This window comes from Rousettus aegyptiacus, unplaced genomic scaffold (assembly GCF_014176215.1).
Source record: "Rousettus aegyptiacus isolate mRouAeg1 unplaced genomic scaffold, mRouAeg1.p scaffold_m13_p_2, whole genome shotgun sequence".
In the NCBI taxonomy this organism is placed as follows: domain Eukaryota; kingdom Metazoa; phylum Chordata; class Mammalia; order Chiroptera; family Pteropodidae; genus Rousettus; species Rousettus aegyptiacus.
This window is the reverse complement of record NW_023416295.1, coordinates 176,901,103-176,964,046: the sequence shown is the minus strand read 5'-3', so window position 1 is coordinate 176,964,046 and position 62,944 is coordinate 176,901,103. Positions and strand designations below refer to the sequence as shown.

Sequence of the window (62,944 nt, the reverse complement as noted above, 5' to 3'; positions counted from 1 at the left end):
TTATACCTAGACATTTTTGGAAGCCGTTATAAACAGTAACATTCTTAAATTTTCGTTTTCCGATTATCGATAGCTGGTATTGGGAATACAATTGATTTTTGAGTTGATCTTGAATCCTAAAACGCTGCTAAACTCACTCGCTGGTTCTAGGAGCTCGGTTCTTCTTAAACACAGATTCCTTCGGATGTTGTACAGAAATAACCATGGTGTCTGTCGGTAAGGTCAGTTTCATTCTTCCTCCCCAGCAGGTGCGCCTCGTGCTTCCTTCTCCTGCCCTATTGCACTGGCGGGAACTCCAAGCACTGTGTTGAACAGGAGTGGGGAGAGCGAGCGTCCCTGGCCCGGTTCCAACCCTAGGGGACAGCTTTAAGTCGGTCACATTAAGTATGTCGGCTGCGGGGAAGTCATCGATGCCCATTATTAGGTTGAGGACATTTGCTGGATATAAAAATCTGAATTAACAGTTCTTTTCTTTCAATCCCTGAACAATGTCGGAGTACTTCCTCCTGGGCTCTATGATTTCCGACGAAAACTCTAAGACGCTCAAATCATTGTTGTTCTGTAGGCAATAGGTTATTTTTCTCTTGGTTCTTTTAAGATTTCCCCCCGCCTTGTTTTCAGCATTTTGATTATGAAGCATCTAGGTGTGGATATCTTTCAGTGAATCCTGGATGGGATTTGCTGTGCTTCCCGAATTGTAAATTTATGTCCTTTACTAAACTTGGGAAGTTTTCAGCTGCTATTTCCTAAGATAGTTTTTCTTCCCCGAGCTCTTTCTCTTCTCCTTCTGGGACTCTGATGACTCAAATATTAGCCTTTTTATTGTTGTCCCACAGGTCCCCGAGACTGTTCATTTTTTACAAAGTCCTTTTTCTTTTTATTGAACAGATTAACCTCTATTGATACATCTTCGAATTTATTGATCCCCCCCCCATCATCTTCATTCTGCCATTGAATCCATACGCTTAGGTTTTATTTTACCTTATTTTTTAGTGATTTTATTTTTCAGTCCCCCAATCTCCATCTGGTTCTTCTCGATAGCTTTCTATGTCTTTGCTGAGTCACTTTATTGTAATATTTTTGTCAGTGTTAAGAACGTCTGTATTTTCTGGTTCGAGCATTGTTCCAGCAGGTGCCACCAAGTCCCCCCCAGGCCCCTGTGTCCTCGCCGCAGGGGCAGCTACGCTGTTTTCCCACATCAGGAGAGATTTTTGCGTTCTTCAGATGCCAACTGATTTCAGCTTCTGTCCTGGACATTTTCAGTGTTCTGTTGTGAGACTCTGGGTCTTCCCACTGCCCTCATGGAGGCTGTTGATATTCTCGATTTAGTCTCCAGTGGGTTATGGTCGCAACGTCCATTCGACATTCAATGTCTTTGCTGTTCTAATCAGGTCCAGCTTGCATGAGCACCACCTAGTGGTCACTCCCATGCCGGTGGCCGTGCACCTGTTGGATCCGTTTTCCAAATCTTCGATATGCTAATTAGAATTGGATCCAGGCACATCCTGGGGAGCCCAGGAGTCCAAAAGTTTAAACCTTCTGGGATCATGCTCTGAGCATCTTCCTCCCTAATATTCCTGGTTTTCCGGTTATCTGAGGTTCCCTTTTTCATACACCAGAAACTGTCTGCTTCCACGCGTGTGATGCGTTTGGGGCCAAATGGCGGGAGGACATGGGGGGAAACAGGCTGCCAATAAGCCAGGGCACCAAGGTCCCAGGATGCAAGATTCAATGCACAGAAATCGACTGGATTTCTACAAGTTCACAGCGAACAACCCAAGCATGGCACTGAGAAAACCACTCTGCTCAGGGCATCAGAGAATAAAATGCCCCGGAATGAGCTCAGCCGAAAGGTCGGGGCCGGCACACGTAAAGCACCTGCGTTTCTGAAAGGCTCACAGGTGGTTTGAATCAGGGGAGACACAGTCGGAGTCCACAGTTTGGAGGGCCCAGTGCTGTTGGGGTGCCGGTGCTCGCTGACTCAGCAGACTGGACGCGGTCCCTACCGAAACGCCGGCCGCTTGCAGGCAGCAGACATCAGCAGTCTGTTCGTAATGCTTGTGTAAGAAGCAAAGGACACAGAATAGCCAAGATAATTTTGAAAAAGAACAAAATGGGAGAATTTAGTCTCCAACATAAAAACTTACGTTGAAGCTACAGGAATGAAGACGGCACGTACTGACATAAGGATTGACATATAGATGAGTCCAGAATAAATCTGTAGATTTATGGTCAATCGGTTTTTGACAAAGCGCCAAGGCTTTCGATGGGGAAAGGACACACTTTTCAGCCATTAGCGTCATGACTGTTGGAATGCGGACCCCACCCCACACCACACGCAAGATGAATTCAAAATAAACCGTAAACCTGCATGTGTGAGGGCTAAAGCTACGAAACTTTTAAAAGGACACATAATAGAACATCTCTGTGACCCTGAATCGGGCAAAATGTCCCAAGGTGAAATGCCGAAAGCAGGGCCCATGAAAGAAAATGTAAATTGGACGATCAAAAATAAAAGTTTTGTGCTTCAAAGTACAACAGTTAGAAAATGAAAATTGTGATGTTTGCAAATCACACACGTAATAAAAGGACTTGCATTTAGAATATATAAATAACATTTGCAACTGAAAAATAAGAAAAACAGACACTTAAAATTGTTACGTATGTAGCACAGTTACAAATAAATGTGAACTTATTTTTAATTTGCTTTCGGTTGTAAATTTAATTGTACCTTGGTTGATTTATTCTTTTGAAAAGTGCAGACTAACCAATGCAACGCTTTGTACTGTTTACGTATAAGCCGCACCAAAACCCAAGGACAAAGGAAACGTGTGTTTCTCTTATTAGTATGAAAGTCGCAGCTTGAAAATAAGCGTCGTATGTATCCGACCTTTCCAGCTCTCTAAAAAAATGTAAAAATAAATATGAATTAAAAAAAACACACACACAATAATAAGGCAAACAAAACTAGACATTTAACCAAAGAAGAAGCGAGGAAGCTGGGTATCTTCTTCGTGGAAACGTCTGAGCAAATTGGAAAGACGCTCGGCATCAATAGATATTAGGAAAATTCGAATTGAAAACAACGCAGCAGCGCCTCACACCCGGCGGGACAGCTGTCATCAGAAAGAAAGGCGACAACCCGACCCGCGTGGGAAGGACCTGCAGACGGGGGGCCTCGCACAGCGCCGGCGGGAGCGCAGAACAGACCCAGCGCTCCAGAAGCTCAGGACAAACCTACCCTACGGCCCAGCCTTCCGTTCCCAGAGAAATGACGGCCTGGGCACACGGAATCAGAACAGGCACGCGACTGTCCACAGGAGCCTCGTCCGAAACGGCCGAACTGCGGAACGACCCGCACACCCACGGGCGAGCGGAGGGTCAAAACGCGGGCCACCGCGCAGTGCAGCGTCACGGGCTCTGACTGCCCACACGCGGCCACACGGACAAACCCCAGAACGGACACCCAGGGAGGGCGGCCAGACGCCCGACACTGTGTGATTCCAGTTATGTAAAATGTCCAAAAATGAGGCAACTCCGTGAGGACAGAAAGCGGGCGGGTGCCGCCTGGGCCGGGGGCGAGGGGGTGAGCGCTAAGGGGCACGCGAGGCCTTCGAGGCCCCGGGACGTCCCAAAACTGGCCTGCGATGGTGGTCGCACAACTCGGAAAATTTCCTAAAATCGTTGACTCCTAGGTGGTTCACTAAAATTGTTGAAAGTGGATGGTTTATGGGATGTAAATCACACCTCAATTAAGCTGTTTTAAAAATACTTCTCACGAATTTTATTAAATTTCCATTTAACTCTCTGAGAAATGTTTAAAGTGACTCAGAGTATGAGTTTAAGGGGAATTTTGTTTTTTATTAAAAATTTAGCTGGCCGAAAGAGCCGGACCCGGGGCTGCCCCTGGGGCTGAACCCCATCACCGCCACCCTCTCCACGCACTGGTCTGGAGCCAACGCAGCAGCCCTCAGGAGTGGGGGTGCTGAGAGGCACCCCAAGGCCAGAGGGCCAGAGGGAGGCGGGGGGCTCCCGGGTGCTGCTTGGCCCGGGCGGGAGGGGAGGCGGAGGAGTCTCACCGTCCCTGGCGGCTACGCCAGGCCCTGTGAGCACACACCTGACGGGCGCACCTGGATGGCAGGTGTGTGGGGTGCAGGAGCAAGCAGGGCCCGGGGTGTGGCATCCATGAGGGTGGCCGCGGGGGGGCCCTCCGTGTGACCCTTGCCCTCTGCTCAGGCGAGGCCAGGGGGCACGTGGCACCCACCTGGTGGTGTGCACCTGCCAAGTGCCAGGCCCCGGGGACACCCATCTTCAGCTCCATTTTGCCCAGGAGGGAGTCAGATGAGGGAGCTGCACCTGGACCCCATGGCCGGGGCCTGGGGGGCTGCAGGGCCGGTGGGCCCTGCCGCTGCCCCGGAGCAGCCCACGCAGGCCCGGGCCCTCCCTGCACCACGGGGCGGGAGCTGGGACCTGCGGCCCTGGCCTGCCCCAGGGCTGGGGCTGGGCCCACCGCGAACCTGGCCATTAGGGCGCAGTGGCTGCGGCAGTGGCCCAGCGCAGGAGTCAGGTGCTGGGCAGACAGAGGGGCGGGGCCCTGGCGACCGTGTGGGGCAGCATCGTAAGGGCGGGGCCTCCCCGCCCCCTGCCCACGGCTGGAGTGGCCAGTGGGTCACCAGCTCAGGGCAGCACCCCGGGGCGGAGCGACAGCCCTCCCTGTGGGTGGGCGGGGCCAGCGCCTTTGGGGTCCCCTGCCCACCGAGGGCCTGAGCTTCCAGTCAGGGCGGGGAGCCTCCCAGCTGGAGGGCCTGGAGCCTGCGCAGAGCCAGCTTACCCTCAGACCCACCTTGGGAAGATGAGTCCCACTCAGGGCACCTGTCTTCTCCTCGTAGGGTGGGCCTCTGATGCCACCCACGAGGTAAAGGTGCCCTGCCCTTACTCCAGGAGCAGACCCTGCCCCGCCCCAGCCTGCGGCCTCGAGGGCAGGCCCCTTGGGAAGGGCTTTCCTGCAGTGACCCGCGCTGGAGGGCCAGGCCCTGCCCCCACCCTGTCCACCCAGGCCTGACTGCCGGGAAGCCGGGGGGCAGGGGGGGCAGTTGTGTAACCCAAGCTCGGGGCTTTGCCAAGGCTGCCTGGAAGTCACGTGCCAGAGGCCCAGATGCCCCATCGGAGGCCCCCGTGGAGAGGGGAGGGGCCCACTGAGAACCCCCGACCTGCATTTGGGCTTGAGCCAAACCCCCCATCCCCCCACTCCCCGCCCCCTTGCACACATCCCGGCCACGGCCAGGACCGGGGATGGGCAGTGGGCAGGCGAGGCCCCTCGGGCCTGCTGTCCGGGTGTGCGCTGCCCGCTCAGGAGCTGCCCAGCTGGCCCCCGGCGCGTTTCCGCTTCACGCTGCTTTCGCTAGTCCAGGGCTCCCTGCCCGCTGGGGCCTGGATGTCTGGAGGGGCAGGTGGGCCGCCTGGGGTGCCTCCAGGGGTCGCTTCCCTTTTCTGAGAAGCTCTGGCACCAGAAGCACTCTAAGCTTTCGTTTTGTGGGCTGCATCGGCCGCACTGGAGAAAAGAAAGTTAGCCGGTCTCAGACGGCTGCAGACGGTCCTGGGTGAGGAGCCTCGGCCACGGGGTGAGGAGGCCAGGAGAGGCGGCCGCCTCGCGGCCACCGCCAGCAGCAGAGCCCCTCAGGGGGCCTGGCTGTGAGCATGCCAGTCAAAGCACAGACCAGACCACAGCCGGGGTGACACAAGGCTCTGGCAGGGGAGCCCGGCCGGCAGGGTGGGAGGGGCGGGCGAGGCAGGGGGGGACACAGGAGCAGGGCCTGCAGGCCGCCTAGGGCCACGGCGTGCTCAGGATTCCGGTTCTTTCCACAATAATTTCTGGGTTCTGTGCAACCCCAAGGAAAACCCCCACAGACGAACGCTATTCAGAACTTCAGAGGCAGCTCTATGGGAGCCCCAATATTAAACTGGCCTAAATACGAAAAGATCAGCGGAGACGGGGTCCTCGCCCCGCAGGGACGGTGGGGCCCAGTGGGCCAGGCAGAGCTGGGCCTGGGCAGCCTCCTGGGTGGGGGCGGGGGGGGGGGGCGCCAGGCAGCCCAGGTGCTGGCGGCCTGGAGCGGGGGCAGGGCAGACTTTCAGGGTGTCCCCTCTGCTCCAGCCCCAAGCTGTCCGCACGGCCAACGGTGCGGCCTTGGACAGCTGAGGATCCTGCCTGGGAAAATGGCCCCACCGTGGCCCCAAGGGGTCTTGGGAAGAAGGGCCCTCTCTTGCAGCGCCCCCTCTTGCAGCCCCCCGCCAAGGCTGTGCAGACAGGGCTGGTTCTGATGAAAGCCGATCCTATGCCAGGGGGACCCTGCAGACACCGGGCACCCCAAGGCTCAGCACAGCTGGCACCACCCTGGGTGCCGCCGCGGCGCAGGGGCAGGGGGCGCACGGCCCCCCAGCCCCTCACCCTCTGCCGTCTCTGGGCCCCGAGGGGAATGGCAGGAAATCAGAGGCTGGTCCACCCAGGCCCCACAGGCGTGCACGTGTGTGGGCGTGCGCACACACACGCATGTACACCCCTGCAAACACACATGTACACACATGCGCGCACACGCTCACCTGTGCACACGCGCATGCACACCTGTGCGCACATGCACACATACATGCACATGCACACACACATGCACAAGCGCCTGCGGAGACGGCCTGTGGTCCTGGAGGGGCCCAGTCTCGGGGTAGGGGTCTGAGCACCCGGGAGAGGTCCCTGTGTGGACTGGGGCCTGAAGGAGCTGGCCTCGGACAGCCATCCTCCCTAGGGACAGGCCAGAAAGGCGGGCTCCACCCCTCGGATCCCGACAGAGTGCCAGTGTGTGTCTGAAGGCAGGGGTGGGGGCATCCAGACAGAAGAGGGGCCCTCCCTCTCCGTCCCCACCAGCACCCTGAGCCGAGCAGCGGGCAGACCCAGAACGGGCCACGGGACGGCTGCGTGCCAGCTCCCAGGGGGTGGGCTCCTCAGCGGAGCTCCGGCCATCCCTCCGGCCGCCCCTCCAGCTGTCCCCGTCTCTGGGACCCCGGACGGTGCCCACGGCAGACACCCCAGGGACCAGGAGGGCACCCCCTCCGCAGCGTGCATTGTCCTCAGCCTGTCCTGTGGGTCCTGAGTGCGGCCTGGACTCACCCCACCCCGTGGGCCTTGGCCACCGGGAGTCTCCAGCCTGGCCCTCCGGCTTCCTGACGTGGGTCATGGTCTGGCATCTGCACAAGTCCCTGCTGGGGGAGCTGGTCAGGGGTGCGCACAGCACCCAGTGCAGAACAGACAGCAGGGCCCAGAGGCCCCGCGTGGGGCAGGGGTGCTCGTGGGGCACCCGGGCTTGTGTGCTTACAGTGGAGATGGGGCGCAGGGCCTGGCTGAGAGTGTGGGGGTGGCCTCCGCTCCCACCTCGTCCCTCCGGCCTGCAGGGCGGGCTCTGTGCAGGGGGCTCGCCCTCCCCCTGGACCTCCCGGTGCCCAGCGCAGTCCCATACCGGCGGCAGGTCCTGGCCCCGCTGAGCCCCCGCCGGGCCTCGGGCCTCCCGTGGGCCTCGGCCCGTGTCCAGCCCCCACCGGCCCTGGGGCACACAGGCCTGGGCTTCGCCACCCACAGCAGTGCCCTCTCCCTGCTCACCTGTCACCCGTCAGAGCCGAGGCCTCCCAACCCCAGGCAGGAGAGGTGTCCTGTGGCCTCGGCTTCTGCACTCCTCAAACCCATCAGGGGTTACCCCTCCACCCTGTCCATCCAGGGCCAGAGTGGCCGGTGCCTGCTCCTCCTCCACAGGCATCAGTGGACCAGGAGCCTCTGACCTGCCTGGTGGCCTCTCTGGGGGGGGGGGGCAGCATTTCCCAAGCCCCCAGGGGGTGGAGCCCTCTGCTCCAGAGCAGACTTGGGGAAATACTGGCCTCCACGGCCGTCTGCAGCCTCCGGGCTGGGTGGCTGCCAGCCTCCCGGTGCCCTCCCCACCCGCAGAGAGCTGGCCACAGAGGACGTCCACAGGGCTTCAAGCTGCTCGGGCTGGGCCCGCTTTGCTCACCTTCCGGCAGGACGTAGGCCCTGCGCCCCGTGCCCTGGGCTGGGACACGCGTTCCTCGGAGCACCCCCACCCTGCCCGCCAGGCTCCAGCACTTCGTGACTAACCGTGAGCATCTCAGCACTCCCCGGAGCTGACTTGGGCCCCGGCACAAGGACGAGCTCAGTGAGTGCTTCCTGGACGGTCCAGGGCGTAGACGGACGGATGGACAGATGGACAGATGGACTGACAAGAGGACTGGTAGGTGGGCGAACGGCAGGTGCCTTAGACCGATCCTGGGCTCACAAGTGAGGAAGCCAGGATCATGGTGACATGCAGGGACTGTCGCTGGGGTGGGGCCCAGGGGCCTCGCTCGTGCTCGGCCTTCCCAAGGCACTCCCCCGTCACCGGGCTCGGACCCCGTCCCAGGAAGGGGCAGGGCAAGCACGAGGGGCAGGTCCCCCGCAGCAGTGGGCTAGCTGTGGGCCCAGGCGGATGGCCTCCCCACAGCCCCTCGGCGCTCGTCCACAGCATGTCATCACCGAGGGGGTGGCCTGGGATTCCTGGCCCTCGGCGGTCATCAGGAGGGGTGCGCCAGGCGCCCCCGGCCGGCCTGAACACCGACGCCCTCCAGAGCCGGGAGCCCGCCCCCCGGCCCTCTGCCTGCCCACTTCACTGCCGCCGGCTCCGTCCTCTGCCACTTCCTGCCCGGTCTCTCGCCTGTGGCCTCAGGATGCGCCGCTGCCCAATTCTTCATTCCCAGGGGCCCTGTGGCAGGTACATGAGGCAGGAAGGGCCTGCCTGCTCTGCAGAGGGACCATGTGGCTGGGCACCTGGGCCACAGGACGCAGGGAGAAGGCCTCTGGGGGCTCTGGGCCACGTGCCTGGGTCCTGCTGGACCCAGATGGCTTCCTCGCAGGCCCAGCACAGGGACTCCCTGCGGGGGAAGGACATGCCCAGACTGTCCCCAGCTGGCCTGTCCTGCTGCCACCTGGCCCCAGCCTCCACACCTGACCCTGGACCTGCCGAGCCCGGGCCCACCTGCGCCTACCCGTCCTCTGCACCCGGAATGGCCTTTCGCACCTCCACCTGGCAAGCTTCTCCTCACCCTCGAGGGCCTCGCCCAGCGGTGAGCAGCACAGGACTCCCCCGTGCACCCCCGCTCTGCGGAGCAAGGCCCTTCCTCTTCCTGCCCGGACTGGGCCCTTGGGAGCCACCAGACATGGCCTCCAGCCCAGTGGTGACAGCGACGCTCCCCAGGACCTGGCTCCCCACCTCGCCCAGAGGCCCCGAGGCACAGCCTGCCTACTCCCTCAGCTGTGAAAGGGTCAAGAAGGCAGTGGCAAGGACACCAAAAGCCGAAGCTGGCCTTTCCGGCCTGGGGGGAGGGGAGGCGCCCCGCCACGCTGCCAGCACCTCGCAGGAATGGGGAGGTCCTCACCCACAGACCGCGGGCCCCTCATCCCGTAACTTTCCCACACCCCAGAGCCCCGAGCCCAATAAACACAGGTTATCTATTATATACAAAACAATTTAATTGAAATACCTGTATAAAAAAATATGATCTCAGACATCTCGCTCCTGAACTGAGAAGCCCCGCCCCCTACGCCCGCGCACCGGGGCCACAGACACGCGGCCCCTGGAATAAATTAAAGGCTCGAGACTTCGCCCCACCCCCCAGAGCCAACAAGCAGACTGTACAAGATCAATAATTTAAAACCCAGCCCCCGGGGCGCAGACCCCCAAAGTGGCCGTCACCCACTCCCCTTAAGTTAGCCCCTGTACAAGTCCATCCTCCACAGACACAGACGGGGCGGGGCCGGGGTCCACACACAGCCTCCCGCTCCCCACACCCGGGGGGCCTGGGGGAGGCAGGGCTGCCGGGAAGGACCTCAACAAATAAATTAAACAATAAATAGCCCTCCGCGGGGGTCACACCATAAATAGACGGCGCGCGCGCACGCAGGCGCAGCGAGCGTGGGCGGCAGAGGCCTGGACGTTGCATTGCTTGTGCACAGACATGCCCGACGAACACCGAGGGACGAGGGTGGGGCGGGGGGTGGGCACGAGAGCCCTGTGCCCTGGTGAGTGGAGGCCACAGGACACGGAAGTGCTCCTGGTCCCACCGGGTCAGATGGGGAGGCGCTGGGGGCCGGCAGGGCCACCTCCCGGAAGCACAGGACAAGGACAGTCTCAGGGTCAAGCACCCGCCCAGGCCAGACGAGACCTTGCTTGGACCAGAGGTCTTTGGACAGACAGAGCTTGAGAAAACCAAGTCCCGTGAGAGCAGCGTTCGAAAAGGCACTCAAAGCAAAGGAAACTGGCCCGGTGGCAAAGGTCACCAGGGATAAGAGGTCACTGCTCTCTCAAGGAGCAGACGCCCCGGCAAGATGGCCCTGCAAAGGGCTAGGCTGGGGCAGGTGGTCCCTCTGGCTCCCAGAAGCCAGGTGCAGGTCCCTCCTCACAAGCTTTCGCTGCTGGAGGTGGTGCTGGCCCCATCATCCGTGTCCAGGGTGCACAGCCGTAGGTCACAGCTCTGTGGGGTGACCCCATCTGCCCCCAGCATCCAGGGATGAGTGGAGATCTGGTCCAGAGAGGGCCGCTCTGACGGCCGCAGAGAGAGACACCACTGAATGAGCTGCTGGCACTCTGCAGGGGAGGACGAGGCGTCAGGAGCGGGCGGCCCTTGGACCCCGTCACCCTGCACAGGCCCCGCCCAGGTCCCCCACACACCTGGGGAAACCCTCCTCCGGAAGAAAAGGCAGCCGCGTAGAATCTCCTCGTCCTGCTCAAAGGGGATGTCCCCGCACACCATGTCATAGAGCAGCACGCCCAGAGACCACACGGTGGCCGACCGCCCGTGGTAGCGGTGACAGCGGATCCACTCCGGCGGGCTATACACCCGGGTGCCTGGGGAACACCGGGGCGTTAGGAGGCACACCCCAGGCGCCAGCACCACAGGGCGCTGGCACCAAACACAAACACAAACAAGACCCTGAGCTCGCAGCTAACCGACTCCAGGGCCTGCGCCAGGAGGAGGAGCCAGCCTTGAAATCCGCTCGTCATTACCCTGGAAAAACCCCAAGGGCGTGGCCTCCCCAGGGCTGGCGCGGCTGGGGGCGGAGCCAGTCACATGGGCGCCGGCTCGGGTTTCACAACAAACAGATGTGAGATGAGGATTCGAGCGGGGCGGGGGGGGAGCGGGGGGAGAGGAGCGGAGCGGCGGGCGGGCGGGCTTCCCCACGCTCCGCAATGCGGGGATTTCTGCCTGCGCCCGCTCCCACGCAGGGGGAGGCCCGATCAGCACCCGCTGGGACGACACCGGGGTCCCGGCACTCCGCGAGCAGACCCCGCGAAGCCCCCGCCCTCGGGCGCACCCCAACACAGCCAGAGGGGGCGGTCTCGAGCCCACCCCTCGCCCCCACCCACCACGAACCCGCTCGGGATCCTCTGCCCGGTGCCCACTCGAGCGTGCCCGAGGCAGCGCGCGGCCTCAACAGTCACCAGCCGCCCCTCCCCACCCTGCGGGCGTTACCGGCCACGAACACGCCCGCCCGCCCGCCCGCGCTCACCGTCGAAGTCCGTGTACACCGTGTCCTTGAGCAGCGCGCCCGAGCCGAAGTCGATGAGCTTGAGCTCGCCCGAGCGCAGGTCCACCAGCAGGTTCTCGTCCTTGATGTCGCGGTGTACCACCCCGCAGGCGTGGCAGTGGCGCACGGCGGCCAGCACCTGCGCGAAGAAGCGGCGCGCCAGGGGCTCGTCGAGCGCGCCGCGCTCCGTGATGAAGTCGAAGAGGTCCTGGGCCGGCTCCGGCCGCTCGAGCACCAGCAGGAAGCCGTCGGGCCGCTCGAACCAGTCCAGCAGGCGGATGACGCCGCGCGCGCCGCCCGCCGCGCCCACCTTGCGCAGCAGCACCACCTCGAGGGGCACGGCCGCGCCGCCCTGCGGGACACGGGGGTCAGCGCCCACAGTCGCGGCCCGCGCTCCGCCGACGCCCGCCCGCCCGCCCGGCCCCGCACTTACGATGCTGCCCCACTCGGTGACCCGCTCCTTCACCACGTGTTTCACGGCCACCTGGGGGGTACACAGGGGTCAGACCCGGTCAGCTGCGACCTCGCGCGCGCTGGGGGAGAAGCCCGCGTCCGTCCGCCGGCCTGACTCACCGGGAGCCCGTCAGCGATGCGGCTGCCCGCGTAGACCGTGCCGAAGCCGCCGCTGCCCAAAACAGCGCCCACTTGATACACCTTCTCGAAGCTCTCCCTGTCCGCCTTGGCTGTGGAGACCGCGCGGGCGAGGTTAGCGCGGCCCCGTGCGCCCCAGCCCCCGGCGTCCCCGGTCCCGCAGACCACCGACCCCGCGCGTACCCGGCTGCAGGATCTTCACCGGGACGTGATCCACGGTGCCCGGCCCGCAGAGGTGCGCCAGAGAGCTGAACTTGGAAAGCAGCATCGCGGGCGGCGGCGGGACGCGGGCCCGAGGCCTCCGGGCTCTGCGCCGCCTCTCGCCGGGTTCGGCTCCCCGCGCGGCCGCGGTCGCGGGAGGGTGGCCTCCTCGGGCCGCGCGGAGCCCCGAGTCCTGGTCGGCGGGAGGGCGCGGGTGGGCGGGCGCTGCGGGAGCACCGGCCCTCACAGTACCGAGACACGCGCGGACGAGGCCGTCGCGCGTCGCACCAGCCCCGGCCGAGCCCGCGTGGACGCCGTGGACGCACAGCAGGCCGAACGGCTCACACGCCCGGGCCGCCTCGCCCCGGGGTTTTGGGCCGCAGACGCCCGTATCCATCCGCGGGGGCGGGGCGACAGAGACCCCGCCCCCTTCCGCCGGCGGCCGCCCGTCGGGGTCGCGCGCGAGAATCCGCGAAGCAGCCGAGGGACGGCGGGGCGAGACGGGGCGCCGCCTCCCGGGCTCGGCCGGGGCCGGCAGCCGGAAGGCTGCGGCGAGCCGCCGGGGACTAGCTCGCCGTAGTCGGCCGCGGAGGTGCACGGCGTGGCGCGTCCCTGGCTCCGCACTCGCACACGGACCGCGCACGCGCAGCTCCGCCGCGGCTGGCGGCCGAGGCGCGTGGGGAGGGGCCGCGGGAGCCAATGGCGGCCGGGATTTTCAAAGGGCACCGGAGCCCCAGCCAATGGCGGCGTGTGGGCGGAACGAGGATTCCTCGCCCCGCCCCGGTCGCGTTGGGAAGGTCAACGGCGACACGCGCGTCTCGCTGCGCCCGGCCGCGAGCTGGCGACTGGAACTCGCAGTCCGCGAGCGCGGGGTCCTGAGGAGAGGCGGGGTCCGGGTGGCGCCCCCGTCGCCGTGCGTGTGCATGTGCGTCTTGGCAGTCCGTACACCCCCGCCCGCAGCTTGCCCCGCGCGCGGAGTCAGCGCAGCGCCCTCCGGGTGCTGCTCAGCGGCAGCGCCCCAGGCCTGCCTGGGACGCGGTTCTGATTCGGGCTTGAGGTCAAGCCGCATTCCGAGGCCCATCTTGACCACGCTTCTCGCTCCGGAAACCTTTGCCTGTTGTCCCCGTGCCTGGAGCGCCCTCCCCTGCTCTCACCCGCCCGCTGCCCTCCAAGCCCAGCTGCTGACCACCTCTGTCAAGGAGCCCACCTTGACCAATGCAGTTGTGGCCCGAGCCAGCCAAGGTCCATACGACCCTGGTCTGGGCCTCACCCTGCCCTTCGCCTCCTGTACTGCATAGTCCTGTGTGGCATGATCTAACAGCAGGACTTACCAGCCAAGGTCACGGGCCTGAGGCACTCTGGTCTCCAGGGTGTGAAGCGTCCCCTGCCAGCCGCAGTGGCTAAACCCCGGATGTCCACTGCCTGCCATACCCGTCCCAGAGAGGGCAGAGGTTTGGGAGAGCCAAGAGGCCAAAGTACTGGTCCTTGTGGCATGGCAGGTACTCTCAGCTGCCCCTGGGCTGACCCCCAAGCAGGCCCACGCTGGCCCACCCTCCCCCAAGTCACACCACTCTCTGCCATTATCACTGTCTTAGGATAGAAAGTGGACCCACCGCTGGCATAGCCTTCCTAGGGCTGTCCGATTCCCTCCTACTGTGGGCCTGCTGAGGTGGGGTGGGGCTGGCCAGGCAACTGTGCAGGGTGCCCCAGGCCAGTGCAGGGTGCCCCACAGGATCAGATGCCAGAGCCCCCCCTCTGGCAGTCTTGTGAGGGAGGATTGTCCCACTCAGCCATGAGGGGCAAGGTCCTGGCAGCCTCCCCACTGGGCCCCCAGCCCAGCATGTGAACATCTAGGCCAGTCGTCATGGATGTCCTGGCTGGTGTGTCCATCGGGTCCCTGGTGTTGGGAGTCAGCCAGTACCTATTGCACCCCACCAGCTTGATGAGGACCTTGAGTCTGCCCAAGCACTCCTGGAGGCGGCAGTGTGTCCCACCTCTGCTGCCCCTCGGGCCCGGCCCCTGCGGAGGCCTCCGGGAGAGACTGGCCTGGTTTGGGAGTGGGGGACAGAGCGGGACACAGCCTCTCATGCGCCTAGGGGTTTTCCTAGAGCCTTCATCCCTCCCCAACACTCGCATGTGTGCGTGTTGTACACAAGCTGTTGTACAAGCCTCTGCGTGTGTGTGTGTGCGTGTGCATGTATGCATGCACCCTGCACAGACTGAGTTCAATGAGGGGTTAGAATGGACCCCCCGCCACTGGGCTGCCGTGGGGGCCTCCTTCAGGTCCTGTGTCCACCCTGGCATGAGGGGGCCCTGCTGTCCCAGATGACCCTGCCCGTGGTGATGCCCACCTCACTTACTCCTACCCTGCAGATAGGCACCACCCAGGCTCTGAGGGGTCTGCCAGCTGTGGAGCCCCTACCTCCTTGCATGGGGGGCAAGGCCACATCTGAGACCCGGGGGCCTTTCACTCGTTTGCCCGGGCATGGCCCCTGGTCAGTGACCCCAGACCGCCCCTTCCTTGCCGGTCTGAGCCCCCCACACACCCAGCCATGGCTCTGGCTGCACAGGATGCCGATCGCCTGTTTTTTCCTGGTTCCTGGAAGGCCCATCCGGTGGGCCTTAAAAATAGCCCTGGGCCTCACGGGCCGGCCCGGTCAGCGACTCTGAGGCAGCGGTGATGGGGCCACTCCTGCAGACAGCGGGGAGGGCCACAAGGAGGAGGGCCCCGCTGGGCTTGTGGTGCCAGGTCCTCACGCTGCCGCTGCAGCAGCCCGAAGAGGGCCAGGCTCTGTCCCATGTCCTCCCAGCCTCCCCCGGCCAGCGTGGGGTGGCGCCACATCAAATTCCTGCCATCTCAAGGCAGGTGTTTCCCAAGGGGGGTGAGCACGCTGGCTCCTGCCCCTCGCCCCAGAAACAGCCAGTCCCATCAGGTCACCCTGTCCTGCCGGCCAAAAGAGCCACACTGTTGCCATGGTGACGAGCTGGGTTGGCCTCCCCGGATTAAGGTGGAAGAGGAGGGTGGAACAGAAGGTGGCCTGGGCCCCTCACACTCCGAGTCCCTTAGTGACACACATGTATGAACACACTTGCACAGACACAGACTGTCACACACATATACGCACAGGTACACACACCCCACACAGACAATCACACACAAACACACCCGCTGAGTTGGGCTGGGGCCGGGGGGAGCAGTGCATGCTCAGGGGACCCTGCTCCCCATGCCTCAGGACCCTGGCTTCCTAGGGCTCTGCCCACCCCACTCCAGGCGCTTCGGGCCTGTCCTGGCCCTCATCCCCCTGTCCGCTCAGTCCCAATGCCAACGACCAAGGCTCCCGCAACCGGCCTTGCTGCCCAGCTGTCCCTGCACACCCCACAGGCTTGCTCCCCCCGCCCTTTGATTCAGGCCATGCCTGGGGACCCCCCGCCTGGCCCATCCATCGCCAAGGTTCTCTCCCACCCCCGAACCTCCCTGGCCCGCCCACCCGTCCTCCGGCACCCCTGGCTGCCCCACGGGTCCTCCCAGCTCCCAGCGACGGCACGCCACAGTCCTGCCTGCAGTCCTCCAGGGCTGCCCAGGGCCATCAGGGCCACAGCCGTCACCTCTGCCCTCCACCGCCACTGCAGGAAGCCCCAGCCCACTGGGGCCTGACCCCACCCCAGCCCACTTATCCTGGCTGGACAGCTCCCGGACAGAGCCCAGCCTTGCGAAGACCCCACACTGGGCTCTGGGAGCTCCGAGGAGGGGGGTGAAGAAGGCCCTGCCCTCTGGCCTTCGCTCGCAGCCTCTCACCCACCGGGAGGGGAGCCAGCAGGGCCAGGCCAGGTTTTGCAATGTTCCCCAGGGCCTGGGCTGGGGCGCGGGGAGCCAGTGGGCGCCAGCGGTGCCTGTGTGAACTCTGACCTGGGAGAGGGCCAGGCCGCAGGGCGGTGGGCATGCCATCTGCACCGGACCAGCTCCCGGCCACCTTTCTGGGGCTTCACGCCTCGACCGGGCCCCCTCCCTGCTTCTGCCCCCTGCAGCAACCTGTCTTGCCCTCCCTTGGGACCGACCCCTGGCTTAGCCCGAGGGGTCCGAGCCGGGCCCCCTCTGCCACCGACCCACGCCAGAAACATGGGGGCACCCTGTCCCCACCTTTCCCTGCCTGTGTCTCCCATCCAGGGGGCTCCAGTCACCTCTGTGCAGGGCCGGGAGGGGGCTGCCCCCTGAGATGTCGGAGGCGCTTCTCCCAGTACACAGCAGGAGCCTCATATGTGCAGCTACGGGGGCTCTGGCTGTTGTGGGCACAAGTCCCAGATTCCATCAATAGGGTCCAGGGGACTCCCTGGGACAGGGTGACGAAGGCGGGGCTCAGCAGCCCTCGAGGTGCAGGGGCTGGCTTGGGGGCGGCCTTCAGCCGGCACCTGCTGCACAGTGGCCCGAGCTCGGCACGTGCGGTGCCCGCCCCTCCCCTCAGTGGACACTGCTTTCGGGCCACCTCACGGGGAGGTTGGTGGCCTGCGGGGCGTCGGCCTCAGGGAAAGGACAAGCCCGTGGGCGGCAGCTGGCCCAGCCAGGCAGACAGGAGCTTGTCGCCGCCCGGGCATGGGCCCCGAGCGGGTTGGGCTAGGTGAGGAGCAGCAGGACAAACGCGGCTTCAGGTCCCGCCCTCCGGCCCCAGCAGCACCCACGCGGCTCGGAGCCCGCAAGCCCCTGCGGGTCCCCTCCCTCGACTTTTCAGAAACAGAGAGCTGGGGAGTGGCAGAGAATCCCCACTGGGCATGGGGTGGGGTGTTAGCAGTGCCAAGGAAAGTCCGATGTGACCCCAAGTTCCGCTGGTGGGGAAAGGCTGAGACCACGTCGAGGCCTGTGTGCAGGTGCGCCCCACCCCCAGAGGCACGCGCTGGGGCGTGAGCCTCCCCGGACCCTGCCAAGCTGTCTCCCTCCTCTCCACGTATGCTGGGCGTGGACCTAGGCCTGTGGGCAGGGGACAGATGCTGGCGGGCCCAGCCCGGACATGGAGCCCGGCCGCGCATGGGGCGGGTCTGAGGACAAGCCCCAGGAGGCCAAGCCCCCCTGCAGCCGCGTTGCACCCCAGACTGCTCGCCGTGGCTTCTGCCTGAAGGCCTCAGGCCTGGCTCCTGGGACTGTCCCCAGTGCCAGTCTGGACACAGGGTCTCGGGATGCAGCAGGGCGGAGCGAGGCGGGGGCCTCCAGGGACCCCGGCCCTGGGAGCAGTGTCCACAGGGGTGTCAGTATTCAGGGGCCACAGGCCAGGCCTGCAGGGAGGGAGGCGGGAGGCTGGCGGCCACATGGCGGATGGGCTCCTGCTGCTGGTGTCTGGCCCAGCCCCCCGCGTCTGGGCTCCGGCAAGGACTGGGGGAATCCAGGGGCCCACCGAAGCTCGGATTAGGGGTCCTGTCCCACCTCCGCCCGGGGTTCCCTCAGGCGGCTCGACCTCGGGGCACGAGGTGGCCTGCGCAGAGCATGGGTTCAGGAGTGGCCAGGCTAGTTTCCAACCTCAAGGCCACTTCCCTATTCCGAGGAAGTGATTGTGGGGGAGTGGGGTGCAGGGGGTGGTGGGTGGTATGGGGAACGAAGGCCCAGGCTAGCCCAGCCCAGAAACTGAGTGGGCCTCTGAGGCGGAGATGCCCCCAGCTCTTGCCCAGCTCATCCCGGAGCGCTCCATGCTCACTCTGGGCGGCCCCTCAAGCAGGGCCGTGATGCCTCCTGAAGGGCTTCCTGTAGGAGGCGGCAGCGCCGTGAGAGCCCAGGTGCCGGGAGCTGGGAGAGGCGCAGTCTGGTCTGGAGCTCCCCAGTGGCTGGTTAGCCTGGGTCAGGGCCCGGGCACGGCACACCTGTGTGCTCACCTGTGCGCAGGTGAGCACTCAGGTGTATGCACAGGCAGCCAGCTGGCCCGTGAGGACTGGGCAGGTGGTGAGCAGACATGCGCAGTGGGCACCATGGCGGGCACACTCATGTTGCCACCCCTTGCTTGGGTGCACTCCCCGGTACCTCCTCGCCTCTCCCCCTAGCCAGGCGGGGCCATAGGGAAGCCTATGGCTGAGCGCCGGGCCCCTCCTGCAGCAACCTGTACCTGGGTGTGGCCAAGGGCTGGAGACACAGGGCCTGGCCCACCTGTCCACTGTCCAGATGGGGAGCCAAGGCCCCACCCCACCCACTCCCCACATAGGGCAATTGGGGACAGGCACAAGTGCCCACACCAGGACCCGGGACCAGGTCCTCTCGGGGCAAGGAGCTGGGCAAAGAGGCCAGGCTGGGCGTGGAGGTGGGCACGGCCATCACAGGGCAAGAACCAAGGGTCAGCAACCAGGGCAGAGGACAGCAGTGGAGGGCGTGGGCCAGGCCAGGGCAGAGCCGCACCCCAGGGGGAGGAGGCTGGGGTAGATCGTGCCCAGGGCGGGTCCTTGGACCCCCCCACGTCGGCAGGCTCACAGGGTGGGTGCATTCCTGGCCTGGTGGGGCTGCGGGTAGAGCCCCCAAGTCGCCACAGGGGAATGGAAGAGGGGACAGCTCTGTCTCGTGCTCCCTAGCCAGGCTCCCGCAGGGCTAAGAGGGCCCCACCCCAGCCACCAGCCCGGCCCGTCCGGACTCCCTGCCGCTTCCCGCTGCTCTTCACCCCTCCACTCCCAACGCACTGACCTCTCGGGAGTGTTGGGGTCCCGCGGGCCCAGGCCCTGGAGCCGAACACAGGCCTCCTTCCTGCCGCCTGGGCCCTGGTTCCTGGGGGCAGTTTCCTCCAACACGGTCTCAGAGAGGGTCCCCCCGGCCTGGGTGTGGGCGCACAGTTGCTGGGCCAGCCGCCCCTCTTCTTGGGGACCGGGCGGGCTCAGGATGGAGGCCCAGGGTGAGCTGCGGTGGGATGTTGGGCTCAGACACTCTCGTCTCTACTGAGTCAACAGCTGGGACACTTGTGAGGCTGGGCCCAGGGTCTCCCGCTGGGCCTGAGTCAGCCCCCAGCATGGATGGCAGGGATCGGGGCGTGTGGTTTCTAGGGCATGCCCGCGCCAGTGTGGGTCTACCTAGCCCCGGAGTCTGCCCTGGGACCTGGGGCCGAGGCGGCCCCGTGGACGGGCAACGGGACAGCAGAGCTCTCGGGGTCCCCCACCGCCTGCGCTGACACTGGCACCCATCCTGCTCTGCCCGGTACTCCCAGCCCGCGGGCCCTGCCACTTCCAGTGCCCTGGGGGCCGTCTGCACCCCTCCCTCGTGCCGGCGGGAGCCCGTAGAGGAAAGGCGGGCAGCTGGGCCTTAGCTCTCTCAGCTGCGAAAAGGTCCTGGGGAGTTCCGCCTGCCCCCAGGACTTCAGGGGGAAGGTCTGGGCGGCACGGACCTTCCAGCACCGCAGCCCCTCTGCCCACAGCCTGCTCTCCCGGCACTGGCCCGCGCTGCTCCCTGTGCCCCTCGGGCCAGCCGGGCACTGCCTCTTCCCCTGGCGCGTGGTTCTGCGGGGCAGGGCAGGCTGGGCACACACGGGGCTGTGTGATCGAGCGCGGCAGCCTGGGGGCCGCTGCCAGACGAGGTCCGGGCTGGGGGTTGTCCTTCCAGATCCTGGGTCCCAGCCGCAGGAGGCCGTCCCGCCCACTGCCGGGCTCGCGACCTGGGGAGCAGAGGGCCAGGGGCGGACACAGCCTGCCCCCACGCCCGGGACCTGCCACCGCCCCTGTCCACGCAGGGATCTGAAGGCAGAGGTGGGCCGCGCAGGCCTGCTGTGATCCTCATGTACAAGTGGGGAAACTGAGCCTCGGGACCGCAAGGCGGCTGGCCGGGCTCCGGCTGCCAGCCTGAGTCGGGCAGTAATGTCCAGCTCACAGGCTAGAAAGCCCAGGATTGGGGCCACCAGGAAAGGGACCGGGGGAAGGAGAGAACGGGATCTCGTGTGGGTGGGCTCCGGCCGGGCCAGAGGCTGGGTGGGGGTCGGGGGGGGGGCGGTTCCTCCAGGCCAGCCCTGTGCCACGCCCTGTCTAAGGAACCACCAGGACTGAAGTCTGTGTCTTTCTTGAGGAGGGTTTAGGTCAAGGAGGGGGCGGCCCTGGGGCAGAGGGATTGCAGAGACCTGCTGGGACAGCCAGGTGGGCGGGGAGGAGCCCGTGCTGGGGGCGGGGCTCGGGCCGCAGGCGGAGGGGGGAGGGGACTCTGGGTGTTGGCACCCTCCAGGGGCCAGGCCCCAGGCCAAACCTGGCCTCCCAGTCCCCATCTCTGCATCTGTGTGACCTGTGAACAGGAATGCAGCCCGCATGTCTGCCCACCCCCACTGGGGCACCCAGCCTTCAAAGCTCCGCTGCCGCTCCTGGCTCTGCCACCCACAGCTGGGCAGGTGCCCCAGGGTGCTGTCCATGACGCAGGTTGTAACCTCTGTTGCGCCTGCCTCCTGGCCAGGTCCCAGTTCCCCCCCGCCCCCCACACACCACCTGGTCTGACCAGTTCTGCGCAGTGCTCTTGGCCTGTGTACGGATCCTCCTCCAGGGCCCAGCCTCAGTTTCCCTGCCTGAGGCCCTTTGGGCCCTGGAGGAGCCTCGCAGCTGGAGGGAGTGGGGAGCAGGAAGAGGCTGTGGGCCCCCCAGGTATAGCAGTACCTCCCCGTCCTACATGTGGGTCCCCGAAGCCGGGCAGGGTGCTCACCCCAGTGTGTCAGCCCAGGGGATGTGGAAGGGGCCCCCGCAGGCCCCGAGTCACCAGGGCCCTGTGGCCCCTGGGGCAGCCCTAGCCAGGTGCCGGCGTGGGCCAGTTCCCTAGCTACATGGTCAGCTGGTCAGATGACTCATCATCAACGACATGGCCCAGACCAACGCCTGCCCCACCCTGCTCCGTGTACCTGTCGTCATGACACCTGACCGTCCCTGGAGCCGTCGGGGTCACCCGGGTGCCTCTCTTCGCCCTTTCCGGCCCGCCGTCGGGGCGTGTCCGAGGGTCACCGTGTGAGCCTGTGTGTGCTGGGGTGCCGGCTGGCGGGGTGAGGACCTGGAAGGGCCCGTGTGGCCCCACGTGGCCCCACGTGGACCTGTGTGCCCTGACCCGTGGCCCGCGTCCTGCTTGACCTGAGAGCCAGTCTCCCCAGAGGGTGCGTGTGGCCCTGGGTGAGGACCTGGAAGGGCCCGTGTGGCCCCACGTGGCCCCACGTGGACCTGTGTGCCCTGACCCGTGGCCCGCGTCCTGCAGGCCTGAGAGCCAGTCTCCCCAGAGGGTGCGTGTGGCCCCCCCCAGGGCAGCTCTGCACTGGACACCTGGGCGGCGGTGGCCCCCGCAGCCTGCGATCGGCCTGTCCCCGGGCGGGGGGCCGGGCCACCACTACTGGGCAGCGGGGTGCTCCTCTGGGCGGAGTGCCCAGCCCTGGCCCGAAGGCCAGCGCCCAGCGTCTGCGCCTGCCCCCTGGGCCTCACAGATCTAGCCCAGCAATTCGGGGTCCCCGCCGTCACAGGAGACCCGCTCCCTGCAGCCCAGGGGCTCTGCTCCCAGACCCCTCTCAGCTGGCCTGGGGTGGCTGGCAGGGGGGGCCCAGCCCTGCAGACACCTGCTCTGGTCTGGTGCTTGGAGCATGAGAGCCCAGGCCGGCCGTCGAGGCAGGAAATCTTATCCTGGGACCCAGATGGGCAGGGGCACCAGCTGGGACAGCGGGGAGGCTGGGAGGGGTGGGCTGGGGGGACGTGGGTGGGGTGTGGTGGAGGGGCGGTGGGTGGTGCTGGCCTGGGGGGCTGGGGCGGGAGCAGGGCCGTGTGGACAGGGCCGGGGCTGCGGAGGATCCGGAGGGGGAGGGGGGTCGCTGGGCGTGGGGCGGGGCACCTAGGGACACAGTGGCCCTTGTCCGGCGGCCTGGCGCCCTGAGCGGACACACGCCCTGTGTCACTGCACGCCGTGTCCTGGGACGGGCTAGGCCGTGGCGCGGGGCCAGCAGGGAGGATGGCGGGAGGCCAGAGCAGAGCGGCCCCTGCCCGGGCTCGGGGTCCGCAGCGTGCGAGCACCGCTGGGTTCTCCTTGCCTGCTCCACCGGGCCAGGCGTCCCCGAGGCCCCTGGCCTGGCAGAGCTTCTCTCAGAGGACGGCCCTGGCCTCTGTCACTCAGCCAGTGTCCCAGGCCCGGCCATACTTGCCCCCGAGCTCGGAGACCCAGCCAGAGACCCCGCCTGGGGGCACTGGCTCTCCTGGGCACCCCGGTCTGGGCCTGGGTGGGCGGGGCTGGCGGGAAGCAGACATGCCCAGTGGGCAGACAGCCGGGCAGGCTGGCTCAAGGGCCGGTGGGCTGTGTCCTGGCCCTGTGGGGTGGGGTGGGCACAGGGCTGAGCACCTTCCTTCTTGGCTCACAGCCACGGAGGCAGCCGAGGAAGGCGGCCGGTCCCCGCCCCGCGCGGCAGTGTTCCAGGAAGCCAGGGGCACTGGGGTTTGGCTGGGAGCAGGGAATGAGAGTTAAGCTGGAGTCAAGTTCCAGGCCAAGGTCTGCAGAGGGGCCTGTGTGACCCAGCAAAGCCAGCAGGGGTCCAATCTTGGGCCCAAGTCCTGCTTTGGACAGGTGGCAGCTCTCGACCTACGACCTACCTACGCTGGAGGCTGGCAGGGCCCCAGGAGGGGTCATTTGCATGACAAATTGGTTCTTTGGAAGGAAGGCATCAGGAAGCCTGCCTCACTCATGCCTGCCGTGTGTGTGTGTGTGTGTGTGTGTGTGTTCACGCGCGCGCGCGCCCGCCTGTGGCCTCGCTGCCCACGCTCTGCAGGGCACTCCACGCCGTCCGGCTTGAGGTTCCTGGCCACGCCGAGCTCAGGGTCCTCGCCAGCACATCCCCTCACACCTGTGCTCCCCAGGCTTCTGTGCCAGCTGCATGGGGCCTGCTGCTCACAGGGGAGCCCCCTTGGAGCCACACAGCCAGGGCCCTACCCCAGCAGGGCCTCAGAGCACTTCCTTATCTGTTAGCAAGACCCTGCCCCGGCTCAGACACCTGCCCCTGCGTCCCTGGTCCCTAGTCGTGGCTCTGCAGGTCAGCAGGATCGGAAGTGTCTTCCGTCCGGGCCAGGCCTGCTCCGTGTGCCCTGCCCTCACAGGGCCACTGCCCCTCAGGAGGGCCTGCAGGGCTGTGAGGCGGGGGGCAGATTCCGAGCGGACCCCTGGAGCTTCCGTCCCAGTTCTGAGCCCCCAGCTTCTGGCCAGGTCGGGCAAGGGAAGTGGGCCAGTGGCGGAGCAAGGGGTGGCAGGACCAGAGGAGACCACGGGTGCGGGGGACGCCTACCTGGCTGGGGACCTGGCGGGCAGTGCTGAGGGGCGGCAGCAGGGAAGCCTGGACGGGCCGGTTGGGGTCGGGCTGCCCCAGCCGCCGCCGTGGAGACGGGAAGCAGGAAGGAACAGCTGTGACGGTGCCTCGCGGTGGGAAACGGGCCCCGGGGACAGTGGGCGCGTCTGACCCCACGTTAACGGCGCTTGCGAGGCGGCTCCGTCTTTTCCCCCCTGAGGCTGGAGCCTCGTGGCCCCACGTGGCAGGCAGCGGATCCCAACGGCCCGGGGCTCCCCTGTAGGGGGCGCAGCTCTGGGCCCTCGCGAGGCCCCCCAGAGACCCACTGGTCTCCCCGCAATCCGTGGGACCAGGGGCCTCAGAAGGTGGTGGGAACATATACCCAGGGAATGTCTTTTTCATAAAAACACGTATTTTAATACTCAAATCGTTCGATGCAACGCACACGCAGAAGCGAGCACCCGACACGTGGTCTCAGCAAGGACAGGGATGCGAGGGGCGCTGCCGCCCCCGGCCCCCCGCAGGGCTGGCCACGCCCCCCAGGTCCGTGGCTGCAGGGTCCGGCAGCCCCCGCTCGCCTCCCTGTCCTCAGCGCCCGTGCGTCTGGGGCGTGCCGTCGGCACCGTCCCAGGGGACCCCTTCCCAGAGCCGCTTCCTGGGGGCCCGAGGAGCACGGGGGAGCCCGAGGCCGCGTTCGCAGTGCAGGGCCCCGGCTCCGGGAGCCGGGGGACGGGAGGGGGGCTCGCGGGAGCTAAACCAGGCAGCTGTTCCGCGTTCCTGAGGTCACTTCTCCACTTGACATTTACTTGTTCCTTAACGCCATCCTGAACAAGGAAACGTGAAACCTTGAAATCGTCACCCGGACTGTCACCCGTCGTCTTGACACTGTGCAAGGCGCACTCCTGACGCACACGCGAGGGGCGGGCGGGGGGCGGGCCCTGGGACCGCGCGGGCGGCCGTGTTCCCGGCTCCCGGGCCGGGCCGTGCTGTGGCCGGAGCAAACGCCACGCGGAGCCGCCGGCCGCTCTCACTTCTCACTGTGGTGAAACGAGCGTGACGTAACCCCTGCCTTCCCACCACGTTTAAGGGCACAGCTACGTGGCGCTGGGCACATTCACGCCGTTGTGCGGCCACCACCCCCATCGTCTCCCACACCGAGACTCTGTCCCCACAGACGCGGACCCTCCCCTGCCCGGCCCGCCTCCCACTCCCTGCCTCGGTGCCTCTGACTCCCAGGTCCTCGTCTACGCGGACCCCACGGTGCGGTCCTGCTGTGACTGGCTTCTCGCCCTGGGCCTGGTGTCCCCAAGGTCCGGCACGTCGGAGCAGGTGTCAGGACGTGGTCCTTCAAGCTGCGGTGTCCCTCCGTGTGGACGGAGCCCGTTTTCTCCAGCCGCTCCCGCCTCTGTCTGCTGTGGACGGCACCGCCGTGACCCTGGCCACACAGGATCGCTCAGGTCCCCGCTGTCAGCCCTGAGGCGCAGTCCCACAAGCGGAACCTACCCAGGCCTGTGGCTCCTTCCCCAAGACCTACGTGCAGAGGCAGCCAGGTGTCAGATGGTGGGGGGCAAGGTCTCTGCCCCCCCGCAGCCATATGGCATCTGCCCACTTGCCAGCCCCAGCAGTGGCTGCTTTTTGGGGGGCTCTGCTCTGAGTGTCAGGGCGTGAGGGCAAGTACTGAGGGTGACATTTAGGGAAGAGATTGGCAGGCAGAGTGTTCAAAGCTTCTGAGGTCCTTCAAAGGGCTCCCCTCGCCCTGCATCCCTCCAGGGATGAGGGGCTGGCCTGGTGGTCCCCCAGCCTCCCTGCTTACCTCTGGGTAGGCAGCAGAAGCTTGGCCCCTGCACCCCACGCAGGGGCTGTCCCTCCCGCCTCACCTCCCGCTGCACGGGCCTGCCCGGGCCTCAGGGCGGCCACCCAGGCCTGGGGGTCTAGGGGGTGAAAACCAGCCCGCACACGGCCCGCCCCGCGGCCAGGGCAGAGGAGTCCTGGGGGCTGCTCCGCGGCCCTCGAGCCCGGGCTGGTCCGGCTGCCCGGCAGGACTTGAATCAGATGGCTGCTGCGCCAGCCACCGCGGGAACAGCTGCGGCTTTGTCCTCGGCGGGCAGGAGGCAGGCGGCCTCGCCACCCAGGCCCCCGGTCTGCCTGCTTCCGGAAGCTGCACAGCAGCCCGTGTTTGGGGACCTCTCTCCTCCCCCACGGGCCATTCATTCATTCACGCGTCCGTCCGTTCACTCATTCATTCACTCACTCGTTCACTCATTCATTCACTCACTCGTTCACTCATTCATTCACTCACTCGTTCACTCATTCATTCGGTCACTCATTCATGCGCCCATTCATTCATTCCTTGGCTCTATCGTTCATAGTTCAACAGCAGTTCTTCCTGAGGGCTCGCTCTGCGCCAGGCCCATGGTCAGGTCACGAGGGGGTGGGAGCGAGGGCAGACCGGTGGGTTTGTGCATTTATTCCCATTGAACAAACCTTTCTGGAGAGCGCGTTGGTCCGTAGCGCCCCAGGTGGCTGGCTGGCTGGACAGATGGACAGATGCACATGGAGATGCCTGGTTTGGGGCCCCAGCCGAGGCGTCCCCGAGGCGACCCCTGAAGCCGGCCCCTGGGCGCCCTGTTCTTTGTGCTGACCACACACAGCCATCCATGGGGGCCGCGGCCGTCAGCGTCCCTGTGCGCGCTGAGGCCCGGACACAGAGACCGCGATGCAAGCGCCAGACCATGCGTCCGAGACCGAGGCCCTGACCCCGGCCTCCCACCCAAACCTGGGAGCCGGCCTCCTCACACCCCACCCCACTCTCAGCAGACGCCACCTTTACGCACACCCGGGATCCGACCGCTGCGCCCCTCGTCCCAGCAGCCCGCACCCTGCACCCCTCAGAGGGAGCCCCTCTGCGCAGAGCCCCCAGGCCCCCAGCCCGCAGGCGTGAAGCCACCCCCCCCCCGACAGTCCCCATTACAATCCCACGTCCCCTCCCAACGCTCTGCTCCTGACGCCGGCCTCCAACGCGGCAGGCCGGGGCCACCACGCCCTGCAGTGGCCATGCCCCTGCCCTCACCCGGTGTCCCTCAGCCACGCGGCCCCTCCCTCCCCCCGCCAGGCCTCCCTGGCACCCAGCACTCCCCAGAGGTCGAGGTGGGCAGCAGGGGACAGGTGAAGGGCATGTCTTCTGCGACCCGGGACCATTCATGATGGTATAGGTTCAGGTGTCGGGACCATGGAAGTCACTGGTATCCAGCTGCCCGTGGGCTTGGGGGGGGGGGTCACTCTCCAGGCCTCAGTACCCCCACCCCCCGGCGTGAACGAGCCCCCCTTCTTTCTTTGAACAAAAGAAAGAACCACATAAACCTCAGAGCATCCTGGACAAGGCCCAAACACGGGCCACCACCGGCCCGAGGGGGGTGCAGAACCAGGATGAGGGGCGGGGGGCGAGGGGGCAGGGGGTGGCTGTCCAGGCCTAGACAGAGCCCAGCTGGCGGGTCACCGTGGTGCTCGCCGTGGACAGCACTCCATCTTGGCCATCCCCAGTGACCCGGCTGGCCGTGTGGACAGGGGAGGGCAGTAAGCAGAGGGGCAGTGGCTGAAGTCCACACAGGTGAAACGCACCTGCCAGGGACCAGGGTCCCAGGGCCTGCCCAGCTTCCTGTGCACCTGACTTCCTTTCTTCCTCAGTGTCCCTGGACGTCCTCCCTAAGCCATCCTGCACCCGCCCCAAGGGACCAAGGTCACAGGGGAGCCGACTCTGAGCCACAGGAGCCCAACGTGGCACCAGCAGGTGGGGGCCACTTGGAGTCAGGGGAGCCCTGGGCGGGGGGGCGCGTCACCCACCACAGTGCTGGTCCCGCACCGCCCGGCGCCTGGCACTCTGTGGCACTCCGCAGCTGCACCGGGCAGGGTGGCCACGCAGGCCAGCCAGGGCCAGCGCCCGCAGCGGGGGCGGGGCTGGGCCGAGAGAGCCTTGTCCGCCTCCCACCCCCACCCCCCACCGGCAGATGTCAGGGACGGGGGTGGGGGTGCAGCTGCGGGTGCCCGGCACGTGGGGCCCGCGTGCCCATGCTGACGGCTAGTGCCCGCATGTCCGCCTGTGGGCTGTGTGACTGCACACGTGTGTCTGCTGGTGCATGTGAGCTCCGGTGTGTGTGACCACACACGTGTGCACCTGCCCACGTGTGGAGGGTCCAGCCAGTGAGCAGTGTATGGGCCATGGGCTGGCTGCTGGCCTGGGCAGCGGGGCCGTGGTCCCTGGCCCAGGACCTCACCTGGCTCTTGGGCTGGGAGGGGACCAGCCTCATGGCCCATGCCCCCTCCCACACCTGCCGGGACTGCCCTTCCCTGCCCTCCCTCGGGGCGCCCCTGGTTGTGACCCGACGCCCCCACCCACACGTGCGCCCTCTCGGAGGCTGTCCGAGCAGGACGGTGGCTCCAGGGCGGCGGTGCCCAGAGGCCTGGCCCGGCCTGCCACGCTCCCGCCCCTGCCCGAAGCCGGCTGCCGCCAGCTGCTTCTCGGGCACCTGTGCCTGTGTGGCCGGGGCCCCGCAGGAGAGCGGACGCCAGGCGGCCCCCATCACGAGGGCCCCCACGCTGGGCCTGGGCCTCGCAGTCGGAGGGACGTCTGGACACGCGGGTGGACAGACACGCAGCTGGCGGCTGGCAGGGGCTGCCGAGAATCTGCGGAAGCCGGGGCGGGTGGCCAGCGGGTGGCCCAGCGAGTCCTGGAAATCCTCGCTTCCTGTTTTCCCAACAAAGGGCCTTCTGTCCCCCCCCCCCCCCAGCGGATGTGCCTCTTCCGTGAACAGTGCTGTTTTCTTTTCTCTCGGCACAGTGAGCGAGGCCCCCATCCCCGGGGGCCTGCAGGGGAGGCGCTCCGGGAGACGGGGCCATGCCGGGCCACCTGGGATGACAGCCCCAGAGCCAGCAGGGGACAGGAATTCGGTGGTGCCCGCTCCATGGGGGGAGGTGGGAGGCCAGAGCAGCCTTGGGGTCTGCTAGAGTCAGGGAGTTGGGGGCGGGGGGGCTGTGCTGAGTCCAGACCCTCAGGGCCTGACCCAGCAGCGCCCAGAGCAGAGCCAGGCCTCGTGTACACAGGCTGGGTCTCCCGGGAGGGGCAGCAGGGGCCAGGCCTCCCTCCAGGTGGGTCTACCTCCACGCAGGCTGGGGAAGCTGCCCCAGGGAGCTGGGTGCTCAGCCAGGTAGATGCCGTGTTGCCTGCTCCACAGATAAAAAGCTCGGGGTCAGAGAGGCTCTCCCCGAGTGGGACGCAGGGGAGCAGACCACGGGTGCCTGCTCCTCGGGGCCGGGAGACTGGGCCAGACCCAGCAGGGAAGGAAGGGCCACGTGGCTCCAGACCGCTTGGCCACGTGGCCCTGAGGAGTGACCAATAAGCGGGTGGAACAGCACCCCCTGCCAGCCCTGGCTCTGGGGGGACCCTGAGGGGTGTAGGGACGGCCTCGGCAGAGGGCAGCTGGGCGGCGTGTGCAGGCCTCGCGCCTGGCCGCGGAGTGGAGCAGGTGTGTGCGGCTCCAGTGGGGTGGTGTGCGGCCCATGTGGGCGGCCGCGGGTGTCAGGGGCCGGGGGCTATTTATAGCGGTTCCTCGCGCCAGGAGCTATTAATAGTGAGGGTGAATGGACAATACCCCCCGGGCGGGGCATTCTCTGCCGAGACACCCGTGGCTGGTACCCCAGCCCCCACCCAGGCGGCCGGACAAGGGCCACTGTCCTCAGCTTGGCGGCTGAGGCAGGCTCTGTGGTCACTTCGGGCAGCAGGCTGGGAGGGGCATCCCAGGCCAGTGTCCCCCACTCTGCTCTTGCAGCCTCTCTTCACCTTAAGGAGGGACCCGCTGATGGCCCGAGAAGGGAGGGGGCGAGGCCCGCCAGGGGGCCCGGGATGGAGGAGGGGCGCTGACGCGAGCCCCACACCCGGCTCTCAGGGCTGCACCGGAGCATGGGGGAGGGGTGGAAAAGGCTTGGGGGGTCATGAGGGACCTCCGGCAGGCTCTGGGGAGCACCCTGCTTCCAGTCTGGGACCACAAGTGGACTTGACACTGGCGTCCCAGCAGCAAAGGGTGGTGAGCTGGGCCTCGGGGCCACACCAAGGGTGGGTGTGGGGGCCGGGCCCGCCTCCCCAGGTCCTGCAGTCTGAGGTTCCTTCCCCGACTGCTTTCCAGAGTACAGCGGGGTGCCCAGCTGGTAGTGGGAGGGTCAGACCAGCTGGACCAGGGAGAGGGTGCAGTGTGAAGTGGGCGACACCCCTCCAGACCCCGCTTGGGTCCTGCTCCCTAGCCCCACTAGGAGGAGGGGCTCCCTCCTTCCCAGAGCCCAGTCAGAAGCCCCACCAAGCACCTTTGGGAGGGTGGGCTGTGACCAGGGACCCGCCTGGCAGGGCCGCTTCCCCGGGCAAGGGGAAGAAGCTGTGGGGGCTCAGGCCTGCTGGGGCCTCCCCCAGAGGCAGGGCCTGGGGGAACCGAGCCGGAAGGGGGCGGCCGGGACAGACGCTGCCCAGTCACGGGCAGACTCCCACGCAGGCACTGGACGCCCTCGCGCGGGGCCCGAGAGCACGCGGAGCTGGCCGCGTCCTCCAGGGCTAGACCCGCAGGTCCGCCAAGCCCGGGCAGCCAGTGGGGAGGGAGGGATCCCCACGGCCAGACATTCCCTGGTGCGACGCGCGCCTGCGCCCGTCGCGCGCGCACTGGAGGGGACCAGGGGCCCGGGAGGCGCCCGCCGCGCTCCCCACCGTCAGCCTCGCTTCTCATCCACGGCCTCCTTCCGCCCACCGCCTTTCCTTCGCGACCCCCCTCCGCCCCCGCAATGAGGTCACGGGGAACGTGAGCATCCCCCGCGGCCACCTGTCGCCAAGCGCTTTCCAAGAAGGTCGTGGCCGACCGCGCACGCGCCGCGCCTACGTCTGAAATCACGGGTTTTACCATCAGCGTCATCAGTCGCACGTTACTACTGCTCCCGGAATGGGGGGAGGTGGTTTCCAGGCCCCGGCCCCCCCAAACCGGACGCGACGCGCGGAACAGCAGCCCGGCCCCGCCCCCCGCGCGGCCCCTCCCGCGGGGAAAGTCCGGCCGGAGTTTCCGGGCCCGCCCCTTCCCGGCAGGGCCGCGCCCCGTTCCCGCCCGCGGGCTGAACCCCTTCTCCGCGCGCCGCCGCAGCCTGAGGAGGGGTTGGGGAGAGGTGTTTCGGGTGGCGGGAAGGGGGGGCGGAAGGACCCCCCCCCGCGCGGCGCTGCAGGGTGCCCACTCAGCATGGGCGGTAGGCCACCTGCTGGGTTGGGAGCAAGGGCACTGAGGCTGGCGGTGACCCCGACGAGGACGGGGCGGTGCCACTCTGGTCCGCAGGCCTGCGGGGCACTCGCCTGCCACCCCCACCCCCACCCCCACGGGAGCCCCTGCGCCTTCAGGGCTGAGTGAGCGGCGTGGTCAGGCACCCTCTCCCGCCCGCGTCCCTTCAGCGTCCTTCGGCCTCCGGCCTCCGAGCGCCGCCCTCTGCCCTGCTGTTTGATGGCTCAGGGCCAGGAGGCGCCCAGGCTGGAGGGAGGGCAGCTGGCGCTAGCTGCCCCGGAACGGCCTAGCGACGTCACCTGGAAACTTCTCTGCAAGGAACCCACTGGGACTGCGGGGAGGGGCCTCTGAAACGCTGGGTACCCCACCCCCAGCAGCCCCCCCCAAGACAGGCTGGGCCCTGGTGTGCCGCCGCCAGCCTGGCGTCTGGGATGGTCCCAGCCACAATGAGGGCTTTGAGGGGTCCGGGGAGCAGGAGGGGGCAGGTGGCCTCAATGGCAGCTTGTCCCCACAGAGGCCCAAGCCTGGTCCCACCCAACCACAGTGCAGAGCCTTCTGCCCGCATCGCTGCCGGCAGGACCGAGGCCTCTATGCCGCACGCCCCCACCCCGCCCGGGGCTCCAGTGCCCCCGCCCTGGGGTCCCCCACCCCAAGAACCACTCGAAGACCAGTGTTACCTGGTCCTGACCCCCAGTCCCGGCTCTTACGGCCACCCTGCCCCCACAACCGGCCGCAGCCCCGCCCACAGGCCTGCCTGTCTAGCCCCGCCCACAGGCCTGCCCTTCTCGTGGCCCTGGCCCCTAGGGGTCAGCGGTCAGCAGGGGAGGAAGGGCCAGAGGGCAGGCCCTGCAGGGTTGTCGGGGTGGGAAGGCTGGCAGGGTGAGCCTGTGAGCAGAGCACGTGGCTGAGGATGGGGCCCCAGGAGCCAACTCTCGGGGCGTGAACAGGTGGGGAGCAAGGAGCAGGGAGGGCGTTGCCCACAGAGGGTGGGAGACCCGGGGACCAGTGGGGTGGTGTGTGGGGGGGTCCGTCCGGAACTCCCCCGGGAGCCCTCACAGCCGTGCCGGCCCGCGGGGCCGGGCCAGGGTGGACACTGCTGTCCGCGGGGGCCGAGGAGGTGCTGGCAGCGCAGAGGGCCGGTGGCGAGGGAGGTGGACGGGCAGGGGGTGCGAAGAGCAGGGTGGGGGCTGGCACTGGGGACTGGAGGGAGGGCCGGACCCCAGCTGCCGGGGCCTCACCTCCCAGCTCTGCAGGGGTGGCCTCAGCTGGAAAAGGCCACCTTGCCGCAGCCCTGCCCCTGGCGGGCAGTCGGAGGCCGGGCCCCTCATCACAGCTCGGCTCGGACGTCTCTGGAGAGTTACCCACTTCTCGCTCCCAGGGGTCAGCTGAGGACCTGCTGTCCCTCTGGAAGCCAGCCACACAGGCTGAGCCGGGGCGGGCTGGGCAAGGGCCTGCGCTCTGTCCTGTGGGCGGTCCAGTCGGCACCGCTTGTCCCCGTGGGAGGGGGCCGCACCCGCCGAGCAGGGTCCGGCAGCTGGAGTGCGGGACGGCGATGGAGGAGCTGCTCTGGGAAAGGGTGATGGGTTGAGGGTCCGGGAGGGTCTGGTGATCGGGGCAGCTGGCTCCCGGGGGGTGAGCCCCGGCCCGCAGCAGCAGCGTCCCAAGCAAGACGCTGGCTGCAGGGAACGGCATGCCACCCCGGCCTCAGGCCACACGAGAGGCCGCGCCCCCCTCCTGGGTTAAGGGGGACATGTCTGGAGGACAGAAGGGACTGTGCCCCAAAAGGGCTAGGACCCAGCCGCATGCTGGGGCCCTAGGGGGAGCCCAGCGATAGCAGAGCCTTGGCCGAGGCCATAGTGTGAGGAGCCGCTAGAGGCGGGAGGTGGTGGAGAGGGCAGCGCCGGGCAGCAGCGGTGGCCGCAGCACACGCCACGAGGCCGAGCCCTCGGACGGTGCTGGGGGAGGCACCGGGGTCCCGGGGGAGAGTTGGCGGAGGCCCCCGTGGGCCCTGCTGACTGGGACGGGGCGGTGGGGGGCGCGGCACACCCATAGACGCAGCTCTCGGGGCAGCAGGGCTGGAGCTGGGCCGAGGACTGAGGGCCGGGCGGTGGGTGGGAGAATGCGGTGTTCCTGGCACTGGACAGGCGCCAAGAAGACGTCGGGGTGTGTGACCAGAAGGCCCCAGTAAAAGGTTGCAACGTCTCACCCAGTGTCCGAGTCTCAAGCAGATTTCAGACCCAGACCTGCTAACTTGGGGGCCGGGGGCTGGGCGTCCCCCCCAGGGAGTCTGCGCCACGACCCTGTAACAACTCGGGGAGGGGCGTGCAGGACACAGGGTCAGCCGGCGGCCCAAAGGGTCAGCATGGCGGTCCTGTCCAAGGGGGCTCCGTGGGGGCTTCCGGGAACAGCTGGGACTCCGGCAGCTCTGACCACGACGAAAGCCAGGGGCGACAGGTTCGGCGGTGATTGCACGGGCGGCCACCAGGCCTGGTGTCTGCGGGGGCAGGCTCTGCGCTGGGCCTCGGTGTGTGGGGCAGACACTGAGAGGGCCTCCCCTTTAGCTGCGTCGGGAAGGAGGCCCAGGAACAGGGACAGGTGTCCGTTCAGCCCCCCGCCCCCAGGCTCCGGGAACTCCCGCCCACAGCTCTCTGGCGCAGACACGGCGGGCCGGGCCTTCCTGGGGGCTGGGGGCGTCGAGCAGCTCGCCTGGCCTTCCACCCGAGGTAGCAGCTCCCCCTCACCCAGTCACGACGAGTGTCCCCAGACAGCGGTGGTCGTGCCCCGAGCCACCTGTCGGGGCCGGCAGGCCTACGGAATGTTCGATCCTGTGGCACATCAGACCAAAGGCCCATTTTATAGCAAAGCCAGGTGCGCGCACACACACTTCCAGAAGCTTCTGGCCTAGTGGGCACACAACAGCCTGCCGAAGGCCAGGTAGGAGGCCGTACCCTGCAGGCTGGAAGCCGTCCCAGGACCTGCCTGTGGTTCTGTGTTTCCAAAGGACCACTCCTGGGTTCAGGACTGTGGGTGCTGGGAGCAGCTCTGGGGGCTTGACCTGCAGGCCCTGCTGAGCTGGGGTCCTAGTCCCCCCCAGGGGGCGCGGCGAGGAGCCCCGAGCTGGGCCCAAGGCCCTTTGCGTGAGGTCCGGCAGGCGAGCAGAGGCTTCCTGGAGCAGGGTCCTTGGCCACCACCCTGGCAAGCAGAGGGGATGGGCTGCAGACCCAGGGCACAGGGGTGCATCTGCACGGCGACCCGAGGGGATGCTGCGGCCAGGGTGTGGGGGTGGACGGGCGGGCGCTCTGCCGTACTGCCCGGGCCCCTCCCGGGTGCATCCTGGGTGAGCGAGGGAGAAGGCCGGCCCCTGGCTGGAACTGGGTCCCCCAGAGTTGACCGGTTCATGGCCCCGGGGGCTACAGTGTGGCTGTGTCCCTACTCTGAGGCCTGTCCCTTCCAGAGTCGTGATCCCAGGAGCAGGACACACCTGTCAACACCAGGGCTGGGCCCTCCCCACGCGGAGTTGCCCCGCGCCCTTGCGGGGCCCCTGGCCAGGCTTGCGGTCCCACAGCGCCACCTGCTGGCCGCGCCTGTTCCTCCAGCCCGGCTGCCTCGCAGTGTGGCCTCCAGCAGCCCATCGCTGCCCACCTGGGCCTGGAGGGGAGGCCTCGGGGCCAGCAGGGGTCGCTCCCAGAGGGGGCCCCGCATCGTCCCCCCACCCCGGGCAGGGCTCCCATCACTCAAGCCCCAGGATCCACATCACTGCACCTCAGCACCTCGCCTCAGTGGACCCCGCCACTGCGGTCCCTGGGGCCTTGCCTGCACCCTTCACCCCTCCTGGCCTGATCCGCACCCCTGCCCAAGCCCCCGGCACCGGGGCTGGGTGGCGGGTGCAGTGGGCCCTGGCGCTGCTGGCTTAGGGGCAGGAGAGCGGGCCAGGGCCTCAGCACCACGGAGAGCGAGTCCCCTGGGGACCCGTGGTGGGTAGCAGAGGGATGTGGCTTGGGGAAGGGGCATGGCAGTCCTCTGGGCCCCAGCGCAGGGAGCAGGAGGTCCAGACACCCCACGTCTGGAGGTGAGACTGCACGTGGCACATTGCTGTGCCCCGAGTGGGGGGGCCCCAGAGCAGTGGGGGGTCCACATGGCACCCTGGGCCTGTGGCCTCAGCGGCTGTCAGCAGAGATGCCAGCGCTGGCCTGTCCCCAGGCCCCAGTGCCCATGGAGGTGGCCCAGGGTGGCTGTGGTTCAGCATGGGGGCAGGGTGGGCGCCCGCAGAGGACCCCGAACCCCAGCACTGGGGACAAAGGGAGCTGGCTGCTGGGCTCAGGCCAGGGGTCCTGCTTCCTAGACCCCAAACCTGTGGGCCTGCCCTCTCCCCACTGCCAGTGACTGCCCAGCCTCTCGGGACACCTACGGGTGCCACCCGTGTGGAGGAGATGGCGCCTGTGCCCACAGAGCCCAGGCAGAGGCGGATGGCTGCCCAGGTGACCCTGCCATGCTCAGGCGGACAGCCCCGCGGCCCTGTGTGAGCACCTGACGGCCCCAGGCTCCAGCTGGAAAGGGGGCCAGTCCCGTGCTGAGGCCTCAGGGCCCTGCCCGAGTGAGGGTGGGGACCCGCCGGGGACGCCCGACCTCCACTGGAGCCTGCCCCCCTCACCTGTCCTGCGTCTGCTCACACAGCACGGCTCCTCACCCCCCGCCCCGAGGGCCCTGGCCAGGGGCCCCTGCTCTGGGCCTCACCCCTCGTCTGCCCACTGTGAGCTCCTGCACCAGCACCAGGGCCATCATGCCCACCGGACCCGGGCCTGCCCGCCCCAGCCCGCGGGGGGTCCTGGGAGCCCCCTCCAGGCTCACAGCGACCCCCACCTCCTCCCGCCACACCCTCAGCCATCACTCCCACCACTGCGGCTGCTCCCCGGCCTGCACCATTGTGCCCCATCTCCGAGGGGAGACCACGTGCCAGCCCGAAGACGGGGCTGTCCCCAGCGTGGACTTCCGCCAGGTCTGGATGGGACAGGAGTCCCCCGTGCTCTAAGTCTCGTCAAGCCAGCTTGACTCCACAGGCCCCTAGGGGTGCAGGGGCACTTGGCCTGTGGCCATGGGGGTGGACACAGCCAGGGGGTGGCTGAGGTGCACAGAGGTCAGTGAGGCATGGGCCACCCCGCCCAGCCAGGGCCCCTGGGAGAGGCCTGCTCCACTCCAGGGCCCATGGAGAGGGCACCATCTCGGCCCAGAGGGGTCTGGTGCAGCGTGAGGTGACATGTGCATGCTGTGCTGGTGGGCGGCACCACAGTGCGGGATGGGCAGCTGCCCCCCCAGGGTGACATTACGTGGCTGGGAGCGGGGCTGGGTGGGCCGCGGGCCAGAGGGGCTGGGGCAGCGTGAGGGTGAGCGGTGGGGTGACTGGGCCTTCCCCTGGCGGGGTCGGCCCGCTGTCCTGGCTGTGAGGACGGGGTGGGGGGGTCTCCCCAGGAAGCCACAGGCTGCCTTCTCCTCAGCTCTGTCCCTGTGACTGACTGTCTTCTCCAGCCCTGCCCCCAGGGCCCTTCCTTCGACAGCTCACGCCCGGGGGGCCTCAGGTGGGGCCTAGAACTACGGGCTCAGGGTTTCGATGGCCGCGCAGGCCTGTGGCAGGCGCCCGGGGAGGCGGGTGCAGGGACCCCTGAGCCTGCAGCAGGGCCGCCGCTCCGGCCCGAGAGTCCCCGCCGAGCTCACGGTCCCGCCGCCGCCTCCCGCAGGACGAGTGCAGGCCGCACGAACAAACTTCACTTCTTCAGTGAGGCAAATCCACACGTGTTCTAAGCCTGACGACCTTCGGGGGTTAATTTTATTATAAAGAACTGTATCAAAATATACAAATCTGTTTAAGAAGAACCAAAAATGCAGCTTTTTAAAGGGTCGGATGAGCATCCACCGTTTTGAAAGCAACTTCCCCTCTGACCGTCCCTGGAGACTTGGGGGCGGCTCCCGGCCAGGTCTCTGGACGCCAGTGTGGACACCGCTGGGCAGGCCTGGCTCCCGCCCGGGACACAGGCTACAGGTCTTCGTGGGACGGCGGCTGCGTCGGGCCCTCCTCTGTGACGTCTGTCGGAAACGGATGGCCGGGTGAGGGTGAGGCGGGGGCGTGGCCATGGGAGTTTCCGCCCTCCCTGCAGGCGCGGGGCCCCAGTGCCCAGTTGCCCAGCGGGGGCGTCCAGGCAGGCCGCGTGCCGGGCGTGTGCTGGGCCGCCGAGCTGGGCGGAGCGCCCGTGAGCAGGCCCTGAGTCTGCGGATCGGGGAGGGGGTGGGGGGGGGAGGGGACAGAGGCCCAGAGAGGCCAGGCCACGTGTGCTGTGCAGCCGGCTGTCGTGTTACACGGCTCCTGCAACACGTGTGGCCGTGGACTCGCTTTTCTTTATCCTGCTCGGGACTCAGCTTCTCGGCCCGAGTCGCGTCTTAATCATTCTGGAAAACTCTTAACCAATGCCTTTTTGACATTTTTGGTTCTTCACACCTCCTTCACACTTTCCATACCCTCTTAGAACGTCCGTGCGGCTGTCATGGAAAGAACCGTGTCCCCCATAAAGACATGGGGACATCCAACCCCGGACCCCGTGGCTGCGCCCTCACTGGAAGTGGGTCTTCACGGGCGATCGCCTCGACAGGAGGTGCCCGGGCTGGCCCTAACCCCGTGACTGCTGTGCTTGTAAGAACAGGGGATTTGGGCCAGACGCGCAGGGAGGAGGACACGGGACAAGAGAGGCAGAGACCGGGGGACTTGGCTGCAAGCCAAGGAAGGCCGAGGGTCCCCGGCCACCAGGAGCTGGAGGCAGGAAGGGGGGGAGGGCCCGCGGACGCGTGGCCTCGGCCTCTGGCCCCCAGGACGGGGCAGGGCGCACTGGCACCGCTGCGGCCGCCCAGGAAGCCCACGCGGACGACGCGCTGCGCCTGCTCCTGCCACGTCAGCCCTTCTCTGGGCATCGGGCGGCTCCCCGGCTGCTGGCCTGTCTGACTGGATGCCCAGCCCCTGCCCGCTGTCTGTGCGGGGCGCTCTTCCAGGGCTCTGTCCCCAGCGGCCGCTGTCGCCACTGCAGGGAGGTGTGCTGTGCACACGTCACCCGTCAGCTTGGGCGCCCCGACCCGTGGCCCCGAGGGCTGGCAGCTCGAGGACCCTCCCTCGGGCGCGCGCGGTGAAGCCGCAGCACTCACCGGCCCCGGCCCCGGCCGGCTGTGTGCGCACACACGCGCTCGCCGTGTCCTCGAAGCCCTCGGGGCACACGCACACGTAGCTCCCCGGGGTGTTGTAGCAGTTCTCGTTGGTCCTGGTGCACACTTTCTCTGCCAGGGAGCACTCGTCGACGTCTGAAGCAGAAACACCCACCTCCGTGAGGCCCTCCGCTTAGCGGACACACGCGCACACACCGCAAGGCTCACTCACAAACGCCAGCACGTCACACTGGAGAAGGGAGCGCGGGGACAGTTCGGCACGAGTCTCGGACTTCGGGGCTCAACGGGGAGGAAAGCAGAAAAGGGACAGTGTGGGCCCAGCGCCAGCTCCTGCGGCTGGCGTCAGGGGGCTTCCGGCGGGGCCTCGACTGTGGAGGCCCTGACGCCCGGCCACGGGGCTGATGGGAAACGCGAAAGCTGAGGCTAGCAGGAGGGCGCGGGTGCTCGCAGGGCCGGCTCCCCCACCCAGTGCCCCCGGCTGCTGGAGCGGCGGGGTCTGCAGGCGGAGCCTGCGCCGGTGTCCTGTCCCTGCCGGGCCCTCATGGGCCGCTCACGCCGTGGTCCCCGCGGGAAGGTCCCACCCGCCAGCAGACGCCCGGCACTGACCTGCACACTGGCCGCTCTCCTTGCTGTAGCCGGGGATGCAGTCTTTGCACTGACCCGGGCCCTTCCCGGTGCAGCCCACACAGGCGGAGTCACAGTCTAGAAACAGCAGGGGGAGGACGATGAGGACGGCGGACCCGCCCAGTTCCCGCGAGCACAGCGGGATCCGGAACCGCAGCTCGGAGACCCTGGGGGCTGCCGCCTGGAACCTGGCTGTCCCTTCACCTGTCCCCCGGGGACCAACGCTGCCCTCTGACACCCCACCTCTGCCCCCGTTCCCCGGCGAAGGACGGACTCGCCGAAACCTGTGCCGCGGACGCGCTCGGTGTGGAGGCACCTCCCGCGGAGCCTCGTGAGCGAGGGCCGCTGTGGCGGCCTTTCTGACACCGGCATTGCCGGGCTCGCCCGCGAGGCGCTGAGGAATACAGTGGCGTGCGCAGCGCTGGGCGGGGACCGGCACCCTGCCAGGGGTGTCGCTGTGCACGCAAAGCTGCGGCCACCGCCAGGCGCGGGCGCAGGGTGCGGCCGTGTATGCGGAGCACCCGGCTGGGCCGCGGCCCTCCCCGCGCTCCCGGGCCAGGCCACCTGGCGCCCGCCTCGACGCGGGCGGGGAACGCGGCAGCCCCCACGCGGAGCAGCGCTGGCAGCACGTGAGCCCGCAGGCGCTGCCGGGGACAGGGCCGCGACGCGCTCCAGCACCCACGCGGCAGAGACGGTCACGACGCTGCTGGACCGACGCGGGCGCCGCCGCGTGGGCGGCCGAGCCGCAGGGGCGCCAGACGGGCCCGACGTGGCCGAGGGGCCGCCCGCCTCCTGCTTCTGGCTCCCTGGCTGCCGAGAGGGGCCGCTCGCGTGGCTCAACCTTAACCCCTGGAGCAGGGGGCACCGAGAGGCCTCGGCCGGGCACCTTCGCACTGGAAGGAGCCGCTGGTGTTCTCGCAGTACTGGTCGCCGCGGCACGGGGCCGGCTCCGCCGCACACTCGTCCACATCTGCAAGACAGGGCGCCAGCGGGTGAGCCAGCGGCTTCGCGGCCCGAGACAACCGTGCCGGGGCTGGCCCGTGCGGGGAGTGGCCGCAGCACGGGGCGCGTTTTGACGGTCGTCCTTCGAGGCCTCTACCTGAACAGGTGCGGATGAGGGATGCTTCACGTCACCCGGGAGAGGCCGCTGCGGGGGACCAGCGGCTGTGTGGGTGCCCCGTGCTCCCACCTGGCTCTGCTAGGCCCTGCGTCCCTCCCCACTCGGGCCGGGGCGAGACCACTGCCGTGGTGGGGGGAGGGCAGCCGCCCCGGGCCCGCCGGCCCCCAGCTCCGCCATGCTGCGGGGCTAGGTCTGGGCCCGTGTGGGCTGAACGGCAAAGGATAGGAAGCCCAGAGCAGGACGTGGGCACCAGGTGAGGATGGACGGGGGGATGGGCAGGAAGTGCCCGGGGCCTCGAGTCCGCACGGCCCAGCGGAGCCCAGGGTGGGCGCCTCCCCTCTGCGGGTGAATGGATGGACCCGGCGGACATCAGGGCCACCAGGCCGAGGGGAGCCTGAGCCCGTCTCCCCGTCTGTGCTGCACACCAGCAGGACCCGCCGCACCCACCTGCGCCACTGCTCCGTGTCCCCCTAGTCAGGGCCACCCGCTCCCCTGGTCAGCACCAGCCCAGCTGCCGGCACCCCATCTGCCTCTTATGAAACCAGGGTCTGAGCCACCAGAGCCACCCTGGGCCGCCACTGGCAAGGACGGCTGGTGAGGGGCCACCTTCCCGGCCCCGCGTGCGGGCTGTGGAGGGCGTGCCGGGCCGCGGGGGACCCTTCCTGACACCGTGGGCCACACACGTGCGCATCGAGGCCTCTGCATGGGACCCATTAAACCTAACCTGAACCAGTCACCTTCCCCATGGGCCCGGCGTGGGGCCAAGTGCAGGCACGGGTGTTGGAGGGAGACCGCCCGGGAAGGGGCTGCGCGAACCCCACGGGGATGGGGCGGGGGCGGAGGGTGCGGGAGCAGGGGCCTCACCCACGCAGGCGCCGTCCTCCTGCACCCAGCCCACTTCGCACTGGCCGCAGTCTCTGTTGGTTGGGCCCGTGCACGTCTCACACGACTCGTCGCAGGCTGGAAGGCACAGGTGGGAAGTCTGTTACGTGTGAACCCGTTCTCAGTAACGGCCACGAGGGTAAGGTCATCTCGGAGGCTGCGGACATATACTCAGCAGGGTGAAAACAAAACCGGAAACAGAAAACCCCAGGAAAGCCAGGTTTACTTAACAATAGAAAACGTATTCGTGTGACTCATTATATTCCCGGTTACTGAAAAAGGCAACCCACGGGGCTTTCAATGCCCGCTAGTGACAATTCTCAGCTAACGAGGACTGTGAGGGAACGTCTCACGACCTGGTGAAGGCAGCACCCTGCACTGCACTGCACTCACGGGCCGACACTGGCCGCGGGCAGGGCAGGGGCCAGGAGGGCACACCGTGTGGCCTCCGGCTGCTCCAGACCCGTCTGTGGCACCTCCCCGTCCCGTCTGCTGCCGGGGACATGGGCCTGGCCTCGGCACAGCCTCTGCTCACTCCCAGACACTAGACCCAAGTGGCAGCAGGCGCGTTCGGCCTCCGTCCCCACACCGCACCCAGGGACAGCCCGCAGGGCACTCGAGGGCGGCGGCCTGCCAGGCTAGCCCCTGGGGCAGAGCAAGCCTGAGCTGGACCACCGCGGGCGCGAGGCCACAGAGGACCAAGACGGGGTGGACGGGAGGAAAGTGCCCCTGTCTTCCCGGGGCGTGCTTAGGGACCGGAAGCGAGACCGCCCCCAGGCCATCAGTCGTGGCCGCTCCCGCCGCACCCCGGCCCCGGGCAGCAGCCCCCCCCCGCCCCCCCCGCGGCACCTGTGCAGATGCTGTGCGTCTCGTTGCGCAGCGAGCTGAAGTAGCCGTCCACGCAGTCGGTGCACAGAGGCCCCCGGTACCCGACGTGGCACTGGCAGGACCCGTCCCCCTGCCTGCTGCCGTCGCCGCTGCACTGGCCGTTGCCGCTGCAGGGCCGCTCGGACCCGCCCTGGCACGCTGTGGGCACACGAGGCCGCTCAGGGCGCAGCCGGCGGGCGGCCAGGGCGCTGCCCTCCACCATCACACGGCTCTGCGGCCCTCGCTGCAACGCGGCCCCGCGTCACGCTAGGGCGGGCCGACCCTGGGGGACCGAGGCCTGCCAGCCGGGGGAGGGCGTGTGGGCAGCCTCAGTTAAAACACGGGGCCGGGGTGCTTACACGCGGTGTGTGGGACCGCACGGGGCAGTGAGGACGCTCCCCCCGTGGCCACGGGGACGTCGGCAAAGGCAGCAGGAGGCGGCGGTGGCCAGGGAGGGGTCTGAACCCGGAGATCTGCCCGCCGTCCAGCTGAGCAGCGTGCACGGCCACGGCACAACCAGGCGCGTCCGCTGCGCTTGGGGGCAGGGCCCGGTGGCGGGCTGGGAGGGCCCTGCAGGCGGGTGGCCGTGGGTCTCTGGGGCCCTGAACTGAAAGCGCAGCTGGGACCAGCTACTCAGCTGCGGGGCCCGAACAGAGTCCCTGTTGCGGGAAGGCAGTGACGCCGGCGCTGCCTGTGGCCCAGAGCAGGCAGATGGCCTCGCGCTCCGGTCCGTGCTTCCGCCCACCCGCAGCCGTGACGGCGCCGAGGGCTCCCCGAGAACACGCACCGAGGCAGTGCGGCCCATAAGTCCCCGGAGAGCAGCAGAACTTCAGGGTCTTCACACAGAACCACTCGAACAGGTCAGGGTTCTCCTTCTTCCTGAGGGGATAAGAAGTGGTCGTCAGACCTCACGGGCCAGGTCTCAAGACGAGAGCGCGGTTCAGCGTAGCCCATGTCGGAGTGTCACGAGGCCCGGGAGAGGACAGCCCCGGTGACATCCTTCCGGGGGGGCCCGGTGCTGAGGGCCAGGGCGCTGTGGCGTGGGTAAGGAGGGTGGGTGTGCGGGACCTCTGAGCCCCCTTCTGCAAACTTCCCGAGTCCGAAGCGACTTCGGACGTGTCCGTTAAGAGGCGCAGGGCGTGCGCAGGGTCCGGTCGCCGCCTTGGGCACTCACAGCCGGAGCCACCAGGCCTCCAGGTGCTCCTCATGCTCCTCCAGCATCCGGTTGCACTCGAAGTCGCTGCTGCCACACAGACGCTCGACGATCTCCAGGAGGCGGACCTCACTGCAACGCAAGCCATCATCAGCACAGCAGGGCCAGGGGACGGCGCCCCTCGGCGGGGACGTCCTGAGGCTCCACCCCTGGCACTTCAGTGAAAAAAGACCCCCAACAAACACATCAGGTGGGGGTGGCGATAATCAGCAACCAGCGGAGAATTAAAGTGCGGAGAATTAAAGTGCGGGAGGCAGTGGGGGCAGAGGCGCCTCTAGCCTCAGGGCGACAGGACATCAGGGCTGGGGTTCTTGGGGGAAACCCTGAAATTGGCGGGACACCAGAGCTGTGGAAGACAGGAAAGCCAGCAACAGTTCACGCGGGTGGGACACCGGCTCCAGTCCAAGGACAGGTGACCGCACTGAAGGGACCTTCTGTGTCTGTCATCCGCGTGGCTGACAACGTTCACAAGAACAGGGCCGGCGCTCAGGGCAGGGTGGGCACACACCTGAACTCATACTTGGACAGCGACTTTTCCTCCCAAGCCGTGTTCCCGCCGCCGAAGTTCTTCTTGGCCGTGTCCGCCATTCCCTGCAGGGAGAGAGTAGACACGGGCCTCGCGCTGCTGCCCCGTCCTGCCGGGGGCACCCTGGTCCATTACGGAGGGGACCCCGTTCACCGCAGGGGGTGACCCAGGGGCCATCTCAGGGGTGACCCTGGCCTATGGCGGGGGCGACGCGGGTCCATATGGTAGTGATTCCGTTCGCCGGGGGAGGTGCCCCTGGGTCCATGACGGGGTGACCCCAGTCCATCGCGGGGTGACCGAGTCCGTGTCCTCGGCCCCGCCGCCCCCGGCTCCGTATCCCGCAGGGCCCGGCCCACCTGGTTGAACTTGTCCACCAGCTCCCGGCAGCGCATGCAGGGCGTCGGCTTACTGGAGGCCTCTCCCGGCGGCGGCGGCAGCAGCAGCGACAGCAGCAGCCCCAGCGCGGCCGGGGCCAGCGGGCGCATGGCGGGCCGAGGAGGGCAGCGCTGCGAGGACGCGGCCGCGCGGACTCTGGCCGAGGTCCGGCGGGAACGGCCGAGCGCTCCGGCCTCCGGCCGCCCACCGGCTCCGCCGCCCCAGCGGTTCCCGGGGCTACTTGACGGCGCCGGGTAGGGCCCCGCCCCCCGCCAGTCCTCGCGCCGCTATTGGTCGGCAGGTTCCGCCCTGTCCCCATGTGGCCCAATCCGGGTTCGCCACGAGAAGCGACCAATAGGAAGGCCCCGGGTCAGCGTCCCGCGGCGAAGGGGCGGGCGCGGGGGCTGCGAGAACGAGCCCGGCCCTCGCGAGCGCCTCCCTCGGCGGCCATCTTTACTCCGGGCAAGCGGGAGGGCTCCGGCCGCGACGGCGCCCTGGCTTTGGCGGTCATGTTAGCTTCGGGCAAGGGCTTCGCCTCGGCCCCCGGTTTCCGCTGCCCCGCTTCCGGCCCACGGCAGTCGAGACGGCCGCGCTCGGAGGAAAGGCGCCGCGCGGGTGAACGAGGTCAGCGCGCGCTGCCGCGGCCGGGGCGCTCGGGGTGGGCGGCGGGACCCCCGAGCCCTTGCTGCCAGCAGCGCCCCTGCAGCCTCCCGGTGCACGGTCACGGGGGGCGGCGCCGGGCCTCGCACCTGGGGGCCCGGGAATCTGCATTTCCCAGGTGTCCCGGCTGGGCACTGGGACCGTGGTTTCAGTGAGAACTAAGACGAGCATTAACTGAGCTCCAGTAGGACGGATCCGCCAGACAGGGGCACAAATGACACAGAATTTTCTCCGGTCTAGCTGACAGCTGGCCGAATTTGCACCAGGTCATTTGTGTTCCCAGCTAAGGGATCGGTAACTTGAACGTCCGAGTTGACCAGCTTCAGTAGAGGCCTTAGGACGAGAACTGGGGACACGAGGGCCTTTGTGGGTTGTCCGTAATCTGAGACGCCATCCTTTGGAAACCGCGCTTTCTGCAGTCACGGAGCAGCTGCGAGCCGGGCGGGCCGCTCCACACAGTCGTCCCCTCGCTCTCGGGCCGGGCGGGGCGTTGACCGCGGTCCCGCGCTGCCGGTGTCCCCTCTGGCTCGCGCGGTCGTGCGCGAGCGTCAGGCTCACACTCGGTGCTGCCAGCGCCTTCCGAAACAAGCTGCTCTGCAGTTGGCTTCCGCCGCTGGGCGTGGCGCGGGGCGCGCTGCCGTCCGGGGAGGAGCCCCCCTGGGGTCCGGCGCAAGGCCCCACCCGGGCAGCAGCTTCCCCGCGGGGCGGCCCTGGGCAGCGTTGTAGACTGGGGCCCGGGGGACAGCTGGGAGCCCTGTCAGGTTCCCGCCAAGCGGCGCGGTGCAGCTGCTCCCACGTCTTGGCGGTAGAGACGCTTCCTACTCCTTTAAATCTCCACCACCCCCCACCCGCGGCTTTACTGGAGAGGAAGGCATTCACGTGTTTTTACTTGAAAACGTGAGCTGGTGTGATCAGATCCATGCAGGAGAGTTTTTGCCGACCTTCAGCTGGTTTGTTGAGCACCTACTATGTGCCAGGCTCTGCTGATAGAGCAGTGAGCAAGCCTGGTGGCCCTGCCTGCAGTGTGCCAACCGGATGGGGGAGGGGTGGGCAGTCAGAGGAGGCCTCTGGTCAGCACATTTGGGCACCTCACAATGACCAGGGTGCACTCTCCTCGCTGAGGTTACAGTGGAGAACCACACGGAAACAAACCAGAAAGGTGCCCCCTCGAGGAGCTTACTGTTTAGAGAGAGGGAGACAAGCTCGAGGTGCCTCTTTCTGTGGCAGTTTCCGTAGTTGAAAGAGAAAAGCTTTCAGGACTGTGAAAGCGGGGTGATCGGAACCCCGAGAGGCCTCCCTGTCTGCCTTCTACCTCACCGCCATCCCAGGGCTGGGCGGGATCCCGGATGCTCCCGTCCCGCGCCGACTCCCACCAGCTGCCTCTGGAGGGTGCAGGCTTGGTAAATGCCCTTCCAGCCTGAGCAGCCGCCGGCAGTGAGCGCCCGGCTGTCCCCTTTTGCACCCGGCCCCTTTGGCCTCGGTCAGAGGAAGTCAGGCCAGTTTGGAGAGAAGCCGGACACATGGGAAGGAATGTGCCGTCTTCCCTCCCGGATGTGACAGGTGGAGGTCGTCCGAGGAGGACATGGCTGGCCACTGCTGTGGTTTTCTCTCCATGGGTTCCCCCAGATCGTCCTGTTGGTATCTGGGTGATTCATTTGGGCATGATCATCTGCACCTCTCGAGGACATGTCATGCTTTTTGCCACCCATGTGTTCAGGTCCACGACCCGCGTGGTGCCCCCTGGGGGCTGCGTGTGCCCCAGGGTAGGGATCAGAAGGCTGTGGCCAGGGGTCCACAGCCCCGTCCCTCTGTTTCTGGGGTGCTGGGGCTTCTCCGGCTGCCCTCTGTCCCCTCCCGCCCTCTGGACTCACCATCCCCCTTCAGGCCTAGCCGGGAACACAGGGTCTGAGCCAGCGCGGGGCCCACCTACTGCCCTCCAGAGGCTGCGCTGGGGTTGCCCAGGGCTGCGGCCGAAGGCTTCTTCCTGGAGAAGCACGGCTCAGGGTGAGGTGGCCGCCTACCGTGCAAGGGTTCGTCGAGCATGCTTCTCTGCAGTGTCTGCTTCAGCGTTTTCAGTTTACGGAAGTTGTGACATGAGTTCAAAGTGTGCCCGCTCGCCCTTGACCCAGGGCTCCCGACGTTAGCTAGAGCGTGAGCTTGAAACGGGAACCTTCGCTTTCCTTCTATCAGTGGTGGAGCCGATGGTGGACGGTGGTGCGTGAAGGGGAACGCTCCATGGCTGGGAAGAGGCCGTCTGGCCCGGGCAGGCAGCGCTGGCTGCTGGGGCTGCTGGTGGCTGTGGCCGCCGTCCACCTGGTCGCCTGTCCCTACACCAAGGTGGAGGAGAGCTTCAGCCTGCAGGCTGTGCACGACCTGCTCTACCACCGGCTGGACGTGGACAAGGTGAGGACCCGCGCCCGTGACCAAGCCGTCCCCGCCTCCCGGGGCGCCTGCTGACCTCCCCCTCCGCCTGCAGTATGACCACCTGGAGTTCCCCGGCGTGGTGCCCAGGACGTTCCTCGGGCCGCTGGTGGTCGCAGTGCTGTCCAGCCCTGCGGTGTGTGCGCTCTCCCTGCTGGACGTGTCCAAGTTCTACTCTCAGCTGACAGGTGAGGGCGGGCCCCTCAGCGGGGGCGGGCTCCTTCTCAGGGGCGTCTGACTGCTGTCCTGGCTGTCCTCGGCCTCTCAGCGTGGCGGTTCAGAGCACTGACCACCGCGTCAGTCGCAGAGACCTGCAGGCCGCGCCCTGTTGCCGTCTCAGACGTGGTCCCTCGCGTAGCGGTTAGCACGTCGGCTGTGCGTCGTCGCCCTCTCGTGCAGTCAGAGCGGTGCTCGGCCTCGCTGTGGTTTTCGGACTCTGGACTTTCCAAAAAGAAGTGAGGCGGCAGTTTGGGGCCACGGCGGCCACCGTGTTTTGCTGGATGACGGCTACACAGTTCCACCTGATGTTCTACTGCACGCGGACGCTCCCCAACGTGCTGGCCCTGCCCGCAGGTACGTAGCTGCCGAGCCCAGCCCCTCAGGCCCGCGGTGGCCCCGTGCCTCCCGCGGGCTGGGGCCCGCCCGCTCGCTGACAGGTGTCCGTGCAGGCGCGTCTGCTGGGCGAAGCTGCTCCCAGCCACAGGACGGCCAGTGACAGGGAGCGGGTCTGTTCTCAGCGCTGGCTTGGGGACCTGGGCGGTGGGGTCCGGAAGGAGTGGACGCGAGCACTGGAGGACAGGCCGTGTGTGGGGCAGGCGGACGGCTCTGTCTGGGTGTTTGGGGGCGTCCCATGCTGCTGGGAGGACCACCCAGCTCTGGGGGCTGTCGGCATGCCCGGGCGGGGGTCCTCTGCAGACACAGGGCATGCTGAGGACCTGGCTGCGGCTGCGGTGGGCCTGAGCGGGGGGCGGGGCTGGCGCAGGGCAGGTGGTGGACTTGGCCTTGGGGGTCAGGGCCCTGCGTGGCCGCGGCTGTGGTGGGGCCAGCCCCACGTGGGCGGGGCCGGAGGGGCACTGCGGTCCTCAGGTCACAGGGCACGCTGCCCCCTGTGCCCACAGTGCTGCTGGCGCTGACGGCCTGGCTGCGGCAGAGCTGGGCCCGCTTCATCTGGCTCTCGGCGCTGGCCATCCTGGTGTTCAGAGCCGAGCTGAGCCTGCTCCTCGGCCTCGTGCTGCTGCTGCTGCTGTGCACCCGGCGCGTCTCCGTGGCCCAGGTGCTGCGCCACGCCCTGCCGGCCGGCGTGCTCTGCCTCGGTGAGTGGGGGCCACGCCCGGTCTCGGGGTGGGGGGGGGGGTGGGGGGACTGGGGAGGGTTTGCTTCCATCGGGTGGGGTCACCTGGACACAAGCAGCAGCAGAATGTCCTCTAGTCCCTGCCGCGCGCCCGTGGCCCCGTGCGGCATGCCCCCGCCCTCGGTCCTCGGCTGCCCCTCCCCCTGCGGCCGGGCCCTGTGGGGCTTACGGGGCCGCAGGAAGGTGCCGGTGGAGCGGGGGCCCCAGCATGCCGGCTCCTCTGTGCGTAGCTGCGGTGACCTGCAGCGTCTGTGCCGGTGGGGCTGCTTCGTGGGGACACTGGCCTGTGACCTGGGCCTGGCAGCGCTGGGGTCTGGGCTCCCCGGAGGCCGTGCTCTGGCCTGAGTGCAGCTGCACTGTACGTCACCAGGGCTGACGGTGGCTGTGGACTCCTGGTTCTGGCGAGGCCTCGTGTGGCCAGAAGGAAAAGTTCTTTGGTACAACACTGTCCAGAACAAAAGTTCCAACTGGGGAGTATCCTTTCTGTGTCTGAGGGCTGGCAGGGCAGAGCGCTGGCCACCCGCTGGCCTCGCTCAGGCCGGACGCCAGGAGCGGCTTTCCTTCCGGTTGTCTGCACCCAACAGGGCCACCAGTGACAGAGCACGCCTGGCGGGCACACCTGGCGGGCACGCCTGGCGGGCACACCTGGCAGCACCCCTGACGGGCACACCTGACGGGCACGCCTGAGAGGCACACCTGATGGGCACACCTGGCGGGCACACCTGACGGGCACACCTGGCAGCATGCCTGACGGGCACACCTGACAGGCACACCTGACGGGCACACCTGGTGGGCACACCTGACGGGCACACCTGGCGGCACACCTGACGGGCACACCTGGCGGGCACACCTGGCAGCACCCCTGACGGGCACACCTGGCGGCACACCTGGTGGGCACACCTGACGGGCACACCTGAGAGGCACACCTGACGGGCACACCTGGCGGCACACCTGGCACCACACCTGAGGCACACCTGATGGCACACCTGGCGGGCACACCTGGCAGCACCCCTGACGGGCACACCTGACGGGCACGCCTGAGAGGCACACCTGATGGGCACACCTGACGGGCACACCTGGCGGGCACACCTGGCGGGCACCCCTGGCGGGCACACCTGACGGGCACACCTGGCGGCACACCTGGCGGTGTGGTGGACTGCTGCACGTGCTGTGACACCGTGACTGGTGCCTCCTGCCCTGTACACACGGGTGACTCCGGGGGCCTGGGCCTGGGTCCCCCGGTCTGGGCCCTGCCCACCCCGCAGCCAGCACCTCGCTTCTCCCTTCGTCCTGAGGTGCTCTGCTTCTAGGTGTTTGTTGCGGGTGCTCAGGGGCGCGCACGGAAGGGGCGGTGTGCGGGGTATCCCGTGTCCCCGTCGCACGGAGGGAGGCGGAGGGGATGGTGGGACTGTGCGCAGCCCCGGCCGCCGTCCACTGGCCTCGGTGCTGGTCTCATGGCCGCTCCCGCCATGTCCACGCACGAAGGGCGTCACCGCGATCAGCTGCGGCCCAGGGTCGCGGGCGTCCTAGGCGGGGAACCTGTTGGGGCCGTGTCCCGAGCTCGGCCGTGTGGGCGGGGACTGGCCGGCGCGTGGCCTCCTTAACGCCGAGACCTCGCCGCTGCTCTGGTACTTCTACTCGGCGCTGCCCCGCGGCCTGGGCTGCAGCCTGCTGCTCGTGCCGCTGGGCCTGGTGGACAGGCGGGCGCCGGCGCTGCTCCTGCCGGCGCTGGGCTCTGTGGGCCTGTACTCGCTGCTGCCCCACAAGGAGCTGCGTTTCATCGTGTACACCTTCCCGCTGCTCAACGCCGTGGCCTCCCGCGGCTGCGCCTACCTGTGAGTGCCCCGCGGCCCCTGGACGTGGCTGGTTCCCGCGGGGGCTGGTCAGGGTAGGGCAGGCTGCCCCGGCATCCATGGCCACCGCCGCTGGGCCAAGGTCGGATCGGGGTGGGCTGCGCACTGACCAACGGCTCTGCGTGGTGTTTTCCGTGTGCAGTCAACCTGGACGTGTCTCGGGCTTGTCTGCACGTGGTTGTGCTGAGTGTCCAGGGCTCAGCCACCTGGGGGCAGGACGCCTATGGGACAGCCGTGGGGTAGGCCAGCAGGCGGGGAGGCTCTGAGCGTGGTCCGGGCCAGCAGCCCCTCTGTAAAGGCCCCGTCAGGGTCCATGTCTGCGGGCCTCGTGGTGGGTCATGGCCTCCGCCCCGCCCTGTCGGCCGCTCCCCTCTCCAGCCGGCCATGTGCGGGGTTTGGCCCGTGGGCTGTGCTCCGACCTGAGTGCTAACCCAGGATGCTTCAGAATCTAACGCCACTTTTAAACTGGCACCTTGGGTGAAGTTTCACGCACCCTCTGTGGTTAACCCCGCTGTGCTCGGCGAGGGTGAATGGCGGGTCCGCGTTCCCAACGTGCTTTGCGCTTGATGGCTGCCACACTTCCTGCATGAAACGCACCGTTCTTTTTGCAGGCTGAATAACTACAGGAAGTCTTGGCTGTACAAGGCAGGGTCCCTGCTGGTGACAGCACACCTCGTGGTCAACGCCGCCTACTCAGCCACGGCCCTGTACGTGTCCCACTTCAACTACCCTGGAGGCGTGGCCATGCAGAGGCTGCACGAGCTGGTGCCCCCCGGCACAGGTAGGTGCTGGGCCCCGGGCCGGCCGCTGCTCCCGCCCAAGGTGCCGCCCGAGGCCCTCACCGAGGCCTGTGCTTTCCACAGACGTCGTTCTGCACGTGGACGTGGCTGCTGCGCAGACGGGCGTGTCTCGGTTCCTGGAAGTCAACAGGGCCTGGAGGTAGGGTCCCGTGGCGGCGTGACTGCAGGGGGCCGCCCCCCGGAGGCTGCTGGGCACCAGTGCCAGGCCGGAGCGGGGGCCACCACACGCGTCCAGCCATGCCCTTCTCTCACAGGTATGAGAAGCGGGAAGACGTGCAGCCCGGGTCGGAGGCCATGCTGGCCTACACGCACCTGCTCATGGAGGCAGTCCCCGGGCACCTGGCGCTCTACCGCGGCACGCACCGGGTGCTGGCCAGCATCGTGGGCACCACGGGGGTGAGTCTCAACCTGAGCAGGCTGCCTCCCTTCGATGTCAACCTGCAGACCAAGCTGGTGCTTCTGGAGAGACTTGGGGGGCCTTCCTGAGCACGCCCTTCCAGAATGAGATAGCAGGGGAGCGGGCTGGGCCCCCCCACAGCCACGGCGGGCCCCACGTCACCGCCGCTGGGAATGCGGACTGTGGGGCTGCCCGTGGGCCCCGGAGCGCAAACACGTGCCCCCTCTGGGACCCCTGAGGCCGGCCCTCCTGCTTGCTGGACCGCAGGGCCAGGTCTCGCCTGTAATCACAGGTGCGTGTTTTCAGGCGAAATTTTACGAGATGCACGTGTTCGAAAAGGAATGAGAATTAAAATTGGTCCTTTCATAACGGGACGTTTCCAGAGAACGCCTTCTCCTGGGTCTTGTGTTTAAGTGACGACGGCGCTTTCACTCTTCGCTGAGTCGCGTTTATTAAGTAGCCAGACTGTGGCTGACCCCGCCGGCTCTGGAGACGGACAGAGAAGGGGGCCGCTGCCCACACGTGCGCGTGGGCAGACCACGCGTAGAGCACACCATGGACACGCCACGCACACGTCGCACAGACCACACACAGACCACGCACTCCCCACACACGCACGGACCACACGACGCACACGTGTGCGCACAGACCACGCGTGGCGGGAAGAGTCCTCCGAGAGGTGCTTCCCGCGTGGCCCCAATGCCAGCGCCCCAGAGCCCCAGGAAGGTGGCGGCGGCCTTCCCGGCTGCAGCACTTCCTCCACTGTGAGTGACAGGCAGCCATGACACCTCCCGCGAGGGCCCGCCTCCTCCAGCCCTCCCCAAGGGGGGGCGGGGCGCCCCGGGGCGAGCCCACCCCGCCTCCCCGCCCGGGTGTCATGCTTGCGGTCTGTTGCCGGCCCGCGTCCCTCAGCCTCATGGGAAGCTTACCAGCATCCAAACGTGTGTCGATCACTGGCACGCGTGTGCGGGCTGCCGCCGCACCTCGGCCCAGGTCACCCCGTCCGCTTTTCCCGCTTTTCCTGGTGTTCACGCTGAGCCACGTTCGCGCTGGGGGCCTGTTGGGGCTCCGTCCTTGCCACAGGCCCCGCCCGTTACCCTGAGCATTTCCCTGCTCCCCAGAGGCGGCGTCCCGCCCAGGCTCCTCCGAGGGCTCCTTTGGGGGGGACGGACCAAGCTGGCTACAGAATGCGCTGGTGGCATCGGTCGTCTGGTTTTAGGCCGCTCCTGTGGACGGAGCTCGGGACGGCGCCTGCGCCCACGCACGTGCACACGTGTGCGAGAGATCACGGCGCCACGCCGACACCGGGCAACCCCCGTCGTGGGCCGGTGCCTGCCTCCCGGTCCCCATCTGTGTCCCCTCCTGCAGTGACCCCAGCAGCAGCGTCTGCTCAGCACGACAGCGGGCTGGGACGGCTGGGCAGAGGGCAGTGCCTGGTCCCCACTGCCGGCCCAGCGGGGTCACGGTCAGCCCCCTGGTGCGCGAGCTCCTTGGGTGCCGCCGCCCCCCACCCCCCGCGGTGGGGCTGTGCCCTCCGCTGGACTTGGAGGTGGGTTCGCTGCTTCCCGTGTGCCGTCGGCCCTGGGGCCAGGCCTCCGATTCCGTTCAACTCACAGGACGTGGCCACGCGTCCGGGGACGCCATGCTGTTTCTCGTGCTGACGTCCGGGCCTTGGCCGGCCCCTCGCGCCGCCTCCTGTGAGGGCGAGCAGGCGGTGTGCCCTGTGGCGCCTCCCGGCGACGCGGCCGGTGGCACTCCGCCCACGCACTCCTCTGCGCTCGCCGCTCCCGCTCCGGACGTCTGGGAGTCACCGTTTCCAGACGGCCCTCCCGCGGGGGCCGCGCGGCGCCGCGCTGTGCGGCCTGCATGCCTCCCGTCTCCGGGCGGGCACTGAGGTGGCTGCCGTCTCTTCGACGACACTACGAGCGAGCCGCGTGCGCGCGCCACGCATCGAGGTGCATCTCCAGCGTGGCTCCCGGAAGCAGGGCTGCCGCTCAGGGCTCAGCACCTGCCCCTTTGCTCGGCCTGGCCAAACCCCATGCCGGGGGGCGGCACCTCTCAGCTGACCACGGGTCTCTGAGCTTCTCCAAGCTGACGCGTGAACAGCAGTGTCTCAAGTGGCTGAAAACTGTCCCTGCGGGTGAAGGGCTGGTTTGTAAGCGTCTGTCCAGTTTCCTTCGAGCTGCGGACCTCCCCTCGTCTCGTGGCGGTTCCCCAGCTGGTAGGGCGTTCAGGCTTCGTTACAACACGCATCGCACACGGCCTCTCCGCCCACGCCGTTGGTCTCGTCTTTTGACCCCAGGAGTGTCCCCAGCCCGCGTCTGCCCGTCGCGAGCCTCTTCTGTGCCCGCGTCAGAGTGGGGAGGCGTTTTCCACACGGACTTCAGCCACGTCTCCCCCGCGTTTGGTGCTTCGTTTCCACACACGGGCCTCTCGCCCGTGTGGATGTATTCTGTGTACAGTGAGGGATGGGCCTGATTTTCTTTTTTTCCAAATGGCTGTCCGCTTATTACGGGTCCATCTCTGCCTTGGGGATCTGAGCTTCTGCGCCGGTTCTGGCCATTCCAAATCAGGCTGCTTTAAACGTCCGTGTGCAGCGTGTGCGCGGGCGCCTCTCCCGGGCCCTTAGGTGGAAACCACGGGGCGCGGCGGCCGGGCCGCACGGGAAGAGTGTGAGCGGTTTTGAGAGAACCCGGCAGGCCGCCCCCCGCAGAGGCCGCACCGGCCGCTTCCCCTCCGGCAGGGTGAGCATTCCTGGTGCTCCGCGCCCGGCCAGCACGAGGTGGTGTCGGAGTGTGCTCATCTCTTCAAACGTTTCTCGCCTTTGAGTGCGCCTGGTCATTTTCCGTTGAAAGGGGGACCTGTCCTGGGCGGAAGGGGCCACGGTGGCTAACCCTGGTGGCGGGGCGTCCGGCGCGGGTGGGGGCTCCGTGGCTCCGACCCCCGGCTCAGTCTCCAGTGCGCCCCGCTTCGCTCCAGGACTCCACACGGGCTTCTCCGTTCTCTCCTCCCCCCTCGCCGGGGCGGGGGGGGTGCGGCTGGAGGGGCTGGAGCTGGGGGTTCCCCTTCCCGTGCGGGACTGGGGGCTCCCATAACTCCCCAGCGGGCTGGGCTCTGGCCGACGCTCCCTCCCGGGGGCAGGCTGGTTAAGGACACAGGGCTCTGGGCACTTGGAACGGCTCCTCTCCCCCCCCTCCCCAGGGGCTCCCCTCTGATGCTCCCCGCGGGAACCTGGTTGTGCTCCTGGAGGTGACTTTTTCCTCTGGTCTGGGCAGTTCTTGGTATGAGAGCAGCTGCTGCCTCACAGTCAGAAGTGATGGAAATGTTAACTTTATTCACTTCCTGTTCAGGAAAAAAAGCACAGCTCTCTGCCAGCATCAGCAACCCACGTGGGAAGGGCTACGTTTTCTAGGATTTGAGATTTTCAGTGATCAAAAAGTACTCTATTTTTTAAATGAAAATGCCCATGCTAAATACAGAATGCTAAACAGAATGATGTCATTTGTTCCCAGAGACTTTCGAGTACTAGAGCGATCCGGAAATAATAATAAAAAGGAGGTATTTCTTGGCGAACTTTGGGGGTGAGGTCAGGGCCGTAATCCACGAGTTATGGAGGGTAAACGCGGTAGCCGCCAGGGCCGCCAGCGCGGATCCTCGGGGCAAACAGGACACGGGGTAAAGGAAGCCCAGTGTTCTCACACACAGTGTTTGTCCCTGAAGTGAGACAGTCCCCAAGGTGTCGCGAGGGGTGGGGCATGGCAGTGGCCCGAGAAGTCGAGCCGTTTGCCCACGCGTCCCGGATGCTCAGCACTGGGCGGGGCGGTCAGGGGGGGAGGGGCCCGGGGCGGGCGCGCTCCTGGCTGCACGCAGCATCGGTCACGGCACATTCCGGCGGCCGGGGCAGGGGCAGAGCCTGGGTGTGGCTGCTCCCACAGTGCCCCCTCGTGCCCCTCGCCAGAGGGCCGTGACCCCACCCACGGAGGCGAGGGCGTTCCTGAAACCCCGTCGCACACCGATGGTGCCCGGCAGTGCCCGCACGCCTCAACCAGAAAACCACAGCCTGAGACCACGGTTTCAACCGTGGCCGGAGAGGCCGGCAAACGCGCCCCGGGAAGCCTCCGTGGGCGGCTCCCCCACAGCCAGGCAAGGTGCCCCCCAGGAGCCACGCGCAGAACGGCCCCGCAGGCCCCCACGAGCAGGCTGCGACCGCGCTCCCCACGCTCTGTGGGCTGGGGCGGGGCCGAGGGGCCACCTGTGCCAGGCCCTCCGCGCGGACCCGTCTCCACGAAGCGCGGCACCCAATGCTCAGGATGCCGCCCTTCGAAACGGCGGAGACGAGCGGGGCTGCAGGCCGGCGCCGGCACGGCGGGCATGGCGCCCCTCCATCCTGTGCGCCCCCGAGCCAGAGCTTGTGCGCGTGGGACCCGCACTTCCTCTGCAGCCTGCAGCTGGCTGGGCCTCCGGGGACCGGCCTAAGGCCCACTCCAGTGGGGGCAGCGCCAAACCATGAGTGCTGGGCCCAGGGCCGGGCCGCGGGGCAGCGGAGCTCCAGGAGGGGCCGGGCTGGCCGAGTCCTGGGCCACACAGCTCGCTGTCCTCATGGGATGAGCCCTGCCCTACCGTGGAAACCTGAGTTGGACCCCTGAAGCGTGAACAGAGCAGCAGGAAAGTCGCTCATCCCCGATGAAGCTGAGTGGCCCGCGTGGGTGCGTGCAGAGCCGTGCAGCCCTCGGTGGTGACGCCGGTCCTCGGGCCGGGCCGGCCCAGCCTGTGACCAGAGGCGGAGGCAGAGGCAGAGAGGTGTGGTCCCGGGAGACTCAGCCGTAGCGCACTGCCAGGTGCACACGTGCGCGCACCTGCGGGGGATGTCCCCATGTGGGGTCCGGCCCGGCGCCCAGCCAGGGGGCCACCCACGGGCTCGCCCTGCCGGTCTCACGAGCCCAGGTAGAACAGCGAGGGACTGTCCCATTGGGACAGCAATGAGCCCCAACACGGCAGCTGGACGTCTGCTCCGGACTCACAGACCCCCTTCCAGATGGCCAGGCAGGACCGGGGAGGCCTGCCCTGAGTGGGCGAGGTCTTCCCGCATGGTGCTGCCCCGAGCACCCATCTGCAGAACCCTCGTGCCCACGGCTCACCAGTGCGGCCCGGACCGCTGCCGCCACCTCCCGCGCCCGACCCGGGCCACCGCGAAAATTCAAAGGCTGCACGAGTGTGGTCTGTGTGCACGGGCCCCCAAGGACGGTGATTTTTATGGCCCTAAGAATGAAAAACCAGTGTCCTCCAGCAGTAGAAAATCACAGGTAAAAAGTTTAATTTCAGAAACTGAGTTCACCATTTATAAATACACTGAGACATGGTCGATGCAAAGTCAGATTAATAGGTGCAGTGTTTTAACAAAACGACTCTCCTAGAAGGTCATGGGCAAATGAGTGACTTGTTTCACCCAGAATATTTAATTGGTGTGAAATAAGAAAACAAACCAACCCTTTTCTAGATGTTGAAGCAAAAACTCTGCAGTCATCGTTACAGACTCTGACGCCCTTGGGGCCCTGGACACCCCAGAGGTGGCTGAATCGCCCCTATCGTAAATCTAAACACCTAAGGCTATTCTTACAACTGTCAGGTAATAATCTTCTCCCTGTTAACAAGCCATCTTTTCTAAAAAGAATTTTATACATAATTTATCAAATTGGGGGTCACTACACAAATTTCAAAAGACAGCTTCAAAGTGTAGAGACCCCGAGTCAGAGGCCCGGAGGTCTGGCCACCGGGACTGCTGTCCGGGTGGCGCGCGCGCCCCGGCCGGACAGCAGGCATCGCAGGGGCTCGTCATGAACAGTCGGGAACTTCCAAGGGGGCCGACCACCTGAAAGCTGAATGCGGGAATGGGAGACGGGGGCGTCGCCCTTAGCGACCACCGTGCCGCCGAGGCTCCACGACACGGCTGGGCTCATCTGTCTGCACGCGCCGCGGCCCCGTGAGCAGCCGCCCCCCGGAGCACCCTGCACCCCTCCCGCTCCTCGGAGCCCGCAGCTGAAAGCCGTGCCGTCGGGATGGCTTGAGCTCCACTCCTATTTACACATTTTACTCGACAGCCACAGAGAGCTGCTTTGTTGCAATTAAAGCAATCTTTAACTAAAATACAGTACCTGATTTGTGGTTTTTACATAATTGAATAAAAAGCCTACGGAACAAAACTGTTTACACCTCTGCCATTCTAGTAAAACGAATTACTGACCCCCAACTGTCAGAAACCGTTACAGTTACGGATTAAAACCTGATCATCGTATTTCATAGCTGACGAGACAAACCACGTCTGGCGGACTTCTCAGAAGGCAGGCGCGCCGCCTGGCCGGAGGGACGGGGCTAAGGCACGTGGAGGCAGCACGGCGAGAGCCGGAGGGAAGCTCGGCGCGGACCTGAGTGTGCCCGGTCTGGGGTCCCGCGTGGCCCGACCGCGGCGAACGGCTGGTGCCCGAGAGGCGGCGGCGCCTTCTGCCCGGGGCGCCCCGGAGGGTCAATACTGGAAGTATATTAAGGGGAGATTCACTTTCAAAAAGATAAGTTTTTCAAAATGCTCCATCAAGAGCCTGGACTGGCCGAAGCTCCCGCTCTCGGTGGGAGTGCTGAACAGCCTTTCCGAGGGGACGGTGCTCGGGGGGCAGCCCAGAAACCGGACGGCCAGGGCGGAGAGGCCCGGCCAGGCCGCCTTCTTCAGGCTCCAGTAGGTGAGCGGGTCGCAGCTGTGCTCCAGCACCTCCTCCTCCAGGTACGCGAGCACCATGTCCTCGGGCACCTTCGTCTTGTCCCGCGGGTCCTGCTTGGTTATCTTGGCCATGAGCGACCACAGGCTCTCCTCCCCGCCGGAGTCTCTGTGCGGGGAGCCTGGGCCGCAGCCGTTGGGGACAGGCGTGTCCTCTGAGGTAGAATTCAGCGTTTCGAGTTCCCTGATCAAGTCCTGCTTGTACTGCTCCGCCTCGTCCTCGGAGAACAGCGAGGCCTTGTAGCGGGGGTCCAGCAGCGTCGCGAAGATGTACCTGGGGTCGTGCAGCGTGGCGGACAGCCGGCTCACCATGGCCTCCTTCAGGGACCGCAGCATGGTGTCGATGCCCATCGTCTCCTCGAACAGCATCTCCACGCGCCGGCTGAGGATGTGCACCATGGGGATGACCTGGCTGAGGGTGGACACGTGCGCGCTCATCTCCCGGCTCGCCGCGTCGAAGGGCTTCAGCGCGTGACACACGGACTGCATGACCTCCCACTGGTCACAGCTGATCAGCTCGCGGAAGTTGCACTCCGCCGACACCTCGTTGATCGCCCTCTTCTGCTCGAGGAGCCGCTCGAGCATGTGGAAGGACGTGTTCCACTTGGAGGGCACGTCCTGGAGGAGGTGGTGCTGCGGCAGCGCGTACTCCCGCTGCAGCGCGGCCAGCCTCTCCTTCGCCCTGTGGGAGCGATGGACGCGCTCGCACAGCTTCCGCGCGGTGCTCAGCAAGTTCTGCACCATCCTCTGGCTCTTGATGGCCTCGCTGACGATCAGGTTGACCGTGTGGCTGAAGCACTGCACGCTCGAGTGCTCCGCCTCGCCCAGCGTCTTCCCTATGCTCGGGTTGTCGGTCACCGTGATCCCCACCTGAAGGCCGGTGGACGTCACCCAGGCCTCCCACCAGCACTCCAGCTGCTTCTGAATGCTGTTGCCGCTGTAGTCGCAGTCGACCTGCGACACGCCCAGCAGCGCCGAGCAGTGGTGGTCCTCGCAGTGCGGCCGGGCCGACGGCCCGAACGTGACCCAGTGGGCAGTGAGCGTCAGGTACTCCCGGGTCTGGTTGCTCATCCAGATGCCGGACGTGAAGTGGATCACGCCGCTCTCGGCCTCCCTGAGGTGGGACATCACGACCTGCCTCACGTCGTCGTACATGTCCGGGATGGCCGTCCTGGAGAAGTAGGACGGCGAGGGCAGAGCGTACTGAGGTTTCAAGTATCCGAGCAGCCTGTTGAAGCCGACGTTGTCTACAAAAGAGTATGGCTGAAGGTCAAGTGCAATCATCTCGGCTATGAGACTTGTTATTTTTTTGGCAACTGGATGACAGTCGTAAAACTTCTCACCGCTGTCCTCGAAGGAGGGCGCCCCAGGCAGCTGGGCGCCCAGGGCCGCGCAGACGCCGGGCGGGGAGGGCGGCGCCGCGGTGGGGAGGTCGGTCTTCAGGACGCTGCCGTGGAACCTCTGCAGGTGCCTCAGGAGGCAGCTGGTGCCCAGGTTGGTCGGCTTCTTGCCCCGGCTGATCGTCCGGCCACAGTGCAAGCACACAACCTTCGTGGGGTCTGCGGAGCAGACGGAGAAATGATTCCACAGCTTGGAAGTCTTTTTGCTGGGGCCAGGGAGGAGGGCTGGGTGGGTTTTCGTGGCCGCTGCTGGCAAGTCGGTCAGTGTGGGGGAGGGACTCTCTGCAGAAGCCAAGGTGGCATATGGGGAACTGGCCAAGCTGGCCCCCAGAAGGCCCTTCTGGCTCCCAACCACTTCCGGGTGGCGTCTGTAGAGGTGCCTCATCAGACAGCTGGTGCCCACGTCGCCCTTCTTGCCCCGGCTGATGACGCAGCCGCAGTGCCGGCACACCGCCTTCAGGCTGTCCGTGGGGGCCAGCGAGAAGTGGTGCCACACCTCCGACTTCAGCCGCTTCCTCACGCGCCTGTTCTGCGGGAACACGGCGCCCTGCTGCTTCTCGGTGCGGGGCAGCAGCGCGGCCTCGCCACCGTCCTCGGAGGGGGACGGCAGCGACGCGTCCTCTGTCAGCACGTCTCTGGGGTTCAGACGTGACTGCGGGTCCTCCGCCGGCCGGTCGGGGGAGGAGGACGCGGAGGGGGACTGCTGGGCCAGCTTCCCCGGCGACGACGACACGGAGCCCGGCTGGCCGTCCGGGGGCGGCAGGGCGGGCAGCAGCGTCGGGGGCGCGGAGTAGGGCGGCGGGATGGCCGAGCCCGCGCCGTTCTCACGCAGCACGACGGAGCGGTGCGCCCTCCACATGTGCCTGATGAGGCAGCTGGTGCCCAGGTCCTTCCCGTTCTTGCCGCGGCTGAACTCGTTCATGCAGTGGACGCACACGGCCTTCGAGCTGTCCAGGGGCGACAGGTAGAAGTGCTTCCAGACCGCGGACCGCCGCCTGGACCCCGCCGAGCCCTTGGGGGGCGGGGCGTTCTTCTCCGGCCCGCTCTCGGCAGCGTCGTCGTACTGGGGAGGGGGCGGGGGCGGGGGCGGCCGTGGCACGGCTTCCTCCCTGCCGGACCTCTCCGCAGCGGCCAGCTCGGAGGGGACGTCTTGGGCGGGGCTGACAGACGCGGATTCCTCCGTCACCTGGTCGGAAGCCGGGATCTGAGGCGCCACTCTCTGGACCAGCTTGACGGGTGACAGCACGGTGCCCAGGTCCCCGGCGTCCGCGGCCTGTGGCAGCAGCAGCGCCGGGGCGGAGAGCGAGGCCAGCGCCGACACGGCGCCATTCTCCGGGACGAGCGCCGTGGGGTGCGCCCGCCGCACGTGCCGCATGAGGCAGCTGGTGCTGAGGTCCTTCTCGTTCTTGCCGCGGCTGAACTCCTTCATGCAGTACATGCACACGGCCTTGGTGCTGTCCCGCGGCGAGATGAAGAAGTGCTTCCAGGCCGGCGACTTCTTCCGGGAGCCGGCGTGGCGGCTGGACAGCAGGCTCTGCGTCACGGCCTCCATGGCCACGTCGTACAGCGTGCTGCTGTACTGCGAGAACAGGGCCCCGTCCTCGTCTGCGGCGGGGAAGCAGCCCCCCAGGGGCGTGCAGCCACAGCTCGCCCCTCGGCCCTCCGCCCGGCCTGCCCCGTGCTCCCCGGGCTTCCGGTCCTCCTGCTCGAGTCTGAAGTCCATTCCTTCCAGACTGTGATTCGGCCTTCCAGCATCATCTTCCTCTTCGATTTTAAAATTGATTTTAGCAGAAACAAAGTCGCCGTCCCCTGCGGGATGAGCTTCCTGGTTATCCTCCATGGCTGACCATAACTACTCTGGCTGCTTCATCACGCTGACAGCTTAGGTTGGTAAAAAAATGACCTGTGCGCATTTGGGCCCCCAAATGTACATTATCTTCAGAGTTTTCAGAACAAGTCTATCCTTCGGGATGCTTATGAATGTGGCTACTCATAAATCTCGCTGAGAAACAGAGCACGTAACTCATGAGCACGTCATCTCAAGGCGCGGGCGCGGACCCCGCTTTCCGGGAGCTGCATTACGTCGGTGACGGCGCGCCGTAAACTCGGGCCGTGCAGACCTGCTTGTTGCCTGGGAGACAGGATCGCCACCATCCCGATGGTCCGTCCACACCGCCTGTAAAAGATGAAATCAAGTCAAGCACCCAACTACACCGCACATGTCGGACCTGCAGTGCCGAGCGTCCACCGGCCTCCCTGCGCACGGCGAACCCGTCCGAGGCGGTGCAGCAGGGAAACGTGTTCCGGGCTTTTCCTGTGATCCACTTACACAATAGAAAGGCCCTGAAACTGTAAAATGAGTGGGAAATAAAGGTGTGAGTTTAGATTCCGATGGCCTGTTAGTAAAGGATCGGGGGTACGTGGGGAGAGCCCGGCAGCGGCACACGCGACGCCGACCCCCGCGGCAGCCGCAGCCCCGCCGACACCCGCCTGTCGGTGTCACTCTGCTGAAGACCTGACACGCGAAGCAGGAACTGAGAACCCTGCGGCCGAGCCGCGAGACGACAGACGCGCAGACCGAAGGCTGAGCGTCACGAAAGGCGCGAGGACCGCCCGCGTCTGGGAGCGGAGCAGCGTCCAGCCCCCGCGGGCACCGGAGGCCGGTCCCTGCCGCGGCGCAGGCACAAGAGTGGGTGGGGAGGGGGGCGAGGGGCACACGGCCCCCGAGCTGAGGCCTGACGGGTGGTGGAGGGGCGAGGACTAGTTAACGCGAGGTAAAGAAAAGCAACAAAAACCCGTTTTTAGCAACATGGCAGCACGAGTACCAGGAAGGGCTTGCTACAGTAAAACTGGACTCTGAATAACCCATAACCGACTTGCTTATGCCAACCAGAGGTTTAATATAAATACCGCCAGCACAGAATAACTCAGAACTGCACAGGAGCCAAAACCAGGGTGCCAGGTGGCGGGGACGAGAGGCGCATTTCTGACCCTTTGGCTCAGCCAGTGCCAGATAAAAACCAACACAGAGGACGTCGCAAGAAAAGGGGAGAAAGGCTCGAGCCCGCTGTGGGAAGAGGGGATGGCGCTGGAAGACCAGGGGTCAGGGCCGAGGCCCCCGGCACAACTCGGCCGGCCCTGCGCTGTGCGAGTGCACTGGGGCTCGGCCCGGCTGACTGTGTTCAGGCTGTGCGCGCGGAGGACGGGCAGGGGCTGGCCCCGGTGCCCGCCCCAGCCCCAGACGCTCTCGGTGCTGCCAGCAGCCACGCAGGCTCAGCGTCCTTGGCCACCGCAAGCCCATCTGGGGCCAGCACAGCTTGGACGAGGCCGCTGCAAGGCACTGGATGCCCAGGATGACCACCTGGCACTGGAAGATGTGCCAGCCAACAGGCCTGTGCCCAAACGTGGGGTGAGGACACTGGGCTGCCCAGCTCCGTCTGCTGGCACAGCAGCTGCAGGACAGCCGAGCCCCTGGGACTCTCGCTTGTCCCAAAAGCCAGCAGCAGCTGTTTACGTATATAAACATGACGTAAAAACGTGAGTGTACGTCCTGTTCATTTACCTAACTG

At 66.8% G+C, this 62,944-nt stretch overlaps 4 protein-coding genes across 8 annotated transcripts in view; 1 reads left to right on the top strand and 3 right to left on the bottom strand.

The window, feature by feature from the left end:
• Positions 1–9,539: 9,539 nt before the first annotated feature.
• Positions 9,540–12,775, bottom strand: PIM3 (Pim-3 proto-oncogene, serine/threonine kinase). Its single transcript, XM_036237750.1, has 6 exons — positions 12,389–12,775; positions 12,188–12,297; positions 12,048–12,098; positions 11,597–11,966; positions 10,758–10,934; positions 9,540–10,673 (listed from the first exon to the last, which is right to left on the bottom strand). The coding sequence occupies exons 1-6, from the start codon at positions 12,471–12,473 to the stop codon at positions 10,486–10,488; spliced, it is 981 nt and encodes a 326-aa protein (XP_036093643.1). The 5' UTR covers positions 12,474–12,775; the 3' UTR covers positions 9,540–10,485.
• A 23,938-nt stretch (positions 12,776–36,713) lies between these two features.
• CRELD2 (cysteine rich with EGF like domains 2) lies at positions 36,714–43,959 on the bottom strand. Its single transcript, XM_016125355.2, has 10 exons — positions 43,709–43,959; positions 43,335–43,417; positions 42,788–42,898; positions 42,401–42,492; positions 41,596–41,772; positions 40,729–40,824; positions 39,631–39,714; positions 38,727–38,822; positions 38,103–38,255; positions 36,714–36,998 (listed from the first exon to the last, which is right to left on the bottom strand). The coding sequence occupies exons 1-10, from the start codon at positions 43,835–43,837 to the stop codon at positions 36,949–36,951; spliced, it is 1,071 nt and encodes a 356-aa protein (XP_015980841.1). The 5' UTR covers positions 43,838–43,959; the 3' UTR covers positions 36,714–36,948.
• A 276-nt stretch (positions 43,960–44,235) lies between these two features.
• ALG12 (ALG12 alpha-1,6-mannosyltransferase) lies at positions 44,236–51,593 on the top strand. 2 transcript variants are annotated; one of them, XM_016125353.2, is made up of 10 exons: positions 44,236–44,351; positions 46,578–46,790; positions 46,864–46,996; positions 47,208–47,381; positions 47,927–48,121; positions 48,530–48,633; positions 49,771–49,994; positions 50,624–50,793; positions 50,876–50,951; positions 51,067–51,593. In XM_016125353.2, exons 2-10 carry the CDS (start codon positions 46,623–46,625, stop codon positions 51,296–51,298), a joined length of 1,476 nt encoding a protein of 491 aa, XP_015980839.2. In that variant the 5' UTR covers positions 44,236–44,351; positions 46,578–46,622; the 3' UTR covers positions 51,299–51,593. The 2 variants fall into 2 exon arrangements, with proteins under 2 accessions (XP_015980839.2, XP_015980840.2); XM_016125354.2 differs by lacking the exon at positions 44,236–44,351 and adding an exon at positions 44,427–44,653.
• A 4,906-nt stretch (positions 51,594–56,499) lies between these two features.
• The window catches only part of ZBED4 (zinc finger BED-type containing 4), a 19,938-nt gene continuing 13,493 nt past the window's right edge, over positions 56,500–62,944 (bottom strand). For all 4 annotated transcript variants that reach the window (XM_036237720.1, XM_036237719.1, XM_016125305.2 and 1 more), the window contains one exon: positions 56,500–61,551. In XM_036237720.1, coding sequence (XP_036093613.1) covers positions 57,730–61,215 — 3,486 coding nt within the window. In that variant the 5' untranslated portion in view covers positions 61,216–61,551 and the 3' untranslated portion in view covers positions 56,500–57,729. The remainder of the gene's footprint in view (positions 61,552–62,944) is intronic.

Coding starts and splice junctions, on each gene's coding strand:
- PIM3 (XM_036237750.1), bottom strand. CDS start 12,473: ATGCTGCTTTCCAAGTTCAGCTCTCTGGCGCACCTCTGCGGGCCGGGC. Junction 12,298..12,388: donor GGTGAAGATCCTGCAGCCGG/GTACGCGCGGGG, acceptor CGGTCTCCACAG/CCAAGGCGGACAGGGAGAGC. Junction 10,674..10,757: donor CCGGAGGAGGGTTTCCCCAG/GTGTGTGGGGGA, acceptor CCTCCCCTGCAG/AGTGCCAGCAGCTCATTCAG.
- CRELD2 (XM_016125355.2), bottom strand. CDS start 43,837: ATGCGCCCGCTGGCCCCGGCCGCGCTGGGGCTGCTGCTGTCGCTGCTG. Junction 43,418..43,708: donor TGGTGGACAAGTTCAACCAG/GTGGGCCGGGCC, acceptor CTCTCCCTGCAG/GGAATGGCGGACACGGCCAA. Junction 39,715..40,728: donor GGAGGACGGCGCCTGCGTGG/GTGAGGCCCCTG, acceptor CCTGTCTTGCAG/ATGTGGACGAGTGTGCGGCG.
- ALG12 (XM_016125353.2), top strand. CDS start 46,623: ATGGCTGGGAAGAGGCCGTCTGGCCCGGGCAGGCAGCGCTGGCTGCTG. Junction 46,791..46,863: donor ACCGGCTGGACGTGGACAAG/GTGAGGACCCGC, acceptor CTCCGCCTGCAG/TATGACCACCTGGAGTTCCC. Junction 48,634..49,770: donor ACAAAAGTTCCAACTGGGGA/GTATCCTTTCTG, acceptor CTTAACGCCGAG/ACCTCGCCGCTGCTCTGGTA.